At 42.0% G+C, this 70,843-nt stretch overlaps 7 protein-coding genes across 7 annotated transcripts in view; 5 read left to right on the top strand and 2 right to left on the bottom strand.

The window, feature by feature from the left end:
- ell (elongation factor RNA polymerase II) overlaps positions 1–11,363 on the top strand; it is a 45,815-nt gene extending 34,452 nt beyond the window's left edge. Inside the window, exons 3-12 of the mRNA XM_080032960.1 lie at positions 201–322; positions 1,648–1,811; positions 2,791–3,041; positions 3,231–3,355; positions 6,125–6,188; positions 7,875–8,508; positions 8,838–8,904; positions 9,001–9,172; positions 9,283–9,327; positions 9,422–11,363. Of these exons, the coding sequence (XP_079889086.1) occupies positions 201–322; positions 1,648–1,811; positions 2,791–3,041; positions 3,231–3,355; positions 6,125–6,188; positions 7,875–8,508; positions 8,838–8,904; positions 9,001–9,172; positions 9,283–9,327; positions 9,422–9,526 (1,749 nt within the window). The 3' untranslated portion in view covers positions 9,527–11,363. The remainder of the gene's footprint in view (positions 1–200; positions 323–1,647; positions 1,812–2,790; positions 3,042–3,230; positions 3,356–6,124; positions 6,189–7,874; positions 8,509–8,837; positions 8,905–9,000; positions 9,173–9,282; positions 9,328–9,421) is intronic.
- Positions 11,364–17,171: 5,808 nt separating this feature from the next.
- LOC307254367 (histone-lysine N-methyltransferase, H3 lysine-79 specific-like) lies at positions 17,172–47,472 on the top strand. The gene is made up of 28 exons (XM_080032727.1): positions 17,172–17,511; positions 26,697–26,740; positions 26,858–26,932; positions 27,238–27,301; positions 27,655–27,883; positions 28,054–28,148; positions 28,825–28,887; positions 28,967–29,022; positions 29,259–29,338; positions 30,980–31,048; positions 31,152–31,258; positions 33,833–33,874; positions 33,955–34,050; positions 34,203–34,425; positions 34,594–34,704; positions 35,009–35,100; positions 35,291–35,392; positions 36,134–36,271; positions 36,396–36,521; positions 36,845–37,281; positions 37,413–37,503; positions 37,611–37,760; positions 38,009–38,051; positions 38,194–38,807; positions 39,326–39,531; positions 39,811–39,884; positions 40,425–41,111; positions 43,184–47,472. Exons 1-28 carry the CDS (start codon positions 17,431–17,433, stop codon positions 43,189–43,191), a joined length of 4,203 nt encoding a protein of 1,400 aa, XP_079888853.1. The 5' UTR covers positions 17,172–17,430; the 3' UTR covers positions 43,192–47,472.
- On the top strand, positions 41,376–42,502 carry LOC307253902 (uncharacterized protein; the record flags this gene model as incomplete). Its single annotated transcript, XM_080032125.1, has 2 exons — positions 41,376–41,433; positions 41,865–42,502. The coding sequence occupies 2 exons, from the start codon at positions 41,376–41,378 to the stop codon at positions 42,500–42,502; spliced, it is 696 nt and encodes a 231-aa protein (XP_079888251.1).
- Positions 47,473–49,961: 2,489 nt separating the features above from the next.
- Positions 49,962–52,466, top strand: amh (anti-Mullerian hormone; the record flags this gene model as incomplete). The annotated part of the gene is made up of 7 exons (XM_080032848.1): positions 49,962–50,082; positions 50,246–50,545; positions 50,635–50,804; positions 50,889–51,000; positions 51,072–51,174; positions 51,272–51,703; positions 52,058–52,466. 7 exons carry the CDS (start codon positions 49,962–49,964, stop codon positions 52,464–52,466), a joined length of 1,647 nt encoding a protein of 548 aa, XP_079888974.1.
- A 471-nt stretch (positions 52,467–52,937) lies between these two features.
- On the bottom strand, positions 52,938–55,235 carry LOC307253829 (uncharacterized protein). Its single transcript, XM_080032004.1, has 5 exons — positions 55,120–55,235; positions 54,900–54,940; positions 54,672–54,806; positions 54,282–54,358; positions 52,938–53,255 (listed from the first exon to the last, which is right to left on the bottom strand). Exons 2-5 carry the CDS (start codon positions 54,901–54,903, stop codon positions 53,139–53,141), a joined length of 333 nt encoding a protein of 110 aa, XP_079888130.1. The 5' UTR covers positions 54,904–54,940; positions 55,120–55,235; the 3' UTR covers positions 52,938–53,138.
- Positions 55,236–56,018: 783 nt separating this feature from the next.
- oaz1a (ornithine decarboxylase antizyme 1a) lies at positions 56,019–62,619 on the top strand. The gene is given in 6 exon segments (XM_080033237.1): positions 56,019–56,178; positions 58,687–58,753; positions 58,755–58,841; positions 59,716–59,891; positions 60,287–60,372; positions 61,024–62,619. Coding segments are annotated over 6 exon segments (666 nt in total). The 5' UTR covers positions 56,019–56,059; the 3' UTR covers positions 61,155–62,619.
- A 941-nt stretch (positions 62,620–63,560) lies between these two features.
- Positions 63,561–66,450, bottom strand: LOC307254455 (inactive tyrosine-protein kinase PEAK1; the record flags this gene model as incomplete). Its single annotated transcript, XM_080032847.1, has 4 exons — positions 66,332–66,450; positions 65,853–66,001; positions 64,977–65,515; positions 63,561–64,616 (listed from the first exon to the last, which is right to left on the bottom strand). The coding sequence occupies exons 1-4, from the start codon at positions 66,394–66,396 to the stop codon at positions 63,561–63,563; spliced, it is 1,809 nt and encodes a 602-aa protein (XP_079888973.1). The 5' UTR covers positions 66,397–66,450.
- Between the last annotated feature and the right edge of the window lie 4,393 nt (positions 66,451–70,843).

Genomic DNA, 70,843 nt, shown 5'->3' with positions numbered 1-70,843 from the left:
GACACAGATAGGGGTGTAACAGTACTACATAAAAAAAAGTTTTGGGTGTAAAGTGCAGTTAGTCATCCTTTTCGTGGTCCTTATCTGAAAAGTATATTATTTAAAAGAATGGAGACGGAACATATTTTTAAAATTATTTAACTTAACTTTGTTCTGAAATAAGTAGCTTTTTAAGTCCATGTTTTTCTTGTCTTCAACAGAAAATATCAATACCACGGGCTGAAAACTCCAGTGACCTGCAATCGTTTACCTTCTACCTGTCGCATGTGGGCAGAGATAACCCCCAGGGCAGCTTCGACTGCATCCAGCAGTACATCACCAGGTATGAAGAAAAACACTGAATCTCACTCGCGTTCACTCTTCTCTCCATTATCAAATATACAGCTAATTCTCCTATTCAGAAAACCCACTCTGATTCGACAATATATTTTTATCATGGGTGAGCTTTTCAATCATAAACCCTCACTGCGTTTGAGCTCTGTATATATTATATATACTGTAGTATATAATCCACAGTGAGTTTTTCCAGGCAGACAATCTGTTTGTTTAATATAGTTGGGACCTTTGACTATAAGTGAGATGCTTAACAGATGAACACGATTGGGACTTTGGCTCCAAGTAGCAGGTAGAAAATGGAAAGATGCAACCCTGAGGTTCATTGGCATTACACTGGTACACGATGTATCTGGTAATCGTCCATAAACAAAGTGTGAAATGAATTGGAAAAATATGTGAAAAGTGACACGTGGTCTTTCAAAAATCCAATCAGAACTGGCCTTTCACCCATCGGTTTAATATTGTTTGTACAAGTTGCAAAATAAGAATGTTTTAAAAAATAAGAAATTATGCAAGAATGTTTACTTGTGTCCTACTTCAAGTGTAAATGAGGGTTTCTAAGTGTTGAAATGCATGATAATAACTTAAAGCATTGTCCATTTCTGCAGTAGCAATGAACACAGGACTCGTTTAATGATTCCGGTCCAACCCCTTCTGTACTCACACTGAACCCTTTCTTTTGCCTAAAATGCAAAAAATGTGTCGACTAAATCCCAGAGAAACCCAGATGTCTCTGTGTTGTTGACAGGCAAGGAAGTAGAAAAACAGAATGAGGAACGACAAGTATCTTCTGCTTCTCTGACCGTCAGGCTTTCTGAGGCCATTATTGTGAAAATATTTTTACTGAGTGGGTCAGGTGGAGTTCATCCGCATCCCCGACTGGATCCCTAATCAACCTTGAGTTCCAATCTAAAACCCAAATGACAGAGCTGAGCTTCCACTGACTGTGCCAGCGCCATCTCATTTTCTGCCAAATCCCCATCAAAGTGCAGGGGAATCAAAGAGAGCCGGAAAGTCGGGGAAAGAATGGGATTTGATGCGGCAGTGAGTCGGTACTGTGGGAACCCACAGTTGGATGGAAATTGAAAAAATAATAGTTGAGCCCTAGGGGCGTTTAAACGGATCTCATCTGGGCAGGAATGCACAGTGAAGGGATGGGTTTATTGCAAATAGTATATGATTTTAAGGTTAATGCTGAGGGTTATCTTGCAGTGGTGGATTTATATTTTAAGGTGGCATGCTTTAAACTCTCAACTAACATCATATTGGTTTGTTTTCTGTCCATCTCTCTCACCATACTCCTTTTGGCAGTGAAGGGAGCATTCAGCTGGATTGTTTGGGTGGGATCACGGACAAGATTACAGTGTGTGCCACAGACGACTCCTACGCCAAGGCCAGGGAAAACATGGCCCAGGTTGAGGAGGAGACTCGCAGTAGGAGTGCCATAGTCATCAAGCCCGGGGGAAGATACGTAGGTGAGGAGACATGACAAGGCACCGACCAACCGTGTGTTTGTGTAGCCTCCACTAGGTGAATAGGTTTCCCCATTGCATCAGACAGGTAGTTCTGAATGCCAGCATGCCTAATCTGAAACTAGGACTTTATGGACTGTTATGGTGGCTGCTTCCTCAATGGTCAAACATAGAATGTGCAACTCTTCCACCAATCCTCTTCCTCCTTAATCCCAATGAATGGAATTTCAAACACACACAGGCAGACATGGCCCCGGGGGCAAAACACATAAACTTTTTGTTGACTTCTTGTTTTGGCCTCCGACCTTGACTATAAAACACATCGGGCTGCAGTTTTAGTTAAAAGTAGAGGCAGCCCTGCATCACTGCCTGCAAGTAAATAAATCCAGCGTAAGACCAAGCAGTGTTGAGCAATGAGTAAAAAAAACTAAAGAAAATTGGTTTGTGTTTCCTATGGAGCCAACAAAGTGTTTCAGTCTCAGCAGAATGCAATGCAAGATTAGTACAAATCTTCATAAGCTGAAAAATCTTTTTAAAGCTGATGTTTGTAAAGGTGTACGATACATCTCCTGTGAGTCACCTGCGAGGACTCTTAGCTGTTATCAATCACTGAGTTAAAAGCTGTTATGGATACAAGTATTTGTTTTGCTGAGATTGTTGTTTTAAGAACAGAAAATAACTTGAGGACTGGCTGCCAGCAAAACAGTGCCCTTTTGTTCTGCTTCTGTCCTAAATTCCTCCTGTCCATTTTTTTTTTTTTTTTTTTTTTTTTTAATTCTCAACCCAATGTTGAACACGCCACACCCTTTTGAAACACTAAAAATGCAGCCCTACCAAAATAATTGGTAAGATAAATTGTAGTCTTTTGAATATAAAATGTAGGTTTCTGTGTCAAAATAAAATTTGAGGACACTGACTTGTTTATTTTTTTAGAAATTTGCCTCACTCTTCCTTGACTTCTATTACTCCTGGACTTCTCCAGGTAAGAAGGTTCAGATCCGGAAACCGGCACCTGGCCTCTCTGACGTGGCCCCACAGCGGAGGACGTCTAGGCCTGTCATCATCTCTAGCAGTACGCTGAAGAAGGGCACAGCTCAGCACAGGCCACTCCGGGATCGCCTCACACACCTGCTGGCCCTCAAGCCCTACAAGAAACCTGAGCTCATCCTGAGGTTGCAGAAAGATGGCCTTCTGCCATTAGACAAGGACTCCCTGGATAGCCACCTGCAACAGGTTATACACATACACACACACATAACCAACACACACACACACACACACACACACACACATAGTTATTCCTTTAGTATATTTATCTTGAGTCACTCACTTAAACCTCCTCAGTGTAAGCTAATCTTTTCAAGGTCCCTTAACTGCAGAGGCGAGTTGACTCACCCATGCCTCTTTCTCTTGTCTTTTTAGGTGGCAAACCTGAATGGGAAAGACAACACCTTCACATTGAAGGACTTTTTGTATAAGGAAATCCAGAACGACTGGCCAGGCTACACAGAAGGAGACCAGCAGCTTCTCAAGAGGATTCTCTTCAGGTACGTCAGATATGTGGATTACTACTCTCTCCTGACGTCCCCACATCACTCTATTTTGATGATGATTTCTGTCGGCCATGTGTTAGGCAACAGAACAGTAAAAAATGTGACTCATGTTATTTGATATTTTGTAGTGAAAGTGATTGTAAATGAACAGGTATTTATTTTTAAGAGTAGTGTTATGTTGTGTTTATGCTCATTATCAGCCTTTCGGTTCTTCTTTCTTACTTAATGATGATGTTCTGAGTCAGTGTTACAGGAGTTGATTTAGCAATGTGTGCGATTTAGTGCGTACTTTTCTAAAGTAAGAATTCAGCTTGTTGTGTAGTACAGATTTATGATTTTGCAAACTGCAAAGCACATTGTTAAAACAATTGTGTTGACTCTCTATGGAATCATAGCGCTGCCCAGCAATGTATATCGTAATGCCTAAGTCTGTCAGTCTAGTGCGTGTTGACCGCATGAGCTGCTGGCCTTCTTCCCAGTAAAAAAAATCTGGTTTTCTCAGGATCTGGGACACTAAGGAAAAGCAGGCTCCCCTCCCAGCTAGCTATATATAGACCACAGGGGTGTACTACGAAGCAAGATTAAGCAGTTAGTGGGGTGAGCCAGAGTTTTCAGAGTCACAAAGGTGGCTCTCTTTTTACCATGGCAGCATAGGCTTTTGCCAGATGCATTCAGTTATTGATAGAGAATTATAAAATATTGTACGCATCGCTATTCGTAAAGTTTTTTTTGCTGTAACTGAACATGTTTGTAATGTTACCTGGCCATTTACACACACTGGCTAATTCAGAGGCCTTCTATGCAATCACAGGTTGCAACATTACTTCACTATAGGCTATTATTTATCAGTACTACTAGCCTATGACTTTCAATTAGATATGAAATGAGGTAGGCCTAATGAGGTTTGATGACGACAAACCCGGGTTAACAATGAAGTTGATAACCACCATCGTGATACCCATTATCTCTGATCATAAGCTTAGTTTTAACCTGTAAACAACCCTAAAGGCATCTTGATTGTTAACACTGACTTATTAGAAACATGAATTGTATAATGCAAGTTAAAAGTCCTGCAACAATATATTGTCTTCCTTACCTGAAGTGTCCAGCTTTATCGTATATTTTGTTGTCGGACCTCTATTAGATTATATGGCAAATCAAAATGTGTGTAATAACACAAACTGTAGCATTTCTGACACTGTGCCATTTAAAAAATTTCCAAAGTTAGTATTTATTACATCACTGTATTGCATTACATTGTAGATGGATTTAAATTTTTTGGGCCAATGTTTGTTACTTTGTGTGTGTATGTATGGGTACATGCTTTTAGTTCGTATTTGAAAGGCACAGATATATACCCTATTTTTATGTCTCTCTCTAACTATGAGCTCTGTTTGTGAGTTTATCAGCTGACAAGCAACCACTGCCTAGCCTCCCCCCTCCTCCTCAGCTCCTCCAGTGTTTTGAGCTAATGCAGTCAGTCACGCAGGAGTAGCATAACAACATGATTGGAACGCACATGATGCAACAGTGTTCCAGCACATGCTGAACCATGTGTGAGATGGCACCGGTCCAAGGTTCAGCCGTATCGGCCGGCCTGCTGCAGTCTATCTGACTCTCTCCACCCCAGACAGACAAGCGTGCACACACACACACACACACCCAACCAACCCCTTCTGATAACGTAGTCGGTTGTGGCAGCAGCTTTCTGCATGTGTAATGTGTCCTTTTACCTTTTTTTATAATGTCATGTTTGTAGCAGTGGCTTTCTTTGTTTGCATTGCTAAGCCCTTGCAGCAGAGCTAAAACCATCTGTCAAGCAAGCATCCTGACATTCAGCTCTAATAATGAACAACACTGGGTCAACGGGTTGGTTGTCATGCTGAGAATGAACTGAGTTGGTTCGGCTCTGTTTTTATAGTGGTTTGATAGTTGTATGTTGGCCCATGTCTTTTGTTTAGACGTTCCTTCTGACAGATTTATCGGGTACGTAATGAGGTCATGGATTAGTCATCATAATTATCAATCTTAGGCCCTGTTCACTCCTGGTGTTAAAATGGTTTACTCTAGTAGCAGTCTGTGTATTGTATGATTCTACCTCCCAAACAGCCATACCCAAAGTGACCTTCAGTACCATATTCTCTCTCTATTGCTTTCCATCACATGTCTCTGTAGAATGCAGTGCCACTTTCTCACTACTGTTGAACTAGCTGCCAAATGTGTTACACCCTAAAATAAGCATGCAGCAATGTTAGTGAGATTGTAATCTTTCATTCAAGGAGAACAGCAGACTTATGACTTATGTTACAAAACTGAAGACTGTGAAACTGTTGGAAAACTTTTTCAATTATTTTGCCTTGTCTATTTTGAAGTAAATGAAGTGTTATGATAAAACAAGCGGCTCTTTTAAGTAAGTCCTGCTGTGCTGATATGTCATCATAGCTAAGTGGGTACTCAGCTTCACAACGCCACTGTTATAACTTGCTATTTGCCTTCTTACATCTGCATACAGTATGTGACAAATGCCATGATGCCTTTTAGCATTTTGATGTGTCTGGTCAAACCAGTCAGCAAGACTTCAAAACAAACAAACCTTGTTGAACCATTTTCATGTTACAGCATTAATGCTGATGGAAATGCTGTCACTTAAGGATGTTGGATGTGGGGTTCCTGTTGTGTCTGTATGTAGTTTACAGTTTGGACCCTGCAGAAATGATACTAAACGTTTGTGTGTTTGTGCATACCTGTGTTCACTCTCTTTAGGAAACAGAGTGCCCCCCCACTGGATAGCCCGCCCAAAGAGCTGAACAGCAGCTCGCCATCTCAGGTGAGTTAACTAACTGTTGCTTCTTTTTACCTTTTCTCTCACTTCCACGCACCTCTCTATCCATATGCCATTATTCTTTCACTTTCCCAGTTGTAAATAAATACCCCCTCTTCACCTGTGGCTAGCGATGGATAATATTATCTTGATATTTTGGAATTGGTGAATGGTTTAACAATATAACTCATGGTATAAGTTCTTGAGCAGTTTTTTCATAACTTTATTCATTTCTAGGATGTTACTATACTGGATTTTGACAGTCTCAAACTGATGTTGATTTAGTACACTCTGCATAGCTAATCTTTAACCAGAGCTTGTTTGCCTTCAGTTTTTCCAGCTGATGCAGTAGAAATGGCAGAGGAGTTTGGAAATTCTAGTTTCACCCCCCCCCCCCCCCCCCAGTTTACCAAACACTACAACCTGCTACCTGGGTTGACTCTGCATGTCTGGTGGTGAACAATGTTTTCCCAGGGCGGATTTTCTCTGAATTCTCAGTCTCCCTGCATTGCAGACTGATTTATGAATCCTCTTCATTGCATAATACACTTTTTTCATATTCCTTGTCCTGCTGCTCTCGTTTTCGGGTCAGTCCAGACTCCTGTGTGTGAACCCATTGTGTACACTTCATTAGGTAGAGGGAGGAGGGGTTGCTCTGTTTATAATATTAGCTCCTTCTTCAAAGGTTCTCCTCACCTCAGACACCCACTGTACGCCCCTTCTATTCCGCTCGCGCCCTCAGTAAACACAGCACACAAGCAAACAGTACCCAAGGGTTTCTTTTTTTAGATCCTTGGGTATAAATGGAGAGCACCTCAGCCGGTAAAGCTGTGTGCTAAAGCTCAGATGGGTGAGGGGGTGGATCAGGGAGAGCTGCAAGGCAAACAGGGCGAGAGCATGTCCACACACAGATAGATACATCTTAAAATAACTCCCTGCTATAGCCATTTCAAATAAGTTTTCCATTCACACTGGAATACAGAAACAAAAGCCATCTTTTTGTAGGGAGAAAAACAAAATTTGAGTTAGAGCCTTCGTCTGCAGTGGACTGTGGATCTCGCTCCTACTTTTTGTTCTGCCCACTCATGCTCTCCATGATCGCAGGCTTCCTGACTATACTGCTTTACAGCACCTGATCTTGTCAATGCAAATGCACATCGGCATTCAGATAAACCTTGTTTTTCCTGTCCACACTACAAGATTTCCCTTATCCAGTGTGTTTTGGTTTTGAAGAAGTGTAAAAAAAAGTGTCATTAAGTGAAGCTTCTGCTAGTGTGGCCTTTCGGTCCCAAACAGACCTCCTGACTGTTTGTTGTTGTTTCAGAACCCTACTGTTTTCATGTAGGGAAAGCCATCTGACAGTGATTTGGTCAGCCGCTCCCAAAGACATTAGTGTGAGCTGGGTTTAACAGGGCCTGTCTCATCTGTAATGTAATCCCTGGTATTGTGAAAAGATAGCACAGCCATCATAGTCTCGATGCATTTTTTCTTCCTTATTTTGCCTTTTCAATCTATCTGCTTGACCTAAAGCCTCTCCTCTGTACATTCATTTGTTCTCCAGGGCTCAGACCATTTTTGCTTGCTCTGACCCTTGACTGAAGTTTTTCTTTCATTCACTCTGAGGTGAATTGAATTTATATTGAACCCTATTTAATGTTCTACTAAACAAAATACAATTTTGTTTTCCACCAGAAACGTCCGCCTGCTGACTTCATCGACCCTCTCGCCAACAAAAAGCCCAGGATATCGCACATCGCCAGCAAGGCTGCAACAGCCCCGGTGAATGGCAAGTTCAGCTCGGCCAACGGGAGGGGAGAGCCGGCAGGAGTGGCGGTCTCTATGTCGGACCGCGGCGGCACGACGTCCAGCTCCCAGCAGCTCCCTCTGCTGGACATCCCTCGTCCTTTTGAAGCGCTGTCGGACGTCAGCAACGACTCCAGCCACAACGGGAGGGACTGTGACTCTCAGGACACGGGGGCGTCGGAGAGGCTCAGCCAGCCTCCGTCGCTTCTCACGGCGCTAATCACGGACTCAGCGATGCTCGCCAAGCCCGGCATCGGCGCCTCGCCTCCCGGACACACAGGCCTGATTGGCCCTCGGGACAAGAGCCCCTCGTCCTTCAACACTATCAACAAGTCCAGGAAGAAGTCTAAAAAGCATAAAGACAAGGAAAAGGGCAAAGACAGGGAGAGGGGGAAAGGGAGGGCGCAAGAGAAGGAGAAGGCGAGGAAGAGTCAGGAGGACTGCCGGGTGCCTGAGACTAACGCGGCCTGCGAGCTGAGCCCAGCAAACCTCAAAAGCAACAGTATTCCACACAAAAGCACAGGTGAGACCAACACAATGAAAGTGCTACTTCTTATGTGGATGGACACCTGTTAGTCATTGCTGCAGAGTGGGTGGTGGCGTCATGTGACAAGTGCATGACTCACTGATTAAACTGAGACCCCTGCTGTTCAGCTTTATGACTTCAATAACCTCAAATACACACCAGTGAATCCAACTGGAAGAGAGCATTTGTAGAGAGCAATACATATTTGATGGATGAAAGATGTAAACACTAACTAATTATAAATAATCTTTTTGTGTAGTTGCCTTTCCAGCAGCAAAAAAAAAAGATATTCTAGATTATTATAGCCTGTATTTACCTCGTTTCAGATCTGAATGGAATGTGCAACAGTACCAGTATTCCTTCGTCATCACCTGAGGTGGCAGACTATTTATTGTGAGTATTTAACAATGTTGGGTCTTTTTGATATACACAAGAAATACTTTACTACTTCCCTTCAGTAACATTTCCTCTCATCCCCACCCCTCCCAGGAAGTACACAGTGATCAGCTCTCCGGAGCAGCGCCAGAGGTATAAAAACGATTTCAACACAGAGTACAGCGAGTACCGGGGTCTGCATGCTCGCATCGAGGGCATCACCCGGCAGTTCACTGTGCTGGACAATGAGCTCAAACAGCTCCAACAAGGCACAGACAAATACACGGTAGATTTTATTTTAAAAAGTCACCCCTTTTTCATTTCACTGGTTCATCATGCATGCCTTGTTTTTGTTTTTTTATTGTTTTTGATCCCTTGTGTGTGTCTTCTCTTCAGACAATCCACAATCAGATACTTCAAGAGTATCATAAAATAAAAAAGGTAAGTTAAAGTCCAACTTTTAACAGATTTTAATGGTAAAACCTATCGAAGTGGAATATCAGACTGTTACAGTTCTTTTTCATGTCCCTTGCAGACTAATCCAAACTATAGTCAAGAGAAGAACCGCTGTGAATATCTACACAACAAACTGGCACATATAAAGAGACTGATCGCCGAGTACGATCAACAGCAACTTTAAAAGTAGTTATCAGACATTGTTTCCCTGTTTATCTCTGGAAACCACGCAGATAAAGGAAAACTTTGGATTCCGCTTGTGCTAAAAATAAAAAATAAAATTCAAATGTTCTAATGAAAGATGCCATGAAGGGAGTATTCCCCTCATTGGGGCCAAAGGCTCTATTGAGGAATAAGCAGGACACACAATGTTTTTCTCGCCTTCCTTTTTTTCTTCTTTCTTTTCTTTAGATGGGCTTGTGCCTGGTGTGGGCCCGGTCCATCTGTGTAGTAACAATGAATCATTTAAAAAAAGAAAAAAAAAGTTCAGTGTGTCTTTTTTTTTTTTTTTTTTTTTCAACAGCCCACCCTGCTTATAGTGCACAGAGGTCTGAGAGTCACACATTAATACGTTCCCGCTTTCTTGGGAGATGTCCTACTAATCTTGTTTGCTTTAGAAAACTGGAGAGAAGGGGACAACGAGATGCAGACTGCAGATTGTGTACACCAAATGCAACTTATTTGTTTTGAGTAAAAGTTAAGTGGATGTCCCCATATACTGAATCCAACGGTTGTGACGTTGAATTTATTTGTTTTTTCTTTTTATTTATTTTTCACACTTAAATGGGGGGTGGACTGAGTCTGTTTAACACTCCTCCATATCAGTACTCAAAAGCTGTCTCAATTGTTTTCTGTCCTCACATCTTGAATGTCTGACAGTATTTTATTCAGAAGCTGCCTTGCCCATCTACTAGCGATCTGTTGGCGTAAAAAAAATTTTTCTCTCTTCTAAAGAGATGCAGATATCACTATTGATAAAATCAAAACGATGCCTCTAAATGCACAGTCAAGCACAGGTTTGTGCTCTTGGCATTTATTTTCCAAAATCATGTGCAGATGTCTTAACACGGGGGCACGTGTGACAGTTTCCAGTCAACCTTCAGCTGTAGACACAGTTTCCTCACTCAGTCATGGCGAGCTGCACTGCTTGTTCATGGGTCACAGCAGTGATCCTTACGTATGGTGCAGCATATTGTATCAACTGAAAAAAATAGATTTAGCTCTTAATTGGTGGTCTTTCCTGTTTAGGTCATGATGGCTTTTGTAGCATTTGAATTGTTCAAAATGATCTGAAGCGTTCATTGCCAGTTCTACTCTGTCTATGCTTCAGAAAATCCTCTTAATTGTAAAGATGATGCAGACGGGGGATGCAGATCAGCAAGCTTTTTACATTTCATCTTCAAAATGTTCAAAAAATAAGCTTGAGCCCCAGAACTGATATCTCCTAAGTAAAGTTGGCTATCGGTGTCCCCTTTTTAGTTATTAACATAGTGTTTACAGTGTCCTCAAAGAGATCAAATATTTTCTTTTTGTCTGCTCATCGACCCACATGCTAGTCTATCGAGACGACTGTTAAGATGAAGCCATGCTCAATCACCTTCCAGGTGGAGGCCTTCAGGGAAAGGGAAGGCTCCCCTGCGACCAGTTTTTGCCTTTTCAAATGTGATGTCAGATATTCACGGAGGTTGGCCTGAAATCCGTTTCCTGGATCGGCTCTCTGAGAAGGAGGATCTATTCGACGGATCTGTTAAAATTTAGAAAATGCTATGTCAGAACTTAACCTGATGACCGAATGCATTTCTTATATCGACCTTTTTATGTGATTGTGAATATGAAAAATCAGCACTTTTTCTCTTGATCTTGCTGTTACCCGGGGGGGGGTTTTGTCCAAATGACTATTCTCTTTGTCCATCAGAGTGCATGCTTTATGAATGTGTGTTACAATGAACAGTCTTTGTATCTTTACTTGAAGAAAAATAAACTGCCCATGGATATCAAAATCCAAGCAAAGGCCTAGTCCAGCTGAATTAGTATGTAATTAATTTGACATGACTCTGACCAGCATGTATACCAAAGTGCTTACTGAGTGGGACGAAACAAAAACGCTCTACCAACTGTTGGCAAAGGAACATGTTACAGCATTCTCTCCTTCCTGTTATATCACGGTGTCTATTCATGACTTATCATCCAGCTGAAAGTTTCTCAGTGTTTTTTTTCTTGTGAGAAGTCAGAGGAAGCTCCTTTAGCTCAAGACGGGATTTGCATGAGTGGACTTCAATTGTTTGAGTATAATGCCAGGTTTCAGATTGTATCCCCCTCCCAATGCAAACGCTACATCAAGGGCCAGGGGACGTAGTTTGTGAAGGTGAATTTCTTTTTTTTACCAGAATCAATATTCTGCGTCACCCAGTACTGCAACCTACAACAAGAAGACACTTTTACCATTCTTAAGTGTTCCCTTTTGTTTTCGAGAAATATCCTGACATGATTACTGTTTTACACCTCGATTACGGTCAAAATCCATTGTGAATGAGTTCATCAGTAAACACATTTTGCTCCAACTTAGAGGAAAGTGAAAGAAACGATATGCCAGCACAAGAGTACTGTTGTATGAGTTTATTGTGCCAAAATGACCTGTTGTAAAGGTTTCTTTTTTTTCTTTTTCCTCTTTTCTCTGAGTATATACATGCTGCTGTATAAGCAAAGAGGGCTTTGGAGAAGAGTCATGAAATGTTGGCGCTAAAACCCAAAGCACGCTTTTCAAAAACCATAAGGGACTGGGACTGAAATTGATCTTTGTTTCAATAAAATTCTTTAAAATCCTTATTTGTGAAATTCTGAACCAGTTGTTGCTGTCCATTATTGTAATAAGGTAAAATGGTGGTATTAGTTTCTGTTAGTCAATTATTCATTTTAGCATTCGTCTAATAAATGTGTTGATTTATAATCTTTCTTTGTTGTGGAGAAGAAGCCCTGTGTTGAACAGGTATAGCGACGCCATGAATGTTCCACATACAGATGGTGTTTTGGTTCTCGTAGATATGCAGTTATGCAGCAACACATTATTTAACAGGAAAATATTTTGGCTCAAAAGATCGGTGCATCTAAAAACTGGTTTTAGAAATCACTGAGACATCAAGTCTGGATATGCTATTCAATTAAAACTATTATAAACAGTCTTTCATCTCTGACTACTAAAAGTATTCTTACATTTGTTTACAATAACTGAAGCCTGAAGTAAAGCGAATGTCCTGCAGGTGGCAGCATATTCCCACCATTAGTTTCCCAAGCCTCCACAGTGCTGGCACGCCTTGTTTTTGTTTTCTAAAAAAATAAATTAAAGCAACCCTTTTGATTAGAAACATTTGGATCCCTCTGGTCTCCACAGTTGACATTGTTGTTCCTGAGAGGTAAACTCATGTTCGGTGACCCCCTCAGTGATGATTTTCCGTGTGTTTGTGTGTGCAGTCCATAGTATTGTGTATGTGTGCCTGTTTCTAATAGACATCCTCTGACTTATGAATGTGCCTTGCAATGAAACGTGGATCCAAAAAAGGCCTGGGCATGAATGATGATGGTGTTTAGGGCAGAAGATGCTCCTGCAAGGCAACAGAGAGGACAGGACCCGTTGCAATCTGACACACTGAAAGAACCCAGAAATCTACATAGCGACTGTGTTCCAGTTGGCTGGGCTGAGCTGTGCCTGAGTCTCTCGCTATGCTGCTACTGGCTCCTATCCCAAAGTCGGCCTCAGTGCTGCTCAGGGAGCTGTGGGGGGTGTGTGGGGGGGGGGGGGGGGGGGGCTGGTCAGCAAGTTCATTGGCAAGCTGCCATCTCTCTCCAAAATACAGCAGCATGTACACTGGCATGTTGGTTCACACAACGCACACAGTAAAGAGACTGAAAACTGTCCTTCACCTCTGTTTCAGCATTGTTGTTTTTACAGACAGGGTTGAATTTGTCTAGGATTTCTTCACTAAAATGCACAGAGTGGTCCACCTTTTATGTAGATTCTCGGCTAACAGCGTTTTAATGAGAAAATGTAGGCCTTGGTTGAAAATAATAGGAACATTATTTGAGGTAATTGATGTCTATAAAACATGGTCATTTCATTGTAACCTGCAGATCTCTACATCCAACTAGAGAAAAAAGCTGAAATGGCCTCATATGTGAAGGTTGATATGCTTAGAGAAAAACATTGCTGACTCCTCAAATGTGGGAAGCTTTGCAACCTGTGGGGAGCATATAAAGTCTAACTATAGAGACAGCCTTTAGGTCTAATATGAGAAAAACTACTATCTTTAAATAAAGTGGGCGAATGGAGTTGGAGTGTAAATGTGATTTATCCAACAAAGTATCCAGTGCAAGTCTATTATGAAATACAATCCATGTGATAATGGACACGGTGTGATAGAAAAAGACTTATTTTGGGGTCAATGACACAGCTCTAATATTATTCCTGCCCACAGAAGGGGTTTTCAAAGGGTTTTAAAGCACAGAGCAATAACGAGAAGCTAGCCAAGCATCAAGATAGATACACAATTGAGTTCTTCATCCTGATGACCTCTTGATCATTCTGCTACAATATGTCTGAATCTTGTCCTGTGTCATGGATCCTGTCTCTGTGTGGGACAGTGATTGCATGACCTTCAATGTCACCTTTGGAGAGTGTTTTCCCCTCACCATTGATCTCGTTGTTGAAGCCAGCACATCTTCTGATTATATTCCCCAATCAGAAACACACACATCTAAAAAAGAAGACACAAATAGGTCATTAATTGCTACAACATATCTTTGACTTTTTCAAGTAATGTGGAGTCAGCAATTCTTGAGCATGCCTGTTTTCGAAGTCCCTTTTTGTCAAAATCAGTGAAAAGGAAATCTCCTCACGAACCGCTACCTGACCATTCTGTGTGCGCTGAAAATAAATCCAGTGTTAATACACAACCTAGGCTCTGTAAACTCAAACTGATATGTAAACAAAGGGGGCATACTGTAACATGCCTGTTTACAGAGCCTAGGCTGTATATTAACACTGGATTTCTTTTCAGCACGCACAAAGTTTGTACGAAGCAGATCGTGACGATCTCGTCACAATCTGCTACGTACAAACTTTAATTCACAGATTTTGGTAAAAAGGGATCTTTACAAGCAAACTCCAGAATAACTGATAAATACTGAAACTTATTAAAATTTTTAACTCGAAATTTGCACCACATTTAGGCTGCAAATTATAAACGCTTATTCTAACCAATGGCGGACATTTTTGCTATATCACACACAAGTGTAGTCAACATTAATAAGCATGTAGGGGAGACCGGGTACAGTTGTAACACGGGACGGATGTAACACCTTGAATTCCTCCAATCACAAACAAGCTAGAGTGATGACACTCACTGTGCTCATGCTCTGTCAGTTTCCCTCCTTTCATTCAAAAGGAGAGCCACATCTGATACTTCAAGAAGAAGTTATCGACAAAAGTCTATTTTTGAGGTAAAAAATCTACTTTTCTTCCAGACGTACTTTTTTGGATTCTGTCCTTATATCAAATGTCTATGAATCCAAACAAGTATTATTAGAATCACTGTTTTGTAAGCTAAAAGTAAAAATGGCTAACAAGTGTCAAACTAGCATTCAAGCTAGCTCACATGAGATGAAAACATGGTTGGTGATACTGGGACAGTTGTAACGCCCCGTTACAACTGTCCCAGTATCACCAACCATGTTTCATTTATATTTAAAAAACTAGCTAAGGTTAAGGATAGAGTTGCAGATATTGGTAGAATGTGTAAATACAAAGTAAAATGTGTACTGTGTATTGCAAATTAAATGTAAAATGTCATAAAATCACATATAAGTAATGATAATGAGTAAAATTCAGTGGAAACATGTGTTTGCTTACAGCATGCCAAATATCAGAAAGAGGATAACAGACATGCACTGGAATTTGGCCTTTAAATAGGGATATCTTTAGTGAAAGTGACTTTGCACCATCCTCAGTCACAGACCGCCCACCACCAGCAGTGACACCAGAGGTTCCATCCTCCTCTTCAGCTCCATCACCCAATGTGGCAACGGTGGCATCCTCCGTGCCATATAGAGCAACATCCCCTGTCACACCATGTGTGGTGTCTGGGCCATCAACCTCTGCTATGGACATAACTTTTTCACCCGTGTCCATCCGTCCACACCCAAAAGCTGGCCCAAGAAAGCAGACGACAAAGGGCAGGAAAAGAAGGGAAACCGCTGTCCTTACAGATACTCCTGTGAAAGAACAACTGGAGGCTGAGAAAGGAAGGTCTACAGCTAAAAGGAAAATGAATTTCGACAACAAACAAAAGCCCAAACAGAAGAAGCAGAAAAAACAAGACTCATCTGAAGATGAAAATGAATGTTGCATAGTGTGCTTCGAGAGCTACTCCAGGTCGAGGGAGGTCTGGCTCCAGTGCTGGTTCTGCAAAGCCTGGGCACACAAGGACTGCACAGATGGAAGGGATAACTCTATACACTTTTTAGTTCTGTTCTACTTTTTAGTTCTGTTCTACCCATTAAATAAATCATATACCTGTTTGAGGTAGTGAGTCTTGATCTCATGTTTGAGGATGTGTGTTCTACTCATTAAATAAAGTTCTTGCATTGTAATTTGATGGCTTCTTTTTTGTCATGCAGTATGAAAAAAGGTAATGATTACTTAAAAACAAGAAATTAATAGTCACAATAATATGACTGATCAATAATATCTTTCATTTTGAGTATATGATTGATTCATTCTGAATATTTTAGACACGTTACAACTGTCCCTGACATGCGTTACAACTGTCCCTGTGTACAGGGACAGTTGTAACAGTGGAGAGTCGGTATTATAATTCATTTTGCAACCTTTACACATTTCATAAAACCACTTAAATACATTGTTTCAGTAGCTAACAGATTGAAGTTTATGATATAACAAATTGGTTACTCTAGTTTAAATAGTTTTGGATTTATTGCAAAAATTGCAAAAAGTGTTACAACTGTACCTGGTCTCCCCTACATAGCCATGGCAGTTTTAGGGCCCAGTTGTTGTGCCCCCTGGCACACACTGCAGTCTGCTATATGCGACTTAAGATCTGCTATGGAAGAGGGGGACAGAAGGACAGAATTCTACAAACATTAAGTAGCCTGTAAACAGGATCATTTTACAAATGTGCTCCTTGTTCTAAGACTGTGCTGGTCATTACAGCCTATTTTGCATTATACCTATGTCAATACACACTTCCATGCAGCAGCTATGTAAGTGGTGATTTCAACAATAAATGTTAGCCCATAGGCCTATAGGCTAATGTATAATTAAATTGTCATTGTCAAAAAGTGTGAATGCTGTACCCTGTGTGTGTGTGTGTGACCAAACACTTGGCTGTAATAAAGTAGAAGTCAGGGGCTTAGAATAATGTTAAATCAACGACAGAATAAGAATATAATAGGCTATTTGAGAATGCCTGGAATAGTTTTATGAAATTAAAAATTATTTTGTTAATTTCATCACTTCTTAAATAGAACTTCTAAATTAGTAGCCTATTATAATCTTCCAACTCTACAATATCTGCGCACAGTTTCTCTATTGAGCTCGGAAAAAGTCTTTAGGTCTACGGTAACGTTATGCTCTCACGCGCCGTGGGACGGGTGCTTGCCCTTTTATATACAGTCCGTTGGTGCTTGCCATGGTGTTTGCTCGTGCTGATGGCCCACGCGCTGAGCTCACCGTCCCGTCGGTGACGTCTGTGTCTACTGTGCTCCCAGTGGCCCCCTGCCATATATAATCATGCCGGGCAAGATGGCGGCGACACGGACGGGGTGTTATTACCAGTGGACATAAACAGGCATTTTATTCAAAATAAGAAACCCAGGAGGATACATTAATACAATTGACAGTGTTGTGCGTGTACTTGCAGTGAAGCAGTGAACGTTTTCTTTTATTTCGCGCGTTTCAACGTTTTTCTCTGGCAAAATGTTCACGTAGTAGCTCGCTCGCTAAACGACCAACTGGCTAACAGAGCAGTTACTAGCGAGCTAGCTTTCTACCACAGACAAGCCGCCGTGAAGTGTAGGATGGGAGAAAAGCTGGAGCTCAAGCTCAAATCGCCGGTTGGAGCAGAACCTGCAGGCTATCCGTGGCCATTACCTGTATATGTAAGTGTTATAACTTAAAACTTACCGGTTACGGATTTTGGTTTCGTCTCTGCTTGTGTCTTTGTTAGCTAGCTCTTTGCTAACATTGGCTAGCTGATGGAGCCATGGCACGATCGTCCAGATAATCAGGTCACACTGGTCGGTATGGTGACAGACATGTTTCTACGATGACCGTTCGTAAAATAGCTTTATTTCAAGGTAGCTCAAATTATTCCTAGACAATAGTAACAGACTACAGTCATTTTGAATTGAGTAACGTTGGCGTTACTAGTTAGCGTCAAGTACAACTAACCCAGAGATATTGACACCCAGTAGAAATGTGTTTTGACTATTTGTTTACCCGACTTTAACATAGCAACTTCTACATCCAGCAGCACGTCAGTGTCACAATTACTTAGTTTGTGTTTGTTTGCTGAGGTGTGTCGTTTATGATCCTTACTATTCTTACTGAAACACATGGAAGTACACCCCAGTTGTACACAAAACACATGTTTTTCTATGCTCAAATCCAACACATGATACCTGTAATAAAACGCAGGTAACACAACGAAAGGGTGTTTGTTGTATTGGCTCCATGGTTTGTCTGTGTTTATGAACATTGAGTTCTGAGTTCCTCGATGCAGCATGGCTGTGAGTTGCATTCTTCGAGTGCTTTCGGTATTGCGTTATCTCGTGACATCCTTGTGATTGAGACCAGCTGGTTGTGTTTGGTTGTTTGAACTCCATACGTTCATTTGCATTGTATCTATTACACAGTGATAGCCATGCTGGGCTTGCTGGCCTAAAGAGAAACTATTCTTGTCTTATTTGTAATTCCATGTTAGGCTACCATGCTGTCATTGCGTGAGTGGCCGATTTAAGTCTGACTAATCGAAGACAAACGGAAAGGGAAGCGGTTTCAGGTTCTTTGGTCTTCTTCTCATTGTGTTTCTCATTTATAGTAACTGCGGTGAGACATACAGGGCTGACTGAAAAATGCTTAATTTCTCAGAATGTCTGATTGGGTTCTTTCTGTATATTTCCCCTCTCCACCCACACTCTATATTCTGGTTAGGTTACTTCAGTTGATTCATTTAGTCTGTTGATTCCATCATCACAATATGAACCCAACAAGTTTCAGGTTGTTGAGCCAGAATGACTTGTTAACGTAATCATCCGCCCACTCCTCTCTGCTTTGGCTGACAGAGTTGACCCTCCCTTTACACCAGGCCAGAATGTGATAAGACTTGCAGTTCCACCCATCTTGGTTTTATTGCCTCTCCCATTTCCTCATTATGATCTGTAAGGATAAACGCAAGAAGAGGCATGTCAGGAATTTATACAGTTAAATATACTGTTGATAGCTATTTATACTGGGGCTAGCTGCCATGCATTAAATTAGAAACAGCTGATAGTCCTGCTGCATGTGGCGTTCTGCAACATGGAGCCTATTCATGCGAAGAAGGGAAATACTTCCTCTCCGTTCTCCCCTCCTCTCCTGTCCATATGGTCAACTCTACAGGGAAGATGATAGAATAAACTGCTTATATTTGGCAATGCTGTATTAATAGAAAAAAAACAGGCACTAGTATCTGAGCTCAAGGTTTCTTTTTCCTGTTACCAGTCACGTTTAATCCTCAGTTTTTGCCCTTGTTTAACTGCTTGCTGGTAGCAACAGATCCCACTCCATGTAGATTCATTCTTCACTCCCACAGAGCATTAAGATTGCTTATCTCACCCACAGAGCATGAACACACTGCTGTCTGTGTTTTGATACCCACAACAACATGGCTGTTGTACAGGCTGTTACAATATAAGACGGACTACTTCACCCAGAATGAAGCCCATAAAAAATACTTTCTCTCTAGCTTTTGCAGTGTCTCTCTCCCCATCTCTCACTAAATACCCACATCTGTGCATCGGTAAATGCTTCCATGAAGAGCACCTCTGGTGCGCTGCAGCTCTTTGTTCATCTGGTTCTGTGTGTGTGCCCTAACCAGGCATACACAGCATTAAAAAGATGCACTGCTGCTTGGTTTGACCAGTCTGAGTGTGCCGGTACACTTCGCCGGTTCACTTCCTCGGCTCTAGCATAGATGTAAGAGGTGTGCTTGGGCACGGTACAGATGCTAAGGAGACGTCACGCGCAATGACTCCAATCCCGCCGTCAATTTATATGAGACTGTTCCCCGCGACCCAATATGTTTAGGCGCACAACGGACATTATCATCTGTACCGTGCCCAAGCACACCTCTTGTGCTAGAGCTGAGGAAGTGTACCGTGCTTGAGTACGGAACGGAGCACTCACACTGGTCAAACGAACTAGACTTAAGGCCTTTGCACACCGGGCGCGACGCGAAGAAACGCAACGTAAAAGCGAATGTTTTGAAATGTGAATTGTCGCGTCTCACTTTAGAAGCGACGTCCCAGAAAAATCGAACTCAGTTCGAAAAAATAAAAAACGCAAATTCGCGATGCGAAATGATGGCGCTGGTGTGGAAGCTTGTATTGACTCTGTACGTTCGTTAATTAACGGATTAATCGCACGAATAAAATGTGCCCAGTGTGCAAAGGCCTTAAGGGGGCAATCGGTACGGGGCAACTGGGCATAGTGTGAGTGCGACATAGTCTTGTATTGTATTCTGCTACTGTAAAAGTACAGCAGTTTTATTTAACCACAACATAAACAAAGTCCTATGATCGGCTAATCTAACCACTCTTTAAAATCTTTTCAAGGCTAAGGTATCTCAAACTAATTGGGGTTTCAGCTAGTATAATGGATCACCATATTTTTTTTATTTGACTTTTTCTCATTGTTGTAAAAGTTTCTGCTTAAAAATAAAAACAATTATGACGGTTGACTTTTTTTCTCCTTTTTTGGAAAAGTATCAAACTATCGAAATTCATATTTAGTACCAATATCGAAACATTTTTGTTTCGTGACAGCACTGCTGCTACTTAAGTACTGCTGGAATCCCTTGTTTTGGTGCACTGCTCACCTGTGTAGTTCCAGTGTTTGCCCCACATTCACCGCCACTGCTATATTTTCTCCGCCGCTGCTATTAAAATCCTTCTCCGCCTCCTCATTATTCTACGTGTTTTTTTGGTACGTAGGTCCTATTAGAAACGGGGCAATGCCTACTAACGTAAGCGCTGTACATGCGTCGGAGGTGAATGTAACTTACTCGGCTGAAAACAGAAACTAGCGGAGGGGAGCGGCTCACTGTACAGTCCCTTTAGTCGCGCTGTCAGTTTGTGACATGGCTCTGTGTATCCGGGCTCGAGACATACAAACAGATAACAGAACACTCACTAACGAAACAGTTAGTGGCTGAGCGAAGAATGTGGGCTACTGTAGGCTATATGCAAATTTCACAACTCATTACTTGTGTTGCAGTTTAGTTAGTACAATATATATTCATTTATATTTGGCTGCTCCACCAGTCCAGGCAGGACAGGATAGGATAGTTAAGTTTCAGTTTTGTTTTTCATCTCCGTGTCGGACAGCTGTTCGGTCAGCTGATGGGCTCGAGCCTCATGGAGCAGACAGCGGGAGTCAGTCTAAAGTCAGCGATGATCACTCTCACAAATCACAAAGCTAAATTATAAAATAAAGCTCTTCCTCCCTCTATATCTGTCTGCATATATTTCTCTCTCCACTGCCTACTTAGTCAGTACCACTAGTTTAAAGGAAGCAGAATGAGGATTATACCCTCATTTTGCACTTTATTATTTTTAAATATTTGAAGATTGAAGGCAAGTAAGATACCACCAGCCACTACATTCTCAATGATATACATGAATAATTACTTTTCTTTTTTTACAGTTCAAATAAAAAATTTGAACAATACAGGAGAATAAATATTTGAAAGCTATACAGAATGCATCATATTACTGCATTGTATTGTATTCTATTTTTGTCACCAGGAACCTAAATGTTGTCAATTAACCTACTTAACATACATTTGGTGCATACAAATTCACCAGAATGCAGGAAATGAAGTGTTGAATGCTCAAAAATGTATGGGGGGGCACCCCAAGACCCCCAAATTAAAATGTGTCCCAAGGTTTAATCATGAATTGTTTTGTTTTATTTGTATCTATAGACCTTTGTATAAGGATACAGGATAAAGGAAAACCCCCCCGATTTACCGAGGGGTCGGGTGTTTTTCACCTCTTATGAGTTTGCAGGTCTGGTTTAAGCATCAGGCAAGAACTGTAAATAAAATGTGCAAATAATTTTCTGCGTTGTGGCATTTTGTGTTTAAATTTTAATTTCTATACAAAAATGTCAAAATCTGTAAATAAAGACACAAAAGGCAAAGTTTCAACACCAATAATCCCATCTATCTAAATAGTAGGGCTGCACAATATATCGAATTTTCATCGCGATGACGATATTGGCTTCCCACGATGACGTGTACATGAATGTGCGATATTTTAAATGTGTGCTCTGCTGCGAAGCAAATCAATCACTCCCCAAACCACTCGCTGATCATGTGCCTGTTCATGCTCCAACCTGGCAACCCCAGGTTCCCCGAGAGCTGTCAATCAAAGTCCAGTGGCTCCGCCCCCAAAGTGTGAACAATTTTCTGCCCGCATAGACCATGGAGACAGAAAGCACTCCAAGAGCCGCGCGAAGAAGCAAGCTGCTGCTGCTTATCGCGCGAGCGAGAGCAGACATCTGCGCTTGTGAAATCACATACATCCCCTTGTTAGTCTCTTTTTTTGTGTGGGACCGGATTTATAACCCATTATTACATGACACTTTGCCAGGTCTGTTATCCAGCCAGACAGACCGCTGTCAAGAGTATAATGTATAGCGAACGGGTCACCTAAGGACCTACGTCATAGTTTTGATGGATAGACGTCCACAAACAGGGCTACTCGTTCAGAAAACAATGGAATACTTTTTCAACACGTCTTTGCATGTATCAGGAGAGCAGGGAACACAGGAGTCATGGTTAATGTCCGACAGGACTCCAGCAAGACGACGTGAGTACGTTTTGCTTCAGGCTGCAGCCCGCCATGTAAATGTTCGGCAGTCATTTTCTCCGTGAATTGTTATAGATTTTGGGGAATAATGCTTTGTTAGCTAGATGGAGCTCTGGTTAAGCATGTTGGCTAACAGCTGAGCCGGAGCCTTCAGTCAGCTGAAGCAGTCTAGCTGGGCGAGTAGACTATTCCACCGTTGCTAGTTCGTATCCTTGGTCGTTCCTATTTGCTGGCGTATTGAACTACGTTTTCATTACATAAGAACCTAGTGGGTTTGCAATGACTATTCCAGTTATTAGACAAGCTCCCAGGGTTGCTAATAACTCCATACAGTCAGTGCCTCAGCGTACACACGACCTGAAGCGAAGATGAAACCTCGCGTTGGGAGTAAAGGCATGAGAGGCAGCAACATTTAACTAACGTGTTGCTGAGTGTTACCTGCCACTTCCCGTCTCCGTCCTTTCAAATTAAATTCCGACATAGTAGAGCCATATAGGTTGTGATTTATTTTGACAGGGCGCAGCTCATAATATACTTATTTTAGTTATACATTGTGGGCACAATTTTATTTAGTTCAAAATCAAGTTTTATACACATCCATCATGCAGGTACAATGAATGGAGTAAAATATTTTATATTTTTGCTTTTAGGAGATGCAATGAGGTCAGGTGAGGAAACAAAGATGTGTTATTCAACAGAAATGTAGCACAAGGAAAAGTTAAAGCAGTGCTCTGTTGATTTGATTTTGAGTAAAGTTTTGGTGCAATATTTTGATTTATATTTTCTTTGTGGAAATGCATTGACTTCAGGTAAATATTTATTATATTTATGCAAATATATGTACATTATCAGTAATATTGCATAGCCGATCACATGGATATGAAAGCGCTGTTATGTTTACGTGACAATCCAATAAAAATATTTTACTCACTACAATTACTGAATAATCGTGGTAAAATATCGTGATATCAATATTGACCAAAATAATCGTGATAATCATTTTGGGCAATATCGTGCAGCCCTACTAAATAGTAATAAGTGCATATTTCCTCTCAAAGTGCACTAGATCAATGCATTCAAATGTAAAGGGTACAAAACAAATTCGGCCGGGGGGCCATGCCCCTGGACCCCCCTACGAGGTTCGGGGACCACGCCACCGCTGCTGAAAAAAATCTGGGAAACACTGAGTTCACTTGTTTTATAAGGAAGGCTGAATAGTGCTTAGTTTTGGTGCAACACTTAAATGGTAAAACACAGGAGACTGGTCATATTTTAACACGTAGTGGGAGAAGTGACCTCATACACACCAGTCCTTGCTGCCCTTCACTGGTTACCTGTTACCCCTTTCACACCACCGCAAAATCGGAGCTAGTTCAGAGCTAGTTCGGAACTAGAGACAGTTTTTTGGTTTCACACCGATAGAGAGCAGGCTCCGGGCTGTAAAAACAGGTTCAATCCCAGCTCCAGGATTGAGCTGGGCTGGAAACGAGACTCCAGGGGCCGGGGGAAAACACTGCTACTACGAGACGTAAACATAACATAATTACCGAACGTAGCAATCAAATTGACCGGCGAAAATACACTGTATTGGTCCTGGTTGGTTAACAAAGAAAAGCGAGAGGCAACACGTGTAATAATAAGACGTATTCGTCGCTGTTGTTACGCTTATAGCTAGCGCTATAGCTTTAGCGTTAGCCACGAGAGCAGCGACGTCAGGCGACATACACACACGTTTACAGTGACGTCATGACGTTGCTCTCTTGCCGGCTCGATGGCCAGCTCTGGTTGGTGTGAAACCAACCGGTTCATAACTGGTATTATGTAACCCGTTTTGAACTGGCACCAGCCCGGAGCTGGCTCTTGGTTCCTGTTGGTGTGAAAGGGGTATGTGAAGCTCACTTTAGTTATCTATCAAGATAAACAAAAAAAAATTAAAAGGTCCATGACAATTGATGGGAACTTTTGACTCAAATACTTACACAAAGTCATTTCTTACCACCACTCTCTTCTTTGATAAGCTTCTGCCCTGTTAGTTTGTTTGCCACTGATATAATGAATTGTATTTTGCGTTAAGAGTTGTACAAGGGTGTAGGTGGCACCTCTGCCTTAGTCACTTGTTCTTCACAAAGGTTGCCTGAGGTCTATGCAGTGGATCAGCGTGTGGTGTAAACCCCACCCCACCCCCTACACCCACACATGCTTCACACTGACGTTAGGAGAGGTTTGGTGACGAGAGGAGGAGTCCTACATGCGTCAGTATATCCACAGAGGGGAGAGAGGAGGTTCTCCTGTTCTTTTTGTCTGACTCCCTACCCTGTGAGACGGTGTTTATTTTAAGCAACAGCCCGGTGCTGGTGTTGCTGTGTGCCGTCTTTGTGTGAGCAGGTGACCCCCACCCCCTTCGGCATCCCATTCACTCGCTCACACGGTCTCTTTCATAGACTCACACACCTTGTATACCTTCCCCCATTTAGTGGAACACAGTGTGTTAAATCTGTTGTAATGGGGGGAGTCTGTGAATGCATGTGGAAGATTTGTAGCTCATGCAGCTATTTACCAACACAGCTAGCAGGTTAGCTAGATTATTTAGCTGTAACCGGAACACTGTCCTGCTGAGAAAAAATAGTAGGGAGTTTTCCTGTGGTACCATCATGCATATTTGAATGAGTGCTCATGCATGTTTGAGCTACGAGCGGAAGCTTGCGTAGTAGTGGCGGGCAAGTATTGAGCGGGAAGCCGGCAGCTCCAGGCTGGGAGCTTTTAGCCTCGGCTGCTGTGCCAGGCCTCAAACAGCTGACAAGTATAGGGCTAACCATGATCTTCTCTCCTGCCCCCAAACTCTCTCTCTTTCTCTCTCCACAAGTTTCTAGCTGTTCTCGCTTTCACTTTCCACCTTGTGATTTCTACTTTTCTCGTCACACTTTCCCTCAGTTCTTTCTCTCAGCCAGCGGCGCTCGTTGGCAGTGCACTAGAGCAGGAAACAGAAAGTGGGTCAGTGGGTCATCTGAGGCGCAGGCTCAGGCTGGCTGTGCTCTCGCTGTAACTTGAGCAGTATATTACTCCCAGAAGGCTCAGCACACGCCAACTAAGATTGCTAATTATAGATTTCCTGCATGGGATCGATATGATAAATTTTGTTATCTGATTAAACTTTTCTACCAGACCAAAGGCCGATTTATCAACCTTTCTCAGACATGGTTTTGAATAGTCTTGTCGTTGACCCCATATTTTGAACTGACTACAACGATTTCCTGCTGGGGGGGGGGGGGAGGGGTTATACTTTCTGCAGATAAGTATTCTTAATTTAAGATGTGTTTTATAAAACACTTTAAAAATCATATTATGTTCTAGATTATGGCAATGGTAAACAGTAGAACACATTGATTAAGCTACAAGTGCTGTTGTGTCCTGTCCACATGACAGTATTTTAATATGGGGACTGCCAATTTTGTGAACATACAGGCTTAAATAATAGACTGCTAAGGTTACAAACCAGCTTTATTCAGAGTGTATATAGTATGTGCTGTTTACATCTTAACAGCATTCAGTGACATGGTGCTCACATCTTTGTCTACAGTGGTTGTTATGTCTGTGAAATGTGTCTATACAATGATGAAAGGATGAATCAGACTTAATAGGTGGTGTGGTCATTGTGTGGTCATAATATTGTTTGTATACTTGACTATGAAATTCAACTCTGCTGCTCACCCTTAATTACATGATACACATGGCCAAGGCATTGTTATTAGAATACTTTTGGCTTATAATATGATACCCTCAGTGTTATCATATTCATTTCCACTTGTTTGGGTCATTTCATTTCAGATAGTGGTAGTTTCTAGATGGCTCTGGCACTAACATTTGAATTGTAAATGCTGACAATGGTAACTCAAAATGACACCTACTTTTTTATAATCTAAAGAGGTGCATGTACGCTATCTTTTTAGTAATATCATGTATTCTCTGTTACATGGCTTGTAGACTTTCTTATATTTTTAAGGGAAGCTATAGAGACTGTTAGACTTTCTACATTCAGTTGCTGTACAATATAAAACACTTTTGCAGGAGACCCTACATGAAAGCTATAATGTTCTGTTTTTGTTGAGTGTCTCTGAGAGTTGATGTTGATGTCATGATAATTTTGGATGCTGTAGTTTGTGGTGCATTCGAATGTAATGGGTTATACTGAGAGGTTTTCTCTCTATTTTCAGGATAAACACCATGATGCTGCACATGAAATCATTGAAACCATTCGGTAAGTTGCATTTCCTCTCTCTGACTTCACTCCCACACTTCCACATTCACACGGACAGTAAGTGACTGTGTCAGGTTACGTATCATGACCATTTTTTCATGCGTGTTCTTTTTCTAGGTGGGTGTGTGAGGAGATCCCGGACCTCAAACTGGCAATGGAAAACTATGTACTCATTGACTACGACACAAAGTGGTGAGCCAGGGGTCACGCCAAAATCAGTTTGTCAGTCACACTGGAAACAACCGACATCCTAGAAAGCAAAGCACACTAAAAACGACTGAATAATTTTTATTAATTTGTGTTTGGTTGGATTTATAAAGGCTAAATGAAGACTTTCCTTGAGTCTAATGTGTGTCACAATTGACCCCCACTTACGTTAAGATAAAAAAAAAATCTTGTTGTGAAGTCAACAGTAGAAAAGCTGTTGGTCTCTGGGTAGTGGGATTTCTTCATTAACAAAATGATGATATTGACTTTGTGTCTTGTTTTTGTCACAGCTTTGAGAGTATGCAGAGGCTTTGTGACAAGTACAACAGGGCCATTGACAGCATTCACCAGCTGGTGAGTTTGTGTGTGCAAAGGTTTTTGTAGCACTCTGTAGGTGAAGTGAATGTGAAAGCACCCGTCACTAAAAGTGAACACTATATGGGTACTATGAGTGGATTCTACTGTAGTGTTTGAATCAGTGCCACACATTACCTAACACTGTCTTACAAAATGTTCCATATTTGTATCTATGACTCATTATTTTTGCCTCTAGTTATTGACCAATATGTTTCTTAAGTGCAATTGCTATTGAGTCAAACATTCTCAAAAGACATTTTTATGAACTTTATTGAGAATTATTTGGGAAAAGACATTATGCTTCAAGTTTTTACAGTTTTTGTAAATAAACGTATAATCCCATTTTCTAGTGGAAGGGGACGACCCAGCCCATGAAGCTGAACAAGCGTCCTTCAAAGGGGCTGCTGAGACACATCCTCCAGCAGGTTTACAACCACTCAGTGACCGACCCGGAGAAGCTGAACAACTACGAGCCCTTCTCCCCTGAGGTGTACGGAGAGACATCTTTCGACTTAGTGTCTCAGATCATCGACGAGATGGAAATGATGGAAGATGACACCTTTGTCGACCTTGGCAGTGGTTAGTCTGCTGTTTTTTTTTAAGACATCCTAGTTTCAGAAATAATTGATGCAACACTGCTTTTGTAAATGCTTAAATGATAAGTTAAAGACAAGGTGGCTAAATTGACAGCTGTGATGTCTTTCTCTGTTTGCTGTAAGGCAGTAACCTTTTTTTTAACTTATTTGCAGGAGTGGGGCAGGTAGTGCTGCAGATAGCAGCTGCAACCAACTGTAAACACTACTATGGCGTAGAGAAAGCAGACATTCCGGCTACCTATGCAGAGGTAACTACATAAAATATCTTACCAGACTAGTGTGGTAATCCTGACAGGGAGCAGATACAAGCAGTTGCCAATGAAAATGGCTCCAGAAAAAACAATATCTATGCTGTTAGGTGACTTTGTATCTAATCGGTCCTCATACCCCTTTTCCACCAACGGGAACCAGGTTCCAGTTATGGCCCTGTGCTAGAGCCGGTTCGCAGCTGGTTCTACTTGGGGACCTATTAAGAACCAGTTTGTCTTTCCACCACAGACACTATCCTCTAGGTAGGCGGGGTTTAGGCTGAATGGCGATAGCCGCAGACAGATAACGGGTCAATCAGACAAGAGTATCGGGTCATGGAAGGACGGCAATGGAAACGCAAATAAAAGCGGGCTGAGCCGCACCAAGCCGCTCCGCTCGGTGGATACGAGGAAATTGATATATACAAGCACGTCATGACGTCACTGTAACCGCCTGCGTACGTCCCCGGTCTTCTGGCTGATGCTACATCTAGCGCTAGACAGCTTTAAGCACAACAACAGCGGCGGATATGTCTTATTTTTTTACTTCAGTTGACCTAACCAGCTACAGATTTACTCAAATGCTCAGCTTTAGTATTCAAATAGACTGTCAGACTTTTTCTTTTTAAATACTTTTTCCGTTTTGCGATATTAATATTCACATTCTTTCTTTCAGAGCATGGATAAAGAGTTTACAAAGTGGATGAAATGGTATGGGAAGAAACAGGGGGATTACACAGTAAGTTGCGTCTTAGTGCGACATTTACTCATAATGCACAATTTCAAGAAACTTACCCTTACCCTGCTCTTTCTTTCAGCTGGAGAGAGGTGATTTTCTGTCTGAAGAATGGAAGGAACGGATCGCCAACACAAGGTGTTTTATCAAACCTGGTCACAGTAACGGTCTGGAAGACACATTTATTTCCAGTTAGACAATTTAGAAGCTGACTTTATGTCATATTCCGGACTGAAAGGGTTAGGAAAAGGTTGATTATTTAAATGAACGTGTCCTCAGAATATACTCCTCTCTAAAAACTTGACTTTCATGGTAAATAATGTGTTGGTGCCAACTGTAGATCTAAAATGTTTTTCTCTCTGTCTGTTTTCCAGTATTATTTTTGTGAATAATTTTGCCTTTGGTCCAGAAGTAGATCACCAGCTGAAGGAGCGCTTTGCAAATATGAAGGAAGGTTAGTATTCTTACGCCAATAGCACAATTGTCTCTCTTTTCTTGGTGATCAATAAGTATGGATTAAAGCCTTGGGTATCCCAAATGTATAGAAATACACTCATTTTCAATTAGTATTTGCCAAATTGACCATCAGATTTAGCACAAATTCAGCAAGACATTACATGTGATGGAACTTAGATATTAGGGCTGTGTCAAAAAGGCTTTATTGACAGTGCAGAGATACAGATATGAAATGGGGCAGAGAGGGAATGAAATGCAGAGAACAACCACGGGTCAGATTCAAACCCATGTCTGCTGTCAGGCCTGAGCCTCTAGGATACTGACTATTGAAGTTAGATCAGTTTTGTTTATAAGAATACTTAAGATTCACTGTGTCACAAAAGCACACTGATGTGTTTTCATTTTCATTGTGTCCTGTACAGTTAGTACAAGAGTGAATTGGATTTGTTATTTTGATGTAATGGCAGCTGCAGCAGTGTTTGATCATTTGCCAAAACCAAAAAAAAAGGAAGAAAATAGTAAAGGAAGTTGTGAATGAAATAGTTTTGACTTCATTTGTCTGTGCAATTATCAATATATTGTGCTGTTATGTTTGACAAGGCAACTTGTTTATGGAATATCGCAATATATCGTGATATATCAAGATACGCAATATATCGTGATATATCGTATCGTGACCAGTGTATCGTGATATGTATCGTATCGCAAAGTCCTTGACGATACCCAACCCTATTAGATATGGCATTATTTTCCTTTTTAGCCGTATTTGTGTTTTGAAAGTCTAGCACCGAAACTTTGACACAGAATAAATACATATATTTTTGCAAGTAAAACGGTTTGCTGGAACCTTTCTTTTGGATTTGCTTTACCCTGACCTACGCACCTGCCTTAAGTCACGGATGTGCAAAGTACCTATTAGTTTTGTGATTCAGGCTTAAAACATGGATTTTTTTAATTGCGGCCATTTATGCAGGACGGTGGATGTATATCTAAGTGTAGGGAGTTAATGGAAAGTTGCACAAGTTCAAATACTTCTAGTAACTTAACATTAGCAAGTGTTTCCTTGACAATACTCTGAGATACAAATATGGGAGTTGTACTCCACAATGTGACGTTTGCATTTTAAAGGTTATTTATTGTCTTGTATGGCAGTGCAGTTGGTTGATGTTTTACAATTAATAGAGACATTTTACAAGGCCTCCAGAGTAAACTGTTCAAAGGTTGACAAATAAAGCATGAAGCAGGTGCTAATAACCTTCCCTTGGGACAAAAGACCTTTTAATTTGTGAAGGAAACTTCAAGGCCTTGTGGCCGTAGCACTGGGAGTAACACAAAATATTTATTCAGCTGTCTCACGGTGATTAAAATAACATTGGTTGTAGGTGTCCAGTTTCCACTATGTCATATTTTAGCTGTTGACCTTTGAGCCTTACAGTCCCACTATGCCGCTCAACTTTCAGTTTTTAATACCCAACATGATAATATGATAAATGTGTCTACTGTCTCTAATTTGGGCAGCGATTGTGTTTAATATGATGTGTGGAGATAGCCATAGGAGCTTCTGCATGTGTCAAACTGTGCAGCAACTATAATAAAATGTATTCATTGATTTTGTCTGTCTGTTGTTTTTTACTTCCAGGGGGAAAAATTGTGTCCTCCAAACCTTTTGCACCTTTAAATTTTAGAATAAACAGTCGAAACTTGAGTGGTAAGTACCACTATTAGTGGAAAAAGCAGAAGTCAGTGTCTCTTGCTTCCTTTTGATTTTTGTCTGACATGCATGCGTCCCCCCCCCTCTCTCTGTCCTGCAGATATTGGCACAATAATGCGTGTGGTGGAGCTTTCTCCTCTAAGGGGCTCTGTGTCCTGGACTGGAAAGCCAGTTTCCTACTACCTACATACCATAGACCGCACCATAGTAAGTACTGAAGTTTTTGGAGGAGGACTCAAGGGCTGAGACTAGAATTTCCATTAGAAAGCAGCTTGACGGACCAATAAAACGAAATGACTGCTTAAGGGTCAAGTTCAAACACATTATACATTAAAGGCAGTCATTACTAGGGCTGTCCCCGAATTGGAATTTTTTTCAGTCGAATCTGATCAGCCGGTTTAATCCAGAGATTCAACTATTCATGAAAATATTTGTCAATCAGAAAAGTGCATTGGAGGTAGATATTTGGCCACCCGTCAACCCGAAAACAGTGGAAAATGGACCAAAGAAAACTGAGCTTTTCTTAAACGTCATTCCAGAGTGCGGAAATTTGAAAACTTAGTTTACGGGTGAGATTTGAAACAAAGCTGAGGCGCAAGCCTCACCAAGCCAGTTACAGCTGCAGAGAATGAAACAGCTTCTGGTGAGACGTGCAAGTAAAAAACTAGACACTAGAGGTCTACGCAGTGTTAATTGTTTCCATGGCGGCCGAGCAGAGCAGAATTCATTTAAGGTGCACAAATATATAAATCCACTTTGGCTTTGGCTTTTGCCAGACGTTGCTGAAGTGACACATTATCAGCACCTACTGGCCTGTCATGAAACAACAACAAAAAACTAAAACATAAACTACGACTAAACTTGAAGAATCTACCTCTGCGGGGGTTCCGACAGATGATTTGAATGATCTAATTTTAGGGGACATCTCCAGTTATTACAGACCAAGAGTAACCAAAAGCTGTAAGAGAGGCTGCTATTACAACAGCTGGTTTTGTCTTAGGGTACACTCACACTTGGCACGGTTGATCCGTGCCGTGCTTAAGCCCGATTTCCCCCACTCCCTCCTCCACCACTGTCCAGGCCTGGCCTGCACTAAGACTGCTTAAAAAGATCTGGGCCTAGGCACTGTTGCTTCATGCCAATACCTCATCAAGTCTTAATATCCGTGTGTTTGGAGCGTATTGGTATCGGTTGTTTTAGAATATTTTTATCCGGACAAATTTGCAGCAAACGTAAACCTTTTTTTAGATGTCTGTTGGGTGCATGGATGTATTGGGTAGCGGGGAACAGTCTTGTAAAAAATGACGTCGGGTCCACTAACTACGTGTGCTCTTGCCAGCTCTTGCTCGTACTTTAGCATCTGTACTGTGCCAAAGCACACCTCTTCCCACCATGCCAGGGCCCAGGAAGTGAACTGTGCTTGAGCACGGCTTTAGCCGTCAATTATGCTTGGTTTTGTGTGAGTGTATTCAATCCCAGGAGTAAACAACCTGATGAGAGAACACAGGGAGTTATCAGGAGTTAGATAACACTGATGTGTGTGTCACTCTGTTAATTGGTTAGAGTAATCCCTGGTTACCAGTAGGCATCCCAGTGAGAGAACTGGCAGGCTGCCTAAACAATCCTGGTGACAATCTTGTTCTGTACTATCACCAGGGGCATCAGGCTGCTCTCTCCTTGCTCTTTATGATGTGGGATTTTGATGGTTAAGCCACGGGGACTAATGGAAAATCCACCTCAAAGAACAGGCAGCAACAAGGGGTGACGTTGCGTGTACTGGGTACAGACTACTAGTGATGGGCAAATGAAGCTTTTATGAAGCATTGAACTAGTTGAGCCAATTGTTTTGAAAATGGGTTCATTACTCGAAGCTTCAGTGACAGTGACCTCTGCTGGCGAAGTGCGAGGCTGAAGTGGATTCAAAGTATCCCTGCTTTGAAAATTATTTGACGCACAAACACACAAACCCAAATACTCAATATCTATTCACAAATAAAGATTGATGAAAATACAGATGTCTAAATTGTTCTTAAAAGGATTAGCCTAGCCTATGTCCAAATAGGCTAACTGATTTAGGCTAGGATATAATTGAAACAGCATATTATAAAAACCTACAGTATATTGACATCTGCCTCAAACCGGGATTTGAACCCTGGACTTCCACACTACAGTCGGTGTGTTATCCCCTAGCCTAATCTAATTGACACTACAAACAGTTTTATTACATAGTCGTCACAACTCCCGAAAACGGTTGTAGTGCCGATTGTGTGATTATTTTTTTCATTAAATAATTAGGCCGCTCCGAGGTGACCAGCTGGCTTTGGGTGTGCTTGAGTAGCCTAACTCTGCAAGTGCAATTATGTGGGATGGGGAACACTCAAAGATTTGTATTGAGGTAGGCTGCCTTAGTTTTCCAACAGCTTATGGATTGAGCCGGTTTCTTTTATAGCTCAAAGCTTCTCCACCGAGCCGTGGACCAGTCAAGTGACTCAGGCAACGAAGCAGTTGCTGCTTCGGACGTCATATGTCACGTGATTTTTTTCGTACTGAAGCAAGCTTCGAAGCAGTGCTTCTTGGGAATTGTAGATCAGGGTTTGAAGCACGTATCGAAGCTTCAGTGTCAGACTGCCGTCACTACAGACTACAGGTTTTATAGGTCAATTGTTTTCACAATGACATTTCTAAAATCAGGTCAAATCATGTGGAATATTAACATTGTTAAATAATATGATTATGATGAACTTGTAAAAGTAATAATCAAAATGTTCTGCTCTCTTTCAGCTTGAAAACTATTTTGCTACTCTCAAAAATCCTAAACTCAGGGTAAGTTGTGTTCTTCCTCAGTATATGGACAATGCTGCTGTAATTACTGTTTAATGCAATTAAATTGGGTCTTATATCAGGAAGAGCAAGAGGCTGCTAGGCGACGTCTGCAGAAGGACACAAAGGACAGTAAAAGCAATAGCACCACGCCCACAAAACCTAAAGAACAAACCAAGGTAAGACATGCATTGACTTATATATAACATAATAGTGTAGAAAGCAATTCAATTTTATGTGCATTACTTTTGCTGACCTAACAGCGCAAGTTAAGCTCTCTGTGCTTGTTGTATGAATATGTTTGTCAAATGTTTTTCCTTGCGTTTCACAGCAGGACTCCTGTGGTGAGGAGGAACGTCCTAGCTTGGTGACAGTGGTCAAGCCGCCTCCTAAACCGCGAAGAGCCCGACTCCTGTCCAAGGGTCGCAAATTGAACAACAAGAAACGTGGTCGACCCAAGAAAGCTGCGCCGGCTGCTGAGAAGAAAAACAAGAAGAACCAGAGCGCCTTGGACCTGCTGCACGCCAAGACCCTTTCTGCAGCACCCCCTCAGGGTCAGAGTCTAGATATTACCATAAGGCATTATAACTGTGCACATGGCCTCTTCTGAATGGATAACATGCAACCAATCTGGAGAAATCTTAAGCTGCCTCCTATTACAGAAAAGACTAATGCTTTGAGAAATCTTAGTTTAACATACATTTTTCTTCTTGTGTGTACAGATTCATACCGGCCACCTCAGAGTCCCTTCTACCAGCTACCTCCCAAGGTCCAGCACTATCCCTCTAGTCTGCTGCTGAGCCCCACTCCTCCTGGGCTGCAGCAACTGCTAGGTGAGCCCATGAAGACATGCATACTTTACCTTTTTCTTTTTTTTTTTTTTATCTATCATCATGCTCATATTTTTTCTTGTGTACATATTATACCAGACCTTGTACAAATTTGTCTAAAAACATGGTTTCAACTTGTTTCATTTCATTGAAACTCCCCAGACAATGTTTATATGGGTAGACGATCTGAGAAGAGTGGTGTGCTTTTTAAGAATAAAGGACTGCATATATGTTTGGTCCCTAATTCTATCCTCTGGTTTTGCTCTCCTGCCCCCTCTCTGTATCCCCAACCTACATCTTTTTACAGATAACATCAAAGTCCAATACCTCCAGTTTATGACTCACATGAAGACTCCTCAGTACCGCTCCAACCTGCAGCAGCTGTTGGATGAGGAGAAGGTAATTAGTGAAGCCATGATTGCCATTACTGATTACTTACTTTGTGCTACCGTATCATTCCAACACATATAAAGTGGCACATATTCTAGCATGTTATCTACCTAATAGAAATGTAGCATTTTAGAAAATGTAGCATTTGTTTGTCCCACCCCTTACCTGTCTTCCTGGTTTCCTTTTTTGTCTCTTCTAGCAAAAGCACAGGGACCTGTCGGGGCAGGCAGAGCAGCTCCACTCCGTCTGTCAGTCTCACAAGGACAAGATCAAAGGCCTCTTTCAGACCAAACTAGATGAGGTGGGAAATGCCTCTTCATTACTCTACATACATCACCACATGGTTCCCATGAGTCCTGAGTCAAATCATTCAAAGTTTCCGATTTTGAAAAAAAGGAAAGTTTCTAAAAGTAGACATCGACATGGTTATTTGAAATTCCTTGAATATGTATATTTTACGCAAGAATAGAAATGAAAGTTCATTGGAAGTAAATAGGTTAAGTCCCACTGCCGTCTGTGCGTCTTTGTGTCACGCACCACCTGCCTAGTTCTCTTTTTTATTTATTTTATCAAAGAAATCCTAAATTCTCTGCATGGCCACATGCATCATGCCTACTAATGATAAGTGCTGAAAACAGTTATTTGATAGGCAATCTGAATAGCTTAGATACCTTTTTATATTTTATATCCCATTCACGTTTAAATAGATAGCGAAACAAAATTTGAATGTCAGAGAGCAGAGTTTTCTTTGACTCAACACCACTGAGCTCCTCTAGTTAAAGCTTCAAATGTGTTGCACCTGAGAAACACCTAGTATCCCTGTACGGTGTGGTCAAAACTTGTGATGTGTGGAAAGCTTTTATTCACTCAACAGTGATTTCAGGTTAAAACAATCGTACTTATGCATTACTGCACAAGAATGAGAACTTCAACCACTTTAGGTTAGCAAAGAAAGGATTTTCACTGATGTTCAGTTGTTCTCATGAGCATATATATGTGTGTAGTTGATTTATCAAACTGTTTATGTGTGTGTGGTAATCAGCTGGGAGTGAAAGCCCTGACTGTGGAGGACCTGCTGCAGGCCCAGAAGGAGATATCAGCCCACAATCGCCAGCTAAAAGAGCAGACGAAGCAGCTTGAGAGAGAAATGGCCTTGCTGAGAGACCACAGCCTGCTACTGGTGGGCTTGCCACTATGTTGTTGTAACCTCTGCGCTGTTAGTACAGCAGCATCCCCAGTGATTCACACCTGCAGCATTCTCTGAGCAATCCCCTAACGGCAAGTGTGTGTTTTGTCGTTTTCAGCTGAAGGCTCGATGTGAGGAGCTAAAGCTGGATTGGGGCTCTTTGTGTCTGGAGAGTCTGTTGAAGGAGAAGCAGGCACTGCGCAGACAAATCTCTGAGAAACAGAGACACTGCTTGGAGCTGCAGGTACACAATCCACCTCCTCAATTTGTTGGATGCATTTCCAGATGCTTGCATTTCTCATTTCTACTTGCTGTGCTCTCTTGCCTCTTCTTCCATTCTGCCAACCTTTTATCCATACCTCTCTTTTCCTATGGAGATATTCCAAGGAATTAATAAGAATCACCTAAACTATTAAAAGTTTAGTTGACAAACACCTTAACTTTTAATAAAATGTCGATTTCAGAAAGGGTTTGCAGTCAGAAACATTTCACTTAATATTTCAGGTTGTTATACAGTAGAATGCCTGTTCTCTAGTGTAATGGGTCCCCCTGGTGTCTCGTTTGTAGATCAGCATTGTGGAGCTGGAGAAAAGTCAAAGGCAACAGGAGTTGCTTCAGCTCAAGTCGTACAGCCCGCGTGATGGCTCCTCACCGTACAGAAAGAGCCTCGAGTCGCGCTCTTCCAACGACATGGACTCGTCTAAGCTCGGCCTGTCTTCAGCCCCGGCCCTCAACGGTGTCAGCCCGACGCTGTCCATCAACGGCACCAGCTCACTGTGTTATGACCGGGCCAACACCAAGGGGGAGCTCCTGTCCCGCTACCTGCCCATCTCCCCAGACCACGAGATAGTCCCCGCCCACCCCGATGCCCGGCAGAGGCAGCAGAGCTCCTTCCACGCTCTGCCCGACTACACGCGCTTCTCCCCTGCCAAGATCGCCTTGAGGAGGCACCTCAACCAGGACCCCTCTGCTCACTTCAGAGGTCCAGGGCTGACCATACACAGGTCGGTGGTCACTAAAAATCTGCCAATGCACCTCCTTTTTATTTTCAAGATCTTCAAATGACTCCCTAATGCGTCAAACAGGCAACTAGTTCAAGCTAATTGTTCCCATTTCCCTTTTTTTCTTTCTTTAGGGAAATGAGTGGTGTTAACTCTCTGCTTGGAGCCAAGCTGCACTGCCCCTCTCCTATTGCATTTGATGCCCAAAACAAAATTTCAGAGAGGGTACATGTTTATCTTTTTTCTACATTGTTGATCTGTCATGTAAGCATACAGTTTTTTACCTTTCTTGTTAGCTCTCTCATTTTTGAAGCACATTAATTTTTCTATAGGGTGGGAAGGAGAGAAGCCCGTCTGTCCAGGGTGACAACAGCATCACAAGCCTTCCAATAAGCATCCCTCTGAGCACTGTGCACCCAAGTAAGCTACCAGTCAGCATCCCTCTGGCCAGCGTGGTGCTGCCCAGTCGTGCTGAGAGACTGGTGAGTTTGTTCATGACGGCAGCTATGTTACAATACTGTGCCCTGTTCCAGATGTAATAGAAGCTATGTTCAATTGGTGTGTCCACTGTAAGATACTCAGGTTTGAGTTATTTTAGATCAAGTTGTAGTTGTTCACCTGGATAATTAGCTGTTTAAGTTTCAAAAAATATATATATATTTTGTGGAATAACAAAAATTGTTACTTCGGAATTTACATCGCAATCATTTTTCTGCATTTATTATTTCAGAGAAGTACTCCAAGCCCTGTGTCTCAGGCTGGTCAGATAAATGGTAAGGAATACCTTTAAATCACTGATGTGATTTGAACACATATTTTACTCACTATTATAACCATTGAAGGATCTGTAGCTTTTTTTTTAAATGCATACATTCTGATTATTATATCTGTTATTTGTTTGGTCTCTGTTTTTAGGATATTCATCCAGCTCAGGGCTGATGAACGGAGGTGCCCATCCTGAGGAGCATAATGGTGCTTCTTCATCACCCCCTCTGCACACACACAACACTCTTATAACAGGACCAACGGGCAGAGGAGGAGGCCCCACCCTGAGCCCCCCCACCAGCACTGGGGGGGTGCTCCAGTATGCAGACGGACCCCCGAGGATCCTTCCAGAAGACGGGCAAGATCACCACCAGGGAGAGGGGTCGGACACGGAGCCCCAGGACGGAGAGATGCGGAGGAGAATCTTCTTCTCGTCCTCCTCCTCTTCATCCTCCTCTTCCTCCTCGTCGGGCAGCGGAGGAGCTCGCCTCCACCATCACACGGGCAACTCAGCCAAGCAGGGATACCACAGTAACCATGGAAACCACCACCACCAGGGCCCCGGCAGCACGCAGCACACTCACCCAGCCACACACACGGCGCCATCGCACGGCCTGGGCTGTCAGGAGGGACGCAAGCGAGGGAGAAGGAAACGCAGCTCCACAGTGGCTGTCACGGCCAGCACATCCCCAAAGAGGAGGTCATTCCCCGGGCTCGGCGCCAACAACCTCTCCTCAGGATCGCCACTCAACATTAACTCAATGGTGTGTCACCAAAGCATGGATAATTGATAAAGATTTTTTTTTTTTTTTCAGTTTCACTTTTGTTATGTGTTTTTTATTTATGTCTTTTAAGTATTTGAATAATGAGATCTAAAGAAAATCATAATATATTGTTGGGTATGTTTACACACGAAGGAACTAGCCTTGGACTATTGGTGCATACAATTAAACATAAACAGAGAAATAGAGTAGAAAGGTAAAATAACATCAAGGATTATAGAAAATATTCCAAAAAGATATATTATAAAAGTAGAAAGTTGAAATATCTGCTCTTTAAAGAAAAGAGCTGTACAATTACTGGCATGTTTCTGCTTTCTGATAAGTTGACAACTAGGCATTTTTGGTGCATTTACACCCCGATTTCTCCACGGATGAATGCAATAAGATTTGCTATCAGATTTATCAACACCTGTTTTTTTTTTTGTTTTTTTTTGTTGTTTTTTTGTTTTTTTCGCCATTTTATCATCTGGGTGTATTGTGCATGTCATGTATTCCATCAGGTGAGCAACATCAACCAGCCTCTGGAGATCTCTGCAATCTCCTCCCCCGAACAATCAAGCCGCAGTCCCATGGGTCCTGACCTAGACCAGCCGCCCGTCTTAAAGAGAGAGCGCCCCCTGGAGCTTAATGGCACAGGACGTTATTCCTCAGGCCCCAGCTCTGATGACGACGACTCAGGATATCCTGCCGACAGCTCGAGTTCACGGTAATGAAGTCATTTTAATATCAAGATAAGATGCCCTTTTTGCAAGAAGACTGCAATGGTCTCCACTGCAGCTGCAGGCTCCTTTTTTTTCTTAAGTCTGTGAGGTTGCTGCTTAGTTGGTCAATAACAACATTGTCTTTGCTTGATACTCAAAATCTAAAGTTGGTGATAAAAAAAAATATTGCTATTGCTCAGTTTCGACTTTATAGGGCTCACACACACATTGTTGTGTTTCTGTGTTTGATTTGATTGTTTATTGTTCTTTTTCAATCTCTGCAGAATTGAAAGAAAAATTGCCACTATATCCTTGGAGAGCAGAGATGGGCCTGGTAGACTAGGGGATGGTGAAAGAGGTACGAAAATAACCTTTCACTTGTTAAAATAAAAACTTAAATGAAGACCCTCTTCTTTTTTAATGCTATTCCTTCAATGATTAGTTAGAATCATATATTTATTCAGTAATTTTGCAGAGCTAGAGTAAAACTTTTTATATGTAGTATTGGGGGTGCGCTGGCTATTTAACACTATATATGTAACACACACACACAATCGTTTCATGCCTCATATATTTTACCCTGTTTTTTTTTTAAATATTTAATATAATATTATTTGCATAAATATTGTTATTCCTGCTACTATTACATTGGTAATCTGATTACCTTTATTTTTTTTAAATTTTTATTCTACTTATTCTTGTCTGTTTAATTTATTCATTAATGTAAGCTTAGCCCTCAAGTTTGGTTTTTTGGAGGGTTTGGTTTCTTCTATAGTTGTTAATTGTTCATAATTATTAAGGAAAATACATGTGTAAAAAATTAAAATCATCATCTTGCACGTCTGCTACATAATACATCATTCCAACCCACCTTTCTTTTCTTGTTTTCCTCCTCTAGGCCGTAAATCTGGTAGCAGCAGTGGTAACAGCACAGGCAGCGATGGCTCCTCTTCGTCCTCCTTGTCCTCCAACAGCAAGTGGAAATCCACCTTTTCACCCATCTCTGACCTTAAGCAACCCAACTCTGACCCCAGACAGGGGGGCTCTCCGTTTGGCACGGGGGGGTCGGGCCGGGGCACGGACTCAGACTCTGACCACAAACAACAACCGCATCAGCAGCCGGCGAGGAAAGGGAGTGATGGAGAGTCGTCCAGCTACGTCAGCCCAAACCCTTTCCTCAGTCAGGAGGCAGCCAGCCGGGGTGGAGGAGGAGGTGCTGCCCAGGGCAACAGTGGTTCAGACCAACGGCAGGCCCACCAGAAGCAGAAGGCCCCTCGCGACTGGGACCTGAAGACAAGCAGCAGCAGCCAGAATCTCTTCATATCCGCTGCTGCCAGTAGTGGTGGGGGCATTCTGAGTGGCAAGGTGGGAGGCAGTCCTGTAGCAGTCTCATCCACCACCGGGCCATCATCGGTGGGACAGTATCTGGGCTCTCAGTTCCCACTGGGAGGGGCCTCAGTCTTACAGTCCCTGTTCGGGGCCCAGACGGGCGGCTCCACGGTGAGTGGGACGCCGCGGCTGGTCAACGGACACTCGGCCCTGGGAAGCTTCTCCAGTGCTGGGCTGGCAGGGGGAGCAGCTGGAGGTGAGCGTCACTAAATAGCTGATTATGTATAAAGTTTTACCTGGGGATTGATTTACAAAGTGGGAGGTGGTAATAGTCTTAGCCTGGAGTCTTCTTGATAAAGAATAGTCTTGAGTAAGAGGGCATGAGCCTTTCTAATAGAGCCAGGTAAGTGGAGGTTCCAACGCTGCTGTCTTTCTGTCTGCCTCGCTTTGACATGCACTGCCTTGCTTGATTGCTGCAGTGGGAAACACCCTTGGAAAATGTTGCTTTTAAGCAGAATAAATGCTCAAGGAAAACCTTTTAAAAATAGAAAAATCTAAACTGAACGATTTGTCTCCAAGTCTGTAATAGAGCATGAATTTGTAACTTGTTTTATGTAACAAGTTACATAGTTATGTAACTATAACCACATTGTCATTTTCTGCGGGTGTATCTGTTATGGTTTATGTCAGAGTCAGTTCACTTGTAAGCAAAACATTTTTTATCGAGAAATCAATTTGGTATTAGAACTGTTTCAGTGTAACACTAAATGTTCCAAACAAATTTGTTTATAGTTAGTCATAGTGGACTGACTCTGTTTGCTTTCTGTGTGCTTGTCGAAGACTTGCTTGGCCGCTATGCACAACCTCAGCTCAGCCCTCGCTTCTCTCTTTGTCCCCCCCTGCCCCCTCCCCCCTCCTCCTCGCTCTCTTTGCCCCCCCATCCATCCATCCCTCCATTTCCGGCTGTTATGACTTTTTGCAGGTATATTTCACCACGTGGTCCCCACAGTGTCCTCCCATCAGTTTGGGGCGGTGCTGCCCACCTCCGGAGGCCTCGGCTCTCTGCTCAGTCTCTCCTCCTCCTCTTGCTCTACCTCGCACGCCCCTCCACAACAACACCCCGCCTCCACGCGCCTGGCCTCCTCCACGTCCTCACCTCTCCCCCTGTCCCTGTCCCTGACCCAGGCCCAGCAGTTGGGCCGCATCCAGTCTGTACTGCACAGCCCCCCCCCTCCCACGCTCTCCCTGCCCCCTCCCCCGCCCCTACACAGCGCCCCTGCTTCATCCTCCTCTTCCGTGACAGCCACACACTCTGACGCCGCGCCTCACTCCCGGTCCGACTCCCTCCACTTCCCCCGTCTGTCCCACTCCTCCCTACACCACCACCACCACCAGAGAGCCCAGCCATCCCTCTCTCTTTCTCTCTCTTCCTCCTCCTCCTCTGCTTCTGCCTCTGCTACCGCTTCCCTCTCCTCCTCTTCGTCTCGTCCATTCGCAGTGCACTACTCCCCGCGGCTGCCCCCTCCACCACCACCACCGCAGACGCAGCCCAGCAGCTCAGGTGGTGGCGGGGGCATGTGGAGGACTCAAGGCACGCATGGTACTAGCTACACCACCTCCCAGCTTCCTGGCTCTCGGCCTAGATAGGGTTAGGGGTGGCGGGGTGGAGGGGGGTGGGTGGAGGGGCAATCAGAGGTTGGAAAGAGGGGGAATGAGAGAGAGACTGGTGTGGAGTGAGAGAGACACAATACTTGTTTTCCCCCTGTGCTCCCACAAGCTGTTGTTCTGGTAAGTCAATTTATGGGATCTAAAGGTGGAGTCAGCGATTCTTGTTGTCAAAATCAGTAAATATCTCCTCACAATCCCCTACCTGTACGTACTGTGTGTTCACGGAAAAAGTACCGAGTTAATAGACAATATCCTTTATTTAACTGCAGGTTAAAATCATTGAGAATAAAAATCCCTTTTCCAAGAATGAACTGTCCAAGAAAGCAGCACTATGATAAAATAAGTACAACCAACATAGTTGCGTCCAATTCTGAGCCTAAGCTCCGTTACCTGGTATGTGAAGAAAGAGGGCCCACCATAGCTAGGAACATGCCCGTTTAGGTTGTGTATTATTACTGGATTTTTTTTTTTCAGGTCACACACAATACGGACAGGCAGTTGATCACAGAGAGATATTCACTGATTTTGACAACATTCTCCAGAATTGCTAACCCTTTTTGAAAGATTTTTGTCCTACTTGTTTATTACCAGATCTGTTGTAGAATCGGTTAGCCACAGAATGGCTCATGTTGTCTTTCTCCGTCTTCTTTGATGTTTCAGGTAATTGACTAAAACTACCTCAAGATTAAATAAACTATGCAAAAGTCCAGGTGTGGACCAAGGCACTCTTCTCACTCACTGGTGCTGCACTACCCAAATGCCTCCAAGACCGGCTTCTGTACTGGGATATCTTTGTCACACACACACACACACACACACACACACACACACCACCACTATGGTCACCTTGAGCAGAATTCATAGGTACTGGTCTTGTTTCTGGGTGGCGTGATAACATGTAGGTTTTAATATCTTACATTATGGATATCAGTTCCGGCTGCCTCCTAGCACTGAATGAAGATCTGCTTTAACATTGAGGTGCTCAAAAATATGATAGTTTGTCTTTTTTTTGTTGTCCTAGTCACTATTATAGCAACTAGTGTTAAGCAAACTAATCTGTTTTATATGGTTTAATGTAACATTTAAAGACAGATTGAGGCACACAGTCCACCAATGTAAGCTAAGTCTCATCTTGTTCCCTCCAAAGTTTCATCAGTGCATCTGTTTGCACACTCAAACACAAACACAGACCAGTTCACTGAACTCCGCTCAGATGTCATGCAGTTTGCCTCTCTGCATGTGTGCTCTCTTATCGGTTTTCTTCCTTCAGTGAAATTCAATATTTGTTGTAACATGTTTGAATATGAAACAAGATGAGGAATTTTCGACACTGGATAGTAAGAGAGAGTTACTCATGTAGCAGAAGATGTACAAGTCCTGCCTGGTTGGTTGACACCCCTTCCACTCTGGTAATGTTGGTGGTGTACAATATTTTCACATTTAAGAAAAAAAGTGGGGAATTTACTGTCCCTTTTACTTTAAAACAAATTAATACCCATATTGTACAATGCTGTTCTGGCTGCCCTATTTGGCAAACAATATTTACTTTCTTTGTTCTTTGCCACTAACTGGAGCAAAACCAATGAAAGTCCCATTCTGAGAGATCTAACCATTTCTTCAGGTGTGGTTCAGTGTTTCTCTTATAATTTCAGATGTTTAACATATTGGTGAACATTTCGTTGTTAACTGCGAAAAGGTGCTTCTTGGTATTGTGTGAGATAAATCGTATATCGCATATTTCACTATTCTGTAAATGAATGAGCCAAAGAAGGAAGAACACTGAAGAATAGTGGTTTGTGTTCAGATGTCGGCCTTATTTTGAAAATACTGTGGGGTGTCAATCATGCTAAACAGAGCTGAGTACATCTTCATTTTTTTTAAAGACCCCATGAAATCCTTTTAATGATGGTGCTCTGCGTAGACAATGTCAGCAACTCTCTAGTCGACACAGTGCTGTCTAAAGAGTTCTGGCTACACTGTTTTAGTGCTTTAGTGAAGTCGAATACAGGTGTCAGAGAATCCAGCTCTATTTATGAACATTTTCTTCTTCAATCAATTTGATAAGACAAACTACCAGCAGCAGAAATACTCTTACAGCAGGATTTTCTTCTTCCTTTTTTTTTTTACTCTTCTAAAGCTAAACTTATTCATATTATCTCTGCTGTTGGGAAATGCAGGTTTAAGCAAATGTTTAGGACTTAAGTGTTGACAATATGTGGAATTATGCTAATTTAGTTTGTACAAACACACGCCCACACTCACTCACTCGCGCAAATCCTCACACACTGAGAAAACAAATAACCGTAACCACAACAAACTACTGGACTCTCTTAACCTTTTTGTTTTGCTTTTGTTATACATGTTAATTTTTTTTTGTTGTTTTTGTAAACAATGTTTGTACTGTGAATGTGATTCATTCTCCGACTGTATAGTTGTGTATAATTTAGATAATTCTATTTATGCTGTCAGTCTCTCCATTGGCCTTTGGTATTTGATTTTACTTTTCATTTTGATCCTGAAATGTGTTGACATTGTAGAATGCAATAGTGTGCGTGTACTTGACTCACAGTCTGAAAACAATGGTGCTATATTTTAACTGTACCTGATCTTATTTATTCTATTGTGAAAAAAACATCAAAAACCAATCAAGTACTTGGTGCTGTACACAGGGACATTTGTAAAGCCATTTTGTGGCATTTCCTTTTCTCATATTTAATGTGCTATTGTCTGGATCTTTGAATGCCTACAACTGTAGACAGACAACACCTTTTAGATAAAACGTACTCTGCAGCAGCTGGCTCAGAGTCTGAGGGAACAGGTATGAGGACCCTGGGTCAAGTCAGCCCGCTTTGCTCTCCAAGGCGAGCTGCTTTTCTATTGAAGAACATGACACACTGTTTTTGTACATAACTTATTGTTTTTCCTTGTATGTCTCTCCATCATAAACAGAAAGGTATATCAAAATGTATCTATACACAGTATATAAATATGAATATATATATATATAAAAGTGAATTGGGGGGTTTTGGTGCTGGCATTGTGACCTTAAACTTATCCTGTTAAACAGGAGGCTTGAAGCCATGGAGAGTGAAGCAGTGCCACCACATGATCTTAACAGATGGTGCCTAACAATATGGTGACACAGCAGCACACCTGAATTCTTGCCACACACACACCCTGCAGAACTAGAAGTTGAAAGTCTTTGTGCATTTAACAGGTGCTAAATTCCAGCTCGCTTAATCTCATCACTTCCGTCAGATGTATTTGCGTCTTTATTTTGTTTTGTTTTACCAACCCATACTCTGCAGGAAAAATGGTGCTTCTGTTTCCAAACAATGGCAATTCAGATTTGACTAAATCTTTAATGGTGCATACAAAACTGTGTCAACCTCTTACACACTCTGTGTGTCTGTAGATGTCTTACTGACGATGCCCTACTACCTTGTAATGTTAGCATATTGTGTCATTACAAAGACATGCTGAAAACAATTGTGTTTAGGTGCATGTGTGTATCACATGGTTGGTATGGGGTGCAGCTAAGCTTCCTTTTTCTCAGATAGTGGAAATACACTCACGCTCAGTTTGTATGCGTGTGTGTGTGCTTTTTTCCAACTTGCTAGTGCATATCTAAGGGAAGATTAGACGAATAATCAAAGCTTTATTGTAAACTCCTGTCCAGTGTGCACTCACTCTAGTAAACACAAATGTGTTCCTCACCTCCGAGTGTTCCAATTAAAAAATAAGTAATGTTAGAACATAATTAGAGACTTAAGTCAGCACTGAGAGGTCTTTTATAATTATTGTTGATGATGCTGTTTTGATTTTCTTATTCTTGGTGTTTGATACAATTGCAGTTCTGCTTTTAATGGTGTCTCCAGATTCCTTTTTAATACTACTAGTCAGACAGACAGCACGGTGCTCTCCTTCACTTAAAACAAGGACATTGCAGCTATTGATAAATACTACTCTTCTCCTGTTGTGCTGCAGGGTCTTATGATTCAATAATCTTCAACACGAGCTTGCCTGGCGGCTTTCTTACGGTCCAGTTTTCCTACAGACATTTCTTTCATCTGGATGCGTTGTGGTGTATGTGCAAGTGAGAATAGTTAGAGGAATTGGCAACAACAAAAACTCCATTCATAACTACTTGTACAATCAATTAAAGGGTTTGAGGTGCTGTTATTCAAGTCCTTTGGTGTATGCGCATGATTTGAACTATAGCTTCTATGCAGTCCTCCAACATTCTCCATCCTGGTACATTATTGCCAATCTGTGAGCTTTGCAGTCGAGGCCGTTTACTCTAAATCCTGCCAAAGGTATTAAAACTCAGGAACTTCACATATTGCTTGAAGTGATTTTCTTAACTACTACTGCATGTCACAAATCACCATTCTTTGGCATGGTGAAGTTTCTCTCTCGAACCGAGCTCAGGACCAGAACAAACCCCTCAGTAAGGTGAAATAAGCAAGCTGTATTTGTCGGTTCTCCTCAGATTAATTCTCGCTGTCACATACATCAAGCCTCTGGGTGAAATCCAGCTTTATAAAGCTTTATGAGTTCTCTCTGATCTCAAGAAGCTGTGAAATGGCTCTGACTTTTCAGCATCCTCCTCATCTCACACAGGCCTCTGTCTAGATTTGTGTCTCTAAGGTGGGTTCACAGTCCTTTCTTGGGATGCTTCCCATTGTTTGGGCTGGGGGTGGAAGTGGGGTTAACCGACACTGGACACCAGTGACCTACGTGTATAGTGAAACAAGGTGAAGCCAGGGCAGGTTTGAGGTGCAATAAAGGCAAACCTGCTTTCCAAAAGGCCCTGGGTTTTCATGATGAAATTGTTACTGTTCTGTGTTGGTGCTTTTATCCTAAGATGTTATAATGAAACAAATGGAATTAATGTTTTTTTCTGCGTTTTATGATTATTAATTAAAAAAAGTTTCATAATATTTGAATATATTTTGTGTGTGGTATTTATTATGTCTGATCCCATTCTGTTCGTCCTTCCTGAAAACTAGTAAATCGTGATGGCTTTTACACAACCTTTCATTTAGAAATCAAGACAGCGCTTACATAATGAGCTTCTGAATTTTTATATTCAAAATGCCCTCTATCTTCATTTGAAAGAATGTTTGACCCCTATGTTGAAATGTCCACAATAGGTTAATAAAGAATCGGGAGGCATTTAACTAGCCCAAAATAATGGCCAAAAACGGCTTTAATAAACTCGTAGTAGGAAAATGTAGAGACCGCAAAGAAGAGTTCCGGTTTCTCAATTCTCACAACACTCACAAGCCCTGATTGGCACATTGTAGATGAAAACATGACATCATGTTGTTCCCTGCAAAAAATGGGATGATGCAGTGTCTGCCAAGAAATGTCCTAAAATCACTGTAGATAACATGTTGCAGCCATTAGGGAATAATGAGTGGTTCTTGTGATTCCTCCCCGGAGATTTGTGATGTGGAAGAGTGAGCCTTGGTGTTATCTCTTGGGATACGTGAATACTGCACATCTCTGAGACCTTGAATGTCTGAAAAACAAGATTCCAGCCGTCAGAGTGATGGGAGTGACCAGGGTTTGAGTGGAATCAGATTTCCTGTCTCTGTGTACGGAAGCTGAGAACAAGTCAACTATCTTGTGATCCTGAGATAAACAACATTTGTTTTCTAAATCAAAGCTGTTTCACCCCACAAGCTTGCTGTTTACTCGAGAGCACAAACAAGTGAAATTACCTTTTTTGATAGTTGATTGACGTGTTATCTTGAAATAGGGCCAATCTACTTCAGATACTGAGATCATCAATTTGTGATCTCCAAATAACGCCATTTAAAGGAGAAGTAAGTGATATTGTTTTGTTTATATAGGCCTACGTGTTTAATCACTATATTCATACAGCAATCACTTAAACAGTATGCACAGTTCATATTACAGGTCATTCTGTCATTCAGTTTTGTAGTAGGCCTAATTGCCAGATAAAATTGAGTATCCCGCTAGTTTTATCCAATCAAGAGATAGAGCGCTATGAAGAGGCGGGTCTCTGTGCCCCTGAACGATGACTCACTACTCTCCATCGCGACACTATCTGACGAAGACGGCTGTACGTTCATGTGGTGGTGATGTAGGGACGAGGGGGGGGGGGGCTGCTAACTGCAGTCACTGACAGGAAGTTAGCTAAAGGGACCATATCACTTTCTTCTCCTTTAATACTATAAATGATAAGAGGAAACAACATTCTATTTTCTCAAAATCCAGAGAAAATGCCATTAAATAAATAATTGCAAGCACGGCCATGTTAGGCTTCCGTACTGTTCATTCTTAGAGCAGGATTCTGTTCAATGTCTCCTCCCATTCACATGAATGAGATCAGATAGTTTACCCATTCATTGGAGGACAACCTGCTGGGAAGGATATTGTTTTATTTACTGTAGCTGAAAATTCATTTGTAGTTCTGGAAATAAAAGACAAATCTTAATTTACAACAAATGGCTGTTCACTGTTAAAGCTTTCTTTTGGGGAAATATGCTTAGGCCTATTAACTATTATAATTAATGAGAATATAACATTGTTGAAGCTGGAGCCAGCGTTGTGTCAAGCTTAGTTAGATGGTTAGTTAAGCGGGGTCATCCCTATATGTTCCCACAGTCCGATGGTCCCACAGTCCTAAGTTCCTGAAATTGGTGATTGGGGTCAGGCATCACAGCTGGGTGGTTAGGGTAAAGGGGACAGCCCGAGGTTAGACTAGGAGAGACACAAACACTCACAGAAATACTATTCTATTTTATATAGTTCGATTACTAAGAAATGTGGGAACATAGACAGGCTCCCAATTTAGCTTATCTTAGTTTTTAGCGTATAGACTGGAAACGGCCTGGCTTTTAAATATGTACTTTGAAACTGCCTCAAATAAGGATCTGTAGCCTACTGTCCTGATGCTGAGCCCATTTCCTTTAACAAAGCAACCTTCCAGTGTTTTCTAAACAATTGAATTGAACACTTGTTATCGTCCACACATGTATAGTTTTAGTTATGCAACTATACTGTGTATTCCAGTGAAGCTCATTGGTGTCTTTTATGTTAATAACTTGATATAAATCTTTACAACCACAATGGATTACAACAACTCTCCCATTCCTGCTTGTAGCAGTTTTTGTTGTGAGAGCTTTATGAGAAAGTTACACTGTATAATCTTGAAACCTCACAGGATGTGTCAACTCCTCCATTAGTCTACAGACAGGGAGTTTCAAACCAACACAAACTGCCTTTTACTGCCTCAGACAGAATTCTTAGTCTAAATCATCAAGGACACAAATGTTTTTGGCAGCGTGTTTCCAAGTGAGTGAGAAGTGAAGGGGGAGGATATAACTCCCATCCTCATGAAATTGACCCAAAACAAGCGATTGGGAAAGTTCTGACAACACATGCACACAAACACACAGTGAGTATGTTGGTAACGGATGTCTTCCGCCGTGGAGCGTTGATGCTGTGCTGGACCAGGCTCTGTGTGGCCCTGCAGGTCTCACATGGACAGAAGCTGACCCCAGCCCACCAGCCCACAATGACAGGTCAGACATGCATAATTCAAACCCAACTAAACCTTTGAAAGTGCAATTTTGTGAAATGCCTTTATATTTTATGTTTCATAGCTGATCGTCTGCATGCAGCACCTGTTTCAAGCTCTCCTCTGTTTTTCAGTGTGTAATGTAATTAGTTATTTTTTAATCAAAGGAGACCACCGCACATCAAGCTCCACTGAGACTGGGGATGTTTTGGAAATTACAAATGTGGAGCACATCCTCCCACCAACAAGGACCTCTCCTCACATCCATGGCCCGTGCTTTGTGCATGACGTGTTCGCAGCCTTGAGTGAATGTGCCGAGAACGACGGTGAACTCACAAACAGCAGTTTGACTCTGTTTGGTATCTGCACAGACTCTGACAACTCATCAGGCTCAGTCTTATTAGAGCTTGCTAATGGAATGATCAGAAACCAGGGACATGGTTTGGAGGTTTTGCATCCAGGGGAAGGTAAGAGTTCTCTCAGAGTGCAAGCATCTCTGTTTAAATGTTGATGGGTCATCTTTTATCTTAGAGCAATGTTTTGGTTTCTCCATCAGTGCTCTTGGCCGAAGGAGATGAGAGAGGAACACTCAAATTGACCTTTGACCTCCAGCGGTCTCCTTTGCTCAAGCTCAAGCCTGTGCTGCTCTTGGCGTTTCAAAGTCCGCCCACAGGAGCAAACCTGGACGTCAAGTTCAGCAGTCATTCACTGCATCCTAACACACAGGTAAAGAAAAGGCCCGGTGTGAGTAATTCATGAAGGAAAAAATAACTGCCCTGAAGTTACTGAAACTGTTGTTTTCTTTTGTAGTCCGTGTGCATTTCAGGAGAAACACAGTACATATTACTGACAGGAAGAGCTTCAGAGGACAACGTTCACCAGAGATGGGGGATTTCTGTCGAGACAAAATCCCCAGATATGAGTAAGACGTGATATGAATGAGTTAAACATTTTTGTCTCATGCACTCTCCTCACGCATTCACTTTTGTACAGGGCAGAGTCTAAAAGACATCCTTATTGGTGGAAAATCAGCAAGACAATTCAGCGTGGCTTCACTTCTGCTTTTCTCTGGGGAAACAGGAACCGAATCAAGGTTGTAAAAGCTTTTTTGGTTCCCTGTTGAAATTCTACCAGATTACTGTCTGTAAGTGGTGCTCAATCACTTTTCTATTTTTTCCACCTCTATATCTTAGATACAAACACGTTGCGGGTTCATCCGGGGCCCATTCACAGACCCCCTCCTTCCTCTGTGAGCTGAAGCGGTTCCTGGGTGGTGTCATGCCCCAGGGTCAGCCCGAGTCCCCTTCGCTCGGGCTGGACTCCTTACGCTCCCTGCCTCCGCTGACCCTGGGCCTGTCCTCCAGTGAGACCCTTCTGGCAGGACTGATCAACTCCACGGCCTCCACCGTCTTCTACTTCAGCAGCCCCTTGTCTGAGGCGCGTGGTGGGGAGCTGGCCCTGTCTCCTGCACTGTTGGAGGAGCTCAGGCAGAGGTTGGAGCAGACGGTATTGCCGGTGATGAAGGTCATAGCGGAGGAGGAGGTGGATCACAGAGCCGCTGTGCAACTGGGGAGGCTTCAGGAACTCAGTGCGTTTGCGGAAAACGAACCGGCAGCAGGTGATGTGTACACAAAATTCAAGTCACCCAAAGTTTTCTTTGTCAGTTGCTGCACCCCCGTAGCCATGTCAGATGAACTCAATTAATACCCCCTTAATCAACACATGTCATGTTTAAGCGGATTTTATTTAACTATTTACAGATCCAAAAAAAAATCTTGTCATTAAAGGAATAGTTCAACCTATTTTTATTTATTTTCAGCTTGTTGCCTCAGTCTCAGTTTCAAGACAAGGCGTCCTGAGTCCTAAATTGTAGACGACACTAGTATTTGCATTATTCTTTAGCTTGCCGGACATAACATTCAGATTGAAAGCAAGATCCTGTGCTTTTTATGCTGATGCCTGTTTCCTCCTGTGCATAGAACAGGAGAGAGCCAGTACCGTGCATTTCTTCTGCTGAAGGCCCTGCAGACAGTGGTCCGAGCCTATGAGACCCAGAGGGGACTACGGGCCACCAGAGGCGACCACGACAGCCCAGAGAGGGGAAACGTGTGTACGTTGAAAAGCCTCACCGTGTCCCTGAACAGGCATCTTGTGGGGCCAAACACCGCCAACATCAACAACTGCCACGGCTCTTGTTCCTTCCCCCTGGTCAACACCCAAAACCACGGCCTCCTGCTCCAATCCCATATCGAGCGTGGGAACGCGAACGAGCGGCCGCCGTGCTGTGTGCCCGTGGCCTACGAAGCCCTGGATGTGGTGAGCTTCGAAAAAGGGACCTACCTCTCCATTCAACCAGATGTGGTGGCCACGGAGTGTGGGTGCCGCTGAAGCTTTTTTTTTCTTCTTTTTTTGTGACAACAAATATATTTGCCATGTTTGTTTGGTGAAGTGCCTCTTATCACCGTCACTTATTTATTTACACATAATTAACACACTAACTGCACATGTTAATTGACACGTAGCCTACGTTTAAGCTCGAGACTGTCACATTATAGAGATGATGTATTATTTATTTGTAGAACATTTTTCTTACATTCAGAGTTTTAAAAAAAAAACGAACATAATTGTATTCCAAGATAAGTCTTTATTTTTTATATATATAGGCCTACCAAATATGAGTATTAGCATCTCTCTGTTTGTCAATATTTTTTTATTTCAATCAAGCAAACCACGTTTATCATTGAAAATATTGTAATTAAGCTACCAACTGGTGGCTAACAACTTATGTTAATGACTACTGCTGATGCTAAAACAAAACAATGTTACATGATATATTTCAAGATCAGTGGATACTGAAAGGTACATTTGATTGAGTGATTTCAAGTATGCATGTGTGTATCCTCTACAATACAAGCAAAAAAACATTGAATGTAACATTCTGTTTCTTTATATTATTAAATGCTAAGTACATTGAAGACTGTGTGTGCTCTTTATTAAAAAAAACTGTTGTAACAGTCCATTTTATGATGGTTCACTTTGCTTCAAACAGCTGCACAGTAATCATTCGTTGGCTTTGGGCTTCAGGATTACTTTTGGGCCAATGGGCTTTTTTCTTCTTCTTATCACTCCAAGTTCTTCAGATCCCCACCAGCACACCAAGTTGTCCCATAAATTAATCTGGAAGCACACAGCATGAAACAAGATACACAGTCAAGTTCAAAAAGTGATGGCTCTAATAACACATACAGTATATGTGTACAGCCACATGATGATAAAAGTTCAATTTGACTTCTTGTCATTTTTAAGTGTGGTTTTGTTGTACTTATAGAATTGTCTTAGTTGATTCAAGTGATGATGATGCACATTTTGAGAAGTTCATTTTTAAATTATGAGTTAGTTCATGTCAGATATTTAGCTGAACAACAGATGATGTCAGCTGGAGACAAATCCTGGAGCTACTCCATTGAAAGTCCCTAAGAAAAAAACCTTGAAGGCTTTCAGACTTGAAACACTTTCATAGAAAACTGACAGAGCCCTGACCTTATATGGTTATATGACCTGTGATAGAGATTTAAGGTTTGCACGAAAAAGCTCTGAATTAGTTAAATATATGTAACCCCCTGGTTGGTCATCCAGCTTCCATTGCCATGCCCCAAAACCATACAAACCAGTAAAAGCTCTGCAGAAATGTAGGAAAATAAACCCTTCATGTAAATTCATAGTGTGCATTGCTTTTGCCTAGCATCAGTCTTGCGTAACCAAAACCAGATTTGGTCAAGCTCATAAAAGTAGGAGGATTAGGTACTTTAGTACACTAAGGTCACTCAGTACTTGCGGACTTAAAGTAGTATGATAACAAATAAATGAGAGTGAAGCATGCTGTTGGTGCTTATCCCTGTTTGGAGCTAGTTGTACGTTGGCACGGTCTGTTTACTTCCATGTTTTGATTTTATCCAAATCTCCTTGGGTTTATTTAGACAAGGGTTTGGCAAAACAACATTAACCTAGAGTTGTTTAATCCAGCTGCAACTGATCCCATTCACATCCTGCAAGTGAGCTAAACATAAGATAATCTAATCATTTGGTATACAGTATGTTCAAACTGCTCAAATAATGTGACCATAATCTACGTGACCCCTTAACTGTCCCAGTATAAAGACTATTAGGCCTAGGCTAAACAAGAGTTTAAAAGATGGACAATACCTGAAATATTGAACCGTCCTGCACACTTCCAATGAAAGACCGTATACCTGTCTCCTCGACAAAATTATCCATAGCATCTAGAAGACAAGAAAAATACAAAAAAGACTGAAGGCCTGTTGACTCAAAGAGGAAGAGTTAAGGATTAGACAATAGGCCAAAAAGTGTGGTATTATTAAATAATATACCAAGGTCAAATGTTTTGTTAGTAGCAGAAAAACTGAATCTATGGAGCATGAATGTTGCACATTCCTGCTAAAATACTGCAGAAACAAACCCAATACATCTCACTGTCAACATGAAATGTACAGCAGTTTATGTGTCAGTCTTGCTCATGAAGTGGAGTGTCTCCCTGCTGCACTTAATGTGATTACAGTATATACTAATACTCACCATGCAGATCGTGGACCCCTGAGCTTACAAGTAGTACTACCAGTGCCAGCACTAGGCAGCGGTTCATAGTGAATCCCTTCCATGGATTTGGAACATCACTCAAATTTTCAATGGACAGAATCCGTGCATAAGACACTACGGAGAAGCACAATGGATTCAAATGAATGGACTATTTGCTAGAAAAATTCCTTCATCTCTTTGTTAAGTCTGGACATTTACTTTACTTACTCATGGTGTTTTTAGATGTTCCAACTCTGGCTTCTAATGTCCTGCAAAATTAGGTGTTAAAGGTAAGTATGTGTTACTGCCCGACTGAACTGTAAGTCATAGACTTACAAGACAAGCTTAAAATAGGCTCCTAGCGCTGGTTGTACAGGACAGATATGATATAAAGAAGCTCAGAGTTCAGTTTAAAATGAACCTCTGCACATGAAATAAAGAAACCTACCCGATTCGACCCTTCAGTTGTGTTTAATCAATGTGGTTGTTTTGATGGGGATTTCTCTTCCGCAGGAACCAGAGACAGTGTTACACACGCCGTGGCTGCACCATGCTCCGTTGCTCCTTGATTGACAGGCACAGATGGAAGTCCTTCAAAAAACAAAAATGACATTCATAGTGTGCAGTTGATACTTACCAGTTAAGTTAGTAAGCTATGACAACAGCATGCACATTTAAAGTAGACCTATAGTCACTTTACTTTGGTGGGCCTATTTCCAATAGCCAACAGTTATAGGTCATTACATCATGATGCAGACAATGAATATAGCCTACTGTACAATACATATAAACGTAGGCCTATTAAAGTAGCCTATTGTAGGCCTAAGTCAAGGAATAGCCTACAAATCAAAAATGTACAATAAAGCATTGTTTTTAAAAATGAACATTGAAGCAAGATGGATGTGTTAATGTTACACAGTTATTGTGGAGATTGTAGGCCAAACAGACACACACACACACACACACACACACACACACACACACACACACACACACACACACACACACACACACACACATGGGCTACAGTTGATCTTTTCGAAGTCTTAGATTTTTTATTTTTTTGTATTTTGCATTGTTGGAGAGAAATTGTCCAATGTCTATGCTATTCTTATTTGTTGTGGATAAGATAAGTATGCCTGAAAAAAAAACTTGACACTTGAGTAGGCTACACAACAGGAAATTAGCCCATTTTAAATAAATATATTTTTGTTATGTTGAGATGGTTTAGTGGAAAGGCTCATTAGCTGCGTCATATTGTCACAGCAGCACGTCATGTCCACGGGGCACTCCCCTGACAAATACCGCAGCCTGCACCTCCGAGGCTCGAGCTCAGCTTCAGAAGGAGAGGAGACACGGAGCGAGCGGCTAGTGTGGACGCTGGCCCTATGGTTAAATCTAACCTACAGACGATTTTGAATAGTCATTGTTTTGTAAGAGAAAAAGAGAGACACTTATCCGAGATGCCTGTTATTGAGCACTCCAGTAGTAAAGCTGAAAGTGGAAGGTATGTTGTTGTTGTTGTTGTTGTTGTTGTTGTTCGGAATTACTGGACGCTAACATTAGCAAGCTAAGCTAAGTTTAAAAAGCCGCGGCCTAGCTGAGAGACGCGGTGTATTTCCTGGAGATGTAAGTACTTCTGCACAGGATTCATGTTTACATGACAGCAACGTCTATACAGCAGACATAATACAATCAACCAGGCCATCAATTGCGATTGGTTTGAGACCGGTTTCATTGGACACATTAACTAGTTACTTTTTCGTAATGATTACATTTAGCTAATATGCTGTTAATTTCCATACTGTAGCTAGTTTTCTTAGCGAAAAGGTGAAACACCACATAGGTGGTGGCTAATTGCTGAACGTTTGCAAACGTTAGAAGGGTTGACTTAGCCATTAATAATACATACCCTTGCTTATGTAAGTCGAATGCATTGGAGGTTAAATAGCTTTATTTTCTTCAGTTACTTGGAGTTTGCTGACTTGACTTTCACATTAATGTCAGTGCAGGGGGATTGTTACCCTTGTCGTTATGTCACGGATGTCTTCATGTTTTGGCGTTGCAGCGAAAACAAACCTTTGCTGATTGATATTTTCATTATGTAACACAATATTAGAATGCGCGGGGAACTGTAAGGTTCATATGACATCGTGTATTGTGTGGTCCATGGTGTAAAGTTAGCTTGTTTCTAACTAACGTAGTTGAGAGGAATTGCCGAATTGCGAATGTGTAGCTTCATGGATGTTGTTTGTTTTTCCCATTCGAACTACCTCGGGCTCAGGTGGCTCAGGTGCTAGTCATGTTAACATCTCGGTAATTGTCTGAAGGGATTAGATTAACCAACTAGGTTAACGCAGGGGGAATCATTCGAAATGGTTACACGTTAAAATAACCTTTGCGCTGTGTTTTGATCGAATCTTATTATACTATCACCATTGTCGGGGCATATGCCAGCCATCGGCCACCGCATACTGATTTGTTTCTGGTTCACTTCCAAATAAATGTGTTATTTGACTGAAAATGAGCAAACAGACACAGGTTTGACACGCGTCTCCCCTGTTAACTTGAAAGCGATTAACCTATGGGTTTATTCTCGTACCTCAGTCGTGTCCTGACAAGGATTTGGTTGAGGCTGTTTTTGCCAAGCTCTATGGTGTTGTGAAAGACTCGTAGGAAATTTCCACTGCACTGCGAAGGGGGGTGGCATGGGGAACGGAGTGTCCAATGATGACATATTGTGCACTGAAGCTGTTTCTTGTTCAATAGACTTGATTATTATCAGACTTCTCTTTACACTGGTGATTGTTTTGTCGCAGCAGAGATGCGGTTATGCAACAACCTAGCGACAGAGATTGTGCACAATATGTTGAGAATGATATGCTGGTTTCTTTCAGCCTTAGCTTTATTTAGACATTAGCAGTTGCCCTTTTAAACTGATGTTCTCTCAGCTACTTATCCTGTGGTCTGCTTTGAGATGAGGCTGGTAGTATGTAGTTCATCTGAAGCACAAACACGTTCCCCAAATAACCTATAGGTTATGATATCCTCCCAAGGATTAATAGTCCTTTTAAAATGATAGTGTTGTGAGTGTCTACCTGCTGTGGACATGATGATTTAAATAATTTCATAAATAATATTGTAGTATATGTACTGGGTTAGCCTGAATTATGTATGTGGCAATGGTTCTCATTGTGTCTTCACACATCTGCTCCACATACAGCACAGCAGTGGCATTTGCGTCAGCGAGTGTCGCTGTGGCAGCGCTGCTGCTAATGGGTTTTGTTCCTGATAAAAGCTCTGAGAATAGGCTTACTCTCTGCACACGGTGAATATATGCAACCGCACACTGAGACATCTGCACAAGAGAGCTCAGATCATTCCATATAGAACTAAAATGGCCGATCACGCTCCCTAAACTGGTGTTTGTTCCTGTCTGTTGTAAATTGGAGCGTTGCAGTTGTGCAGGATTAAAGCAGGTTAATGGTTATACAAAGCCTTTTTGTCTGGCAGCCGTCCTCTAAGAATCATGTGACACGTTGAAAGTCGTCCAGAAACGTACCGAATGTCACGTTCACTATACATGTCTCTGTTAGGTGAAAACAAAATTTGTCCTGGGGGGCTTGGGTGAATATTGGACTCAACAGGTTGACAAACAAGATTGTGAACTTTAGTTTTTAGGATGAGATATCAGTGCTTATGTAACATAAACCACTCCAGGTTCATACTGTTGATTTAATGTGCACAAGTCAGATGTTTCTTATCAGTCCAGACATTACAGAAACGTTTGTACTGAAGAAGAGAACAGTTACTGATTGAACTGTGTTTTGAAGACTCACTCAACTTTAGCAACTGGTTTACTTTACTTTCAGAGATGAATCACTCAACCTGTGTAATGTGTGCTAAGCCTGCTGTTTATATTGACAGTTTGGTTTGCATTTGGTAGCAGAACCTCCAAGTGACTAGTCCACTTAATAATGGCTCCATGTGTGTGTGCGTTTGTTTCGCCCTACAGTATCTCCAGTCCCAGGAGGTGCTCCCACTGTTTCAGTAACCCGTGTCCGGGGCCTCTGTGGTGCTCCTGATGCCCCTCACCCACCCCTGAAGATCCCAGGTGGGCGAGGGAATGACCAACGGGATCGCAATCTCTCAGCTAAGCTATTCTATTCTGTAAGTCAAAAACAGTTTTTAAACATATTTTACAGTAATTTGGCCTCCTTTCGTGGAGTGTGTTTTTGATCAGGGGCAGGAGAAACTTACTAATGCTAACATGGCAGAAAGACAAGCTTATCAACAGGGAGAGAGACTAACACAAAGGCAGTTTATTGGATGTTGTCTGCCAGGGTTTGACCTCATTCAAGCTAATTATGTCATTGCTTTGTTGATATTCTGTGGCAGATAATGAAATGCTATCTTTTAGTAAATTGTGATGATTCATACTTTCCTGAGTAATGTTGGCTGGTGTGCACTTGATCTGAGGCTCATCTTCTGTTGAAGGCACACAACCTATGTCTTGCATAGCTGCAATTGTTGATTTTCACATGATCAGGATAAAAAATAAGTCAACACAAGCTGTGGAAAGTTCTAAATAGCTTTTGTTGTTTTTGTCAGTTTTCAAACTTTCATCATATTAACAATCAATGCAATACAAAACAACATATCGCAATGAGCAAACAAGGAACAGCAGACCAACAAAACAGATCCGGGCACAAGTCAATCAGAAGTAAAAACGATATAATTAAACGGAATAAAATGCAACATTTAGATGAACAAAAATATGTGGGGTTATGTTTACTTCTACAGATAAGGAGATGCCACGTGTACATAGATTAATATATGACATAAAACAAAAGGCTACGCTTTTTTTCTGCCATATACAAAAATCATCCGATTCTTTTATGTATGTTTTACATATTCCTTTTTTAATTATTCAGTTAAATTGTGTAGAAACCTTAACCATTTATTCCTGAATCCTGTAATTGTAACATTATTGTTGAAGCCCCCTGCCTGAACTGAAAGTATTTCTCTTTCTTCCTCTCTCTAGGATACTCATTTGCTGGTTCGTGAGGAGCCTGCCCCTGCCAACAGCAGAGTGCGTTTCTTGCTCGTTGAGCCCCGTCGCTCTGAAGGCAAGCACTGTGTCTGGAGGGCGGCGCTGAAAGGAGCCAACCTTTATGTTGAAATCCCTCCCGGATCTTTACCCGAGGGCAGCAAAGACAGGTCAGGAAACAAAACCTTATCAGTAATTTGAAATAAATGTTTTTTTTTTGTTATGATTTTGAAGTGAAGCAAAAGGTCAATTACTGATTAAAACACATGAAAGTTATGGTCAAATACAAATGTAAAAACGGTGCACATTTAGCTGTTAATTTGAACAGTAGTTGAGCTGTTAAATCTAAATAACACACACAAAAACACACATTTGTAAAATTGTAATAAAGTGACTATTTAATAAAATAAATTAAGTTTCAAGTCCCAAACCTTTGCGTTTAATGTCAATGCTGTGGTGTGGGTCATAGAAATGTAAAGAGATCATCAGCATATCTATTTCTGTCTTTTGAAATGCATTAACTTCCCTCCGATTATACATTAACACTTTTTTTTTTTTTTCACAGTTTTGCCCTTCTGCTGGAATTTGCAGAAGAGCAACTGCAGGCTGATCACGTGTTCATTTGTTTTCTCAAGAGCCGTGACGACAGAGGTGAGACTTTCCCACTCTGGGTCGCTTTAACTATTAATATTTCAAACCTTTGGCCTATCACCGGCACTTAACATTTTACACATTTGAATCGTTGAGTTAATAGATAAGTACTTATATAAAATGTGTGGTTATATACTAAAAAAATATACCTAATTTATATCTACACATTTACTCTGTACCCATAAGGAAGTATAACATGTTTTAAAGGTACACCATGTAACTTCGGTTGTGTCAGAGAAGTGAACATTTTCTAAGGTTTATTCTCATAACTGAATAAGCAAACTTTCTTCACAGCAAAATTGGATCTCTGTAATACCGTTAGAAGTTAGAAAGCCACCTTTTTAAAAGTGATTGTTTAAAGTCTTTTGTTTACGGCAACAGGGCCCACAGATTTGTTTACGAACATATTCTATTCTTACGTTTGTTTCCAGGCGCCTCTAAAATACTTTTGTTTTGATTCATGATGGAATTATTAAATACTAAGAAATACATGTAGAGAAAATATGTTTTGAACATTAACTGCAGGCTCTGCAAATGTAAACAAATCCCCCTACCCAGGAACGGCATAGTTCACCTTTTCATGTGTACAGCTTCCAATTGAATCTCCAAATGTTGGGGATTAACATTTGTTTCCATCTCATCTCTCCTCAGCATCCCTGCTCCGGACATTTAGTTTCCTGGGCTTTGAGATTGTGAGACCGGGTCATCCCCTCGTCCCCTCCCGCCCCGACGCTTTCTTCATGGCTTACAGCATAGAGCGCGACTCCTCTGATGATGATTAAATCACGCTGAGCAGTTACAAATGTTTGTTCTTATTTCAATCCACGCCACCCACACATCTTAAGTTTTAGGAAATGAATATAGTATCTAAGTGAATAATGGTTGTATTCTGTCAGAGGTTCCTTTTTTGTGTGTGATTGTTTTCCCTTTACCAACCATGTGCTGTGTTTCAATGATATTTTGCACAAGGGTAAACTGTTAAAGCGGCTACGAGTAACATTTAAATATCTTTTAAACAGCCTCATGTTTCCTCACATAATCATAAATTACCTTTAACAGCAAACGAGACCATCAGTGCAAAGAAAGAAGTTTTTATATAGTTTTTATTACTGCTTTTGGTCTGGTCGCACACCGAGTCTGATTTTCGGTTCGCTCGTGCAGGCTCTATGGTCACATATCCGTATTGGTCGCAGATTTCAGTGTGGCGCTGCAACGCGATTTGAGAAGCCTATCCCTCCAGGTGAGGGAAAGGGAGCGGGAGCCTTGTTTGAGACAGTTATTTGTCGTCATAATGACTGATAACGGGGCTGAACCATCAAAGAAAAAAAGAGAATGCAATGAAGAAAAGCTAAAAGGGAGAGTGATATAGGCTACGGGCGGGACGAGGGCGTTGTCAAGCAACGTGTATACAATTTCACGAGAGCGAAACTAGACTGCAGTGTTTACTCCTAAATGAATGAGCGGTTGGTACTAACACAAAGTTTGCTTTGCTTCACCATCATCAGATAACCATTATCTGAAATAGTCATTATTTACATCAACAACACAAACACATTACCTCATCGTAATCCATACTAACTGCCGCCTCTCGTTCATTCCTTTCTGTGAGGACACGTAATCTTTCAGCTCCGTGAGAGAGAGTAGTTAGGTGACGCTGCTGCATCAGCTCATTGCAATCAGGTGTGTGTAGCACTGACTGGCATTAGTTGATCCAGTGTCAAAACCACTCTCACAGAGCCGAAAAGAGTCCTCACACTTTCAACACACGGACATGCACTATATTGCGCCCTTCTCAGTTCAGACTCGCACGCCTGGCACGAGCTAGAAAACAGCTTTGCGACAGCGGGCGTCGTAAAAATATTACCGCTTTTGTCCAAAGGGGACGCCAACGTGCCATGTTACTCGTAGTGGCTTTAATATACCAGGAATGTAAAGCAAGCGCCCACAAAATAGAGACGGGCAATGTGTTCTCTCCACTGTATTACTTCCCGTGACGTGTAGTGCTGACTTCCAATTCACCCTCCCGGAACACCCTGACGTTCATCTCCACAGTGTAATATTTATGGTGCATTTAAATTCAGCTTACTCTTGTAAGCATGTTTTCTAAGAAATCATCATTTGATTCTCCTGTTTATATTGATTTTATTATTATTTTTTTTTAAATGTGTGCATGATTTTAATTTGTTGCTTTGATTCACTTGATAGAGATCTGCATGTTGTAACTGTACTAAATAAAAGTGCTCACCTAACAAAGTGGCTTCTGTGGTCTTGTGAAGTACAGACATGAGTTAAAGATGGAGTAAGCCAGAGAAACATTGTTGATATCTCAACTGACCATCAAAACAAATATATCGCCCTGCCCCCTTCATGCTCCTTCAGAGGCTCCGCTCCCATACGCGCCTTGCCTTGGCAACATCAGTCGTCATTAACTACAAGTCCAAGAGCATTGTTGCTAATAACACCACGAACGCTGCCTGTATCTGATTGGTTGGAGAAGTTATGATGAACTTGGTCGGTCCCATCCTTTGGTTTATATGCCCATTTACGTAGCCTGGGCTGTGTATAAACGGCAGACTTTTTTAAGCACACACTACATACGGTAGCGGACTACGGAGATATTTGTTGATTTTGAAAAAGTGTTTTGGATTAGAATCGCTGACAACCTTTTAAGGTCTCAGTATGCTTCAATAGGTTTGAAAGAAGTTCAAACCCGGAACCATTTCTTAAAATTAAAAACAATATCAAAATGTTGACAAGAACTTCCTTTGAAGCACACGGAGGCCTTCAGTGGCCGACTATGATAGTTTTAACTATCTATGTAAAGAACTCTTCCATTTAAGAGAACTTACAATTTAATTACAAATAGAATACGTTTTAAAATAAAAATGGTATATTCGAATATTACAATAAATTTTGTTTATAGCTAACTGCTAGAATTCTCATGTGAAATAAGCAAAGCAAGTTCAACTTGCAAAAAAAGTTAGATATCACTGCTTAGTAGGAAGAAAATGTGTTGTCAGGGCCTTTAATGATTATTACATTCACATTTATTTTATTTTATCAATTCATATTTTGAAGAGCAGTATATTAACATAATTGTTAAAGGAGGCAGGATTTAAAGGGCAAGGGATGGACACAGAATTCAAGATGGATTCCATAAAGTTTTTTCACCTATGAAAATGTAAATGTCAGTGTACGTTCAGAGGGAGCCATAGTTGACTGGTCACGCTCACCACTGTCTCAGTGTCTGTAAATGAAAGGTACTGCAGGCACATGCATTCCTCCCAGTCCAGAACGGACTCATCTTGGATCAGCCCTCTATCTGCCAACTTCATCACCAGCAGGGCTCGCTTGATGGTCAGCCAGTTGTGCACGGTGGCCGTCACGGGGACTCTGTGACTGAAGAGCGAGATGCGTGGCCCCCAGAGGAGCACCTGAAGTGTGGCCACCAACTCTGCCATCTGTGGCCCACTGCTCTCACTCTGGAGCAGAGAGGCCACGTGAAGTAGTCCTGCTCGGTACGAGGACTTGGACAGACTTGGAACTGATCCCATGGCTGTGGGTTTCTCTGGTGAATCGAGGCAGTATTGAATTAGGGCTACAATGTGGGATTTGATGTAGGTGAGGGCCTCGGGTGCAGAATGAGCAGATGATAGCGGGGTTAACACTACACGAGGAGAACCGCGGGTCCTCCATAGTTTCTGGACTTCACCTCTTTTCTCCCACTTTATCTCTTCTTTCTGCCTCTTCATTTCAGAAGCATCCTTTTCCTCTCTCTTCTCGCTGTTAGGCCACACTAAAAGGATTCCCTGAGGTCTCAGCTCAGCTGCAGTGGCACAGATGTTGTACAGATGCTGTGAGCCCATTAAAACCTGCAGTAGCAGAACACACAGCTGTCTGTCATAATCCAAACTATTGGCGCTCTGCGGCGAGCGGCTATCCTGGACAAAGTCCTCTATAGTGGCTTGTGGCAGGTCCCTCTCTACCATCACAGAGTGTCCTTTCTGGAGGAAGGAATGAATGTTCCCACGGTCTGTGGCACTCTCTCTGCTGCCTCCACCTGGTGGTTTAGCAACAGTGCAGTCTGACTTGGAAGGACAAGAGGGATCCTGAGTTTGTAAAGTGCTGGAGTCATTCCTCATGATGTTGCCTGGGTGGAAACTAGCGATCACATCTTGGACGTTGACGTGCGATGGCTGGTGTCTGGAGAGAGCTTTGGATGCTTTGTCAATCTCTTTGTGTACCTGCACAGCAGCGAGACAGAAAACAGACACATGGATTAATAAATAAAACTATTTGCAAGAAACACTTTCTCTGCAGCCTTTATAGTTAAAAATACATATTGTCTGGTCTTCCTGTTGCGGCGGTGACACCTGATGACAGTTTAGAGGAAGTGTGTCTGGTACCACAAGCCAGTGTCACAGTTGTCAATGTTGATAACGATCATGTCTGTATGAATGGTTGCTGTTTGCACTCTTTTGTTTGTGCACAGTTACAAAGTGCAATGTCACTGCAAGTGAACATGGTATACAACTAAATATCACCATTTTATAATCATGCACTGAGTAAACTGTGTGGAATGAATGAAAGAGCTATAACCTTACCGTCAAACCAAGCACCCTCCCTGGGAACCTGGGGCTGTGCAGGCTGTAGAAAACTGTGTCTCCGACCTGCTTTGGCTCCCAGCCCTGACACAGCAGGAAATCCTGCAGCTGGTACGAGCTGGCCTCTCCCGGCAGCAGGGTGGCAGCCTCTACACTCTGTGCCATACTTCTCAGAAAGAGAAGATGGCGGTGCTGAATCCCCTGAAAAACAACCATCTGGTCGTGAATGCTGCTGAAGAAGAAGGGCAGATGTTCGTCCAGGGTGTCAAAGGACAGCTGGGAGAGAGACATTGAGGGTGCAGGGGGGCTCAACGTGACTGGTTTAAACTCTTCCTTCTCCTCTTGGATATAGGCATCAGGTATGGGTGCCAGCATGTACAGGGGGTTGTCAAAGTTCTGAGGGCGTCTTCGCAGCACAGATAGATGAGAAAGTGGGGGTGAGTCATCGCCGGGGAGCGACAGGGTCCGAGATAACCTCTTCTTTGGAACAGGCGGTGGGGTCCCATCAGAGAAAAACCTGACCTGGTGTCGGTGGGGATCTGAGCAACACATTCAGAGGAATTCAGGTCCAGAGAGCGAAAGCAAGAAACAGGGCAAGAGTGTGGACACACTATCTCTAGAATGACATGAGGGAATCTGCATCCACAGTGGCAGAAAGCAGCTGTTCTGATTGAATAATATCCTGCACGTCATTGTAACACTGAATATCAAATGCATATTATCAAAACTTTCAGACAGTTACTTCCTCTCTCTCAGTTCTCATAGGAAAGACGAACTGAGAGGTGCAAGCCACACATCGTAGTGTGTTACGTCTTTTTCCCATCACACTGAGCTTCAGATGACTCTCCCTCACTTTTCGTATCACTGTAAACCTACCATAGCGCTGGTGTATGGGGCACTGGGCCGCATGACAATCGGTGGGTTCGGGGAAGACATTGTTGTACATGTCATTCTGATACTGGAGTCCAACAGGGCTGAGCATAACACAGTCAGACTCCACACTAGAGAGTCTGGAAGAATGACTCCTGCGTGAGAAGACACACAGTATATCAAAACCCTTTACCCTTCTACCAAAAATACATACACAGTGCATACAACGATGGCAGCTATTCTCCAATTCAAAGATTGTGTCTGGTATATTTCACATCTGGGCGCATGTATTGCAGGATACTTGATATCACTAAATACAGGATGCATGTATGCATTAAATATTTGTGCAATCTAGGATCTTTTCACAAGGACTGATGTGTTTTGGACCCAATGAAAACATATGATAAGTATGATAAATCAATGGAATTGTCTGAGACTCCTCATTAGATCTAGAAGTGAAGTGAAAATATGTGTGTTGGTCTTACCTGTGCTGTTTGACAGGCAGCACTGGTGGCTGTTCCTCCGGTCTGCTGCCAGGACCCGACGCCATCAGGGATCTAAAAAGTACCAACACCTGACCTGCTCCTAAACCTCTCTCACTCTTTTCACTCCTCTCTTAAAAAGACTTCCTGTCCCTCTAAGGTACCTCCCTCTGCCACGTTTTTTTCTCTGCCTCTTTCGTTCTGACGTTTGAGCTGTGAAATTTCTGCCCTTGTTATCTTTCGCACTAATCGCTTTCAGTTTTCAGAGTTTTAAGTGGGTGCCGGAAAAGAAGGGTCTGCTTTGAGGGCGTAGCTGTTCCCTGAGCCAACCTCAACACGACAGAATGGGGAAGAGCAGTCACAGCAAAAGGCCCTTTTCAGTTTCACCTGCATCTGTCTTCTTCTCGGCAGCAGTTGATCTACATTCGCCCTGGCATGAACTTCTTTTTTTCAGCCTTTACACATGCAATGCCCTCTTGGTGCCCGCATGCAGTTTTGCTTTCACTGACTCTCTAAAAGGAAAGTTCAAATATTTAAGCAGATAAAAACCAAGGTGGTTTAACATGTCCATGTCTCGCACAACTGGAAACTATTGGATACATTTAGAAATATTGGACACATCTGAACAACAAGTCTTTGTCCTATAAATGATGACGCGAAAGGAACACTTCTTGTGAGGAAGCTTTGCAGTGCATCTTTTAAGCCAGTAACTTGCTTTACAATAATGATGGAAAAAATACACCTAATAAACTATGCACAGATCGCTCTTTCCCTGGGAGGCCAGAGGTCAGTCTCACTTAAAGCCTCTTCAGGAAGGCAAGTTTGTTCAGAAAAGACTAGATTCAATCTGAGAATTTGGTCTAATAATTCAGACTGATCATTACGCCTTTAAAGTCCTCACGCAATCAATAAAATAGTTGTTGGCACGTTTTAGTCTGGACCAAAGTGATGAACAGACCGACACGCAGATCAACATTTCCATCCTGAGAGCATGCGGCCACTGCCAGCATGGCAAAAATGCTACTATAAACTGAATGTACGAAAGGAATTACAGCCTACGGTGAACTGGGAATATAAATTACAACTAGCATTAATATTTATAAGCTCTCACCACGATGCCGCTTGAAAAAGGACAGTGTGCGTAGGCCCCATGAGTATAAGAAACGGACCTTAATGACCAATTATGGATATCCCGGCGCAATAACACCTGTGCGATTGCCATAGATACATGGAAAACTCCCACGCTTGCCGGCTATGATATTCTAATCCCATATATGAGTGCAGTCATTGTTTGTGTGTTCTTGAGGCTGAAGCACTCCAGTCCCAGAATGAATCATATTTCTAAAGGGTTCTTGTCTCTCAAACTGTTTTTCAGTATCAGGTATGTTATTTTTATACCATAACAGTCACATCCTTATTGGGAAACATGAAGACAATGGTGGAGCTAGCCGCGAGAGAAGGAACTGGACCGCGTCAAGCTCCGCCCATTTTGCTCTGCAGTGAATACAATTTGGGGATAAATCTAAAATATCTGCTGCAGCTAACCAATCCATGGATCTGATTCACTTGAGAATGATAGTGTCGATGGATGTTTCGTTCACTGTAGACAGATCATCACAGGGGACAGAGGAGAGGAGACACTGGTTCTTTTGATCAAACAAACATGTCAGTCAATTCCAAAATATGAAGAAGCCTGTCATTGCTTTTGAATTTCTCTATCAACATATCATGTCTTGCATGTCATGTTTTAAAAGGTTTGGTAGCCACAGATAGATGAGGTTATTTCAATTTTTTATTATATACAGCCCATCAATTAGCCAACAGAGATGTACTCTCTGCTGCCATTTTATTAGGTAGGGCTGTGAATCTCTCAGAATCCCACAATTTGATTCCGATTCGTTGGGTCAAGATTCGATTCAAGATCGATTCTCGATTATGAACGATAATCCAGATTAAAAATCGTTTTGGATTTTGGGATCAACTTCAGTCCACTGTGTTCTAAGAGGCGTTGTGGCAATTTATGGCATGAAAGTAAATTAAAGTCCATGTTTTATCCATCTTAATTAAGTCTATTTTAATGTTAAAATTTAAAGCAAGTCGACATTACCAGCCACCGCCTAATAGATATACTGTGTTTTTAAAAATAGAAGATAGGAAGTGGGATTTTTTCATTAATAGTTTTTTTCACCACCCCTATTATTAGGTCCACCTAAAACTAATGCAGTCTAATATTACTAATGCCCTAGAATAGATCCTACACTCATTAAGGTTCTAATGTTCAGTTTTGGTTGAAGCTGTTTTAGAGAGGCCTTGATTCAACTGTATGATCATTGTGAAGGATGAGGTTTGTTGTTGCTGTGTGTGTTCTCAAAATTGTACAACCTTGATTTTTTTTAAATGCCAACCTTATCTCCATTAGGGTTCTCTTGCTTAGAAATAAATGCTTTTAAGTGAATGAACTGAAAGTTGTAAAAAAACCTATTTATTTTAAAGCACTCATGTGAGCAATGCATGTAAAAAGACAACATACATTTAGATCATAGTAGCCTATTCTTCTGTTCACTCAGGCCTTCTCCTTGCCCTCCACTTAGAGCAGAGCAATCTGCATCATAATGATATTTACTTACTAAATTTCCATGTGGGGGGAGTGTTAATGATACAAGGATGCATTAGGCGACAATCATTAAGGGCCTCTTCTGCGGCTCTTCATATGCTAAGGAGAAAGGAGAGCTGCTTGGTTTCCTTTTCCTGAGGGACGGGTCAGCGCACACTCACCCCTGCACGTCATGCAGTTAAGGCCGACCTGGGAAACTAAACAGATGTATTCATGAAAGTGGTGGAAGAATGTATCAACCTCTCACATATGGCTAATGTGATGTCTGTGCAGTGCCCATTATGAGAATCTTAACAGGTGACCCCTCCATGCCCCTAAACCCAAGAAACGGATACTTGAGAAAAATAAGGACATGAAACACTCTAACATAATGCACATCACATTGCAGCAGTCAGTTTGCGTTGGTTTATTCTTTTTTTTAAGTCACAGCTTCAGGTACATTTTTCTTTTGTATTCACAGTTAATCATACGTTTTTCTATTGACACACTGTTATTAGGAGATTGGTGGCAATCAGAACTTATTTTTACATTTAGAAATGTTTAACTCGAACCAGGGTTGAGTTGAAATGTTCTTGGCATTTTTATTGGTATCATCAGTCCCATAACTCCATTTCTAATGACTGGAGCTGAAGTGTTTCTTTATAAGCTGGTAGAAGCGCCGTTTACGCTTGCCGTCTGAGTTCGTGGGATGAGTAGTAGAGGATAAAACTCCTGGGTTGATGGCCGGGGCAGGAGAAGCAATCGTCTCTCCTACTGCTGATCTTTCTTTCTTCTGTGATGCAGCTGAGTCTTGAGATACCAGTCTCTTCTTGTCTCCCGGCATGTGAGAGGAGTGGCCCTTCTTGTCCACTGTCCTTGTCCATGGAACTTTGCTAAGACAGCCAGCAGTCTCTTCGTCCATGTTCAAGCGCCGGAGCCCGGCCTGGCAGAGTAGTGCCTCCTCGCTCGCCATCTGTGGGCTCTGGCTCAGGGTGACAAAGCCGTACGGTGTGGTGACTTTGGCTAGGTGTGGCAGGGAGAGGGCGGCTCTGCTGGCAGGATCCAGGCAGTGCTGGGCCTCGGTGTAGGAGCAGCACTGGGACATCTGCCTCTGAAGAAGAGATCTCCTCGCGATCGAAGGGTCTGAGACACTACGCTCAGCCCTGCGGTCTGATGGAACCAAATGCAGGCCTTGGGTATGTGTGGATGATGAGCTTGCAAAGCTGGCAAGAGAAGCGGATACATTTGACTCAGAACTCCCGAAGTCGTCCTCTGACTCGGCATCTCCATCCTCTGTATCTTTGTCCAATGATCTTGAGCTGCTGTGCACAGCCAGACTTGGTATGGTGAACTGTGGGATGCTGCCAGGTGTCAGGATATTTGGAAAAATATTCTCTCGGCTTGTCTCGAAGTCCGATCCTATAGAACACCCGAGGGACTTAGCACTGCTGGTAGCCCACAAGAGTGCTCGGACCCCCGCGCTGCTGTGTCTGCGTGCTGTGAAGATATCCTCCGAGGCTTTAATCCGACTAATAGCTCCAATGCTGATGGACTTTTTGACAGTGTTTTTATCCATCACTCTATGTCTTTTACTCTTTTTGCAGAGCAGTGTGGTTGAATATTGGAAAGATGAGTGACGACAGGCGGCTTTTATACTTCTCTATACTCTCCACATTGTGTCCTCCACTGCATCAACAAATGCGTACATGTGACGAAAGCAAAAGGCGGAAACGGTTGCCAATGAAGGTGCATGTCAAGTACGGAAGCTCAAATAAGGACATATCTCTTGTCTTAAACCTCTTCATATGCTAAGGAGAAGACAGATGCGGCATCTCCTCGCCTCAGAGAGCCTCTTGGCATCTATTTTGTTACCATAGCATTTAACATTTCATGAATGGTTATGGCTGCTTTGCTGTGTATTC

This window comes from Ammodytes marinus (assembly GCF_949987685.1).
Source record: "Ammodytes marinus genome assembly, chromosome: 8".
In the NCBI taxonomy this organism is placed as follows: domain Eukaryota; kingdom Metazoa; phylum Chordata; class Actinopteri; order Uranoscopiformes; family Ammodytidae; genus Ammodytes; species Ammodytes marinus.
The sequence above is the reverse complement of the archived record's forward strand: the minus strand, read 5'-3'. Positions and strand labels throughout refer to the sequence as shown.

Excerpts from the sequence above, each read along its gene's own strand:
- LOC307254367 (XM_080032727.1), top strand. The coding sequence starts at position 17,431 with ATGGGAGAAAAGCTGGAGCTCAAGCTCAAATCGCCGGTTGGAGCAGAA. Across the intron at positions 28,888-28,966 it reads AGAAACAGGGGGATTACACA|CTGGAGAGAGGTGATTTTCT; the intron begins GTAAGTTGCGTC and ends TCTTTCTTTCAG. Across the intron at positions 29,339-30,979 it reads CTTTGCAAATATGAAGGAAG|GGGGAAAAATTGTGTCCTCC; the intron begins GTTAGTATTCTT and ends TTTTACTTCCAG.
- LOC307253829 (XM_080032004.1), bottom strand. Across the intron at positions 54,359-54,671 it reads AGGGGTCCACGATCTGCATG|ATGCTATGGATAATTTTGTC; the intron begins GTGAGTATTAGT and ends CTTGTCTTCTAG. Across the intron at positions 53,256-54,281 it reads AGGACGGTTCAATATTTCAG|ATTAATTTATGGGACAACTT; the intron begins GTATTGTCCATC and ends GTGTGCTTCCAG.